The sequence below is a fragment of the Electrophorus electricus genome, chromosome 21 (assembly GCF_013358815.1).
Source record: "Electrophorus electricus isolate fEleEle1 chromosome 21, fEleEle1.pri, whole genome shotgun sequence".
In the NCBI taxonomy this organism is placed as follows: domain Eukaryota; kingdom Metazoa; phylum Chordata; class Actinopteri; order Gymnotiformes; family Gymnotidae; genus Electrophorus; species Electrophorus electricus.
Window position 1 is genome coordinate 5722879 of NC_049555.1, and position 63457 is coordinate 5786335.

The 63457-nt window shown below is 39.2% G+C and overlaps 4 protein-coding genes, 1 long non-coding RNA gene and 1 pseudogene across 5 annotated transcripts; 3 read left to right on the top strand and 3 right to left on the bottom strand.

Annotated features, from left to right (window-relative positions):
- Positions 1–223: 223 nt before the first annotated feature.
- LOC118240409 (sialic acid-binding Ig-like lectin 5) lies at positions 224–4127 on the bottom strand. The gene is made up of 7 exons (XM_035520673.1): positions 4103–4127; positions 3888–4055; positions 2719–2928; positions 1863–1947; positions 1706–1760; positions 1361–1594; positions 224–1231 (listed from the first exon to the last, which is right to left on the bottom strand). The coding sequence occupies exons 1-7, from the start codon at positions 4125–4127 to the stop codon at positions 1208–1210; spliced, it is 801 nt and encodes a 266-aa protein (XP_035376566.1). The 3' UTR covers positions 224–1207.
- A 33-nt stretch (positions 4128–4160) lies between these two features.
- LOC118240435 lies at positions 4161–7128 on the bottom strand. Its single transcript, XR_004775408.1, has 3 exons — positions 7054–7128; positions 6779–6848; positions 4161–4225 (listed from the first exon to the last, which is right to left on the bottom strand). It is a non-coding gene; the product is annotated as an uncharacterized LOC118240435 (long non-coding RNA).
- A 2001-nt stretch (positions 7129–9129) lies between these two features.
- On the top strand, positions 9130–13398 carry LOC113581459 (sialic acid-binding Ig-like lectin 5). Its single transcript, XM_035520674.1, has 7 exons — positions 9130–9180; positions 10527–10689; positions 11649–11858; positions 12644–12728; positions 12831–12885; positions 12997–13230; positions 13360–13398. Exons 1-7 carry the CDS (start codon positions 9130–9132, stop codon positions 13381–13383), a joined length of 822 nt encoding a protein of 273 aa, XP_035376567.1. The 3' UTR covers positions 13384–13398.
- Positions 13399–16141: 2743 nt separating this feature from the next.
- On the top strand, positions 16142–26311 carry LOC118240410 (annotated as a pseudogene).
- A 3293-nt stretch (positions 26312–29604) lies between these two features.
- LOC118240411 (sialoadhesin-like) lies at positions 29605–46158 on the top strand. Its single transcript, XM_035520675.1, has 16 exons — positions 29605–29859; positions 33830–34162; positions 35200–35418; positions 35546–35551; positions 36035–36391; positions 36487–36683; positions 36896–36917; positions 38146–38478; positions 38569–38802; positions 39039–39308; positions 40452–40721; positions 40822–41061; positions 41228–41309; positions 41956–42004; positions 42180–42379; positions 44815–46158. Exons 1-16 carry the CDS (start codon positions 29802–29804, stop codon positions 44855–44857), a joined length of 2913 nt encoding a protein of 970 aa, XP_035376568.1. The 5' UTR covers positions 29605–29801; the 3' UTR covers positions 44858–46158.
- A 4326-nt stretch (positions 46159–50484) lies between these two features.
- LOC118240428 (sialoadhesin-like) lies at positions 50485–60520 on the bottom strand. Its single transcript, XM_035520758.1, has 12 exons — positions 60478–60520; positions 59113–59179; positions 58256–58588; positions 56944–57150; positions 55184–55516; positions 54860–55093; positions 54351–54620; positions 52939–53208; positions 52599–52838; positions 52351–52432; positions 52078–52126; positions 50485–51886 (listed from the first exon to the last, which is right to left on the bottom strand). The coding sequence occupies exons 2-12, from the start codon at positions 59156–59158 to the stop codon at positions 51656–51658; spliced, it is 2295 nt and encodes a 764-aa protein (XP_035376651.1). The 5' UTR covers positions 59159–59179; positions 60478–60520; the 3' UTR covers positions 50485–51655.
- Positions 60521–63457: the final 2937 nt, after the last annotated feature.

A 63457-nucleotide genomic window follows, 5' to 3' on the forward strand; every position in this document is an offset into this window, starting at 1 on the left:
CTGATGAAAAGTGGCAGCCAATTTGCACACAGCATACTCTCAGCACCCTGGGGGACAGTACTGGGTGCAGGGAAAGGTAAGGAGGTTAAAACCAGGACAGAGCACCAACCATCACTGGACATACATGCACACAGTATATACACACACACACACACAAGACAATTTAGAGTATCCAATCAACCTAACCTCCATGTTTTTGGACCTACATTGATTTAGTCAGGAATTTTAATAAACTCTTGAAAAATGAGTATTAGATAAGATGCATAAATAGCTGATAGGTAAAGATGGGCATGGATAAATGATTAAAAAAGAATCACATTACATTTAGTCAAAGTTGCAGTTTCTGACATACTTCTGTCATGCTGGTTACAAAGGAGATGCTGACTGCATCACTGTTATGGCAGAAGCATGTATTTCAGCTTGGCATGTTTCTTAATCTTTGTGCAGTCATTGTAGTCAATTATAAAATGTAGTCATTTCATAATTTATTACAGTAAATTACATATTGGTCTTTTAATAGCCAGTGAGAATCATCCAAATCCCTTCCACTGTAGTATACAGGCCCTACAACACCCATGTCCCTCCTGTCTGTATGGATGCTGTGCTGATTTGCTTAAACACTGGGATTATATGTGTTTCTCAGTGTTGCTCCAGGATCCCGAGCTCCTGCATCTTGCAAATCAAATTATTTTTTTCCATCTTAGGTTAAAAGTTACACTACAGCAGCCACCAGGCCCGGTACCCTCCCCTTAAACCACCCTCTTAAAATGATTTTTTACTGCTAGTGAATTTGAAAACATGAACCAATACTGTGGGCTTGCAGCTTTAGCTAACTACTGATATAATATTAGCCCTCTTCAAACTTGGTGCTTGGCGATCTTATAAAAGAATATGGCTTGTTTGAATGATTGATGACTTCTTCTCAGGTAACAATACTGAAAAACATTTTCCAACAGAAATTCAAAGGCAAAAGTTGTTGTTTTTTAAGACAGTGTTACACTTAATTACCACTGATATAACTGTAACCCTTGATTAACGTTCTGCTCAACTCCGACTGTTCTAAAGGAAAAACATTTTGTGGCAAGGCTAAAGCCACTAGGGGACTGAGCCCTGGATAAAAAAGCCCCAGAGCTCACACTGAGGGTGTTGTGTTTCTCATGTGGAGGGTTTGGGTTTATGGATCTGGCTGTAGGTCTGAGATGGGTCATCAGCTGCTGCAGCTGCCAAAGCCCTTTGGAACATGAAGAGAAACAGCTTTTAGAAGAGCCTGTAAAATGGATTCACACCTTATTATACACTGAGTGATTAATTAGAGTAAGAATGTAATGTCAGTGTCAGTGTAATGACATGATTTGCTCACTGTTGTGGAAGTTTTGTGTCGGCTAAAGTTCACAGGAGCATACTGAACACACTCTTCCTCTGAAGAGTTAGTAGGAAGTCTGGTGGTTGACACTGAAGACCCCTTCTGGGTTTGGGAATGTTGGAAATGAAGGCTTAAGTAGTGAATGTCATTTTGGTCATCTGATGATGCTTTTCGACTGAGGTTAGTCATGGCCACAGTTGGGATATTTTCATACACATGAGCCGTATCACACTAAGAGTGGAAGAGAGAAAAAGAGAAAGAGAAAGTGAGTGAGGAACAGAGAGCAACAAAAATTGAATCATGTCCCATGATCTCTCAGAGTATCCCCTTGAACATTCTTACCTGGCCATCATCCCCAGAGTTCCTGTGCTCTTCAACTGACCTGGACTTTCTCCTCCTGCTAAGCAACCGACCAATGTAGAGTTAAAAGTAATTAAAAATAACCATTTCATTGAGAATGACATTAAGGGTATAAATAATATGTTCAAATTTCACATACCATATCCACAGAGCTCCTGTGATGAGTATTAGAGCCAGACAGACTGCCACTCCAATTGTGACTTGCTTTAACGCTGTACTCTCCTCTGGATATTCAGAGATGGTTATAACAAAACAAGGCTCTATATATATATATATATATATATATATATATATATATATATATATATATATTATATAATACATGGAGAATAATGGAGAACAAATAAATGTCTACGAAAACACTAGCAGTGTAACATACATTAATTATATTGTACAATACTGCCATGGAGTAAGGGTTAAGGGTAGTGTAGCGTAATTTATATTATATTATACTGTCACATTGTCCAACCTATGCCACCAGCAACCAGCAGGGGGCCGAGGTGGTGCACTAGGAGAGCAGGGAACTCCACTTCCCAGGATTCTTTGGGCTGATTGTGCACACCTGCTGGGCTCTGGATTTAAGGCCACACAAACAGTAGCCCAGCGTCACACTTTTGTAGAGGGGTAACTAGTATGGTATTGGAGAGCGACCAAAAGAATATGTTGAATTGTTGGGAAAACCTCCCCTTTGACTAAGCAAGTTGTTTTGGTTTGTTCCCCCCCCCCAAGTTATATTGCATTCCTTCTCATTGCATCAGTGCTTCTTAGTGGTAGTGTGTAGGTTTACTGCTCCTGACCTGGCTTGTTGAGTTCCACTTGGGGAAGACTCAGAGATTCACCTTCATTTTGTTTTACTTCCTTTTTCACCATCCACAAATCAGTCTAGTTCCAATATATCACCTTTCTTGGTGTCTTTGCCCAGTAAACATTGTGTCCCCACTGGTGCCTCAGTTATAAACTTTTACAGTATGCAGGACTCCAGAGAATGGTGTTACCTCCTAAAACACAGGAATACTGGAATCCATCCTCACTGTCTGCTGGTTCCAGATACAGCTTGTTGTGTTTGGTGGGTTTGTTGGTTACAGGCTGTCCGTTCTTGTACCAGATGTAGGTGGGGTTGTAGGGCAGAGTGCAGGTGGAGCTGCAGCCTAGTGTTAGAGTCTGTCCCTCTGATACTGGGGTGAGACTCACTCTCACCTGCAGATCTGAATTTAAAACCATACAATATATTCATCTGAAAACAACAAATGTTTCATGTAGACATTATTTGTGACGACTTGAGTACCGCAGGACAAGGAACAGGCTGCAGAAGCATCTATTGACAGACATTTTATATACATGAATGATGAATGATAATGGCACTCACACATAGCAAACCGGTGCAGCATGAAATAAATTGATAACAGGAAGAAACATAAAAAGTTGAACAATTAACATAATCTTACACATGAACTTGTGAAGAAAAACACTTGCACTAACACCAAAGTGGGGTTCACATTGTTGGAAGCAATTTCTTGACTAATGCGTGTGTTCATGAAAGGAAACGCAAAACTTCCACTGGAGTCGGTGTAAAAGTACAAAGAGTGTGTTTATTCCAGGTTAGTAATAAATCAGAACTCAGGGAAAATTCGAAAGATTAAAGTATTCCTAATTCGAAATGCATCACGGTAATAAAAGTGTGTTGCTCCCAGGACCACTGTCTTCGCTGAAAATCAAACAAAACTGCCACTGCCCAAGACACTAAAAACCAAGCAAAAAATATAATGGCATGACTTAGCAGTAATTTACATCTTAAAGTGATAGTACTCAAAAGGTTATGAACATAATCCAAAAACTAGTGCTTCGGCTCCCACAGCCAACAATGACTGACATCTCACTCTACAGAGGGGTTTGTATACATAAATATGTGACGTGAGTGAATGATAACAAGAGGGGTAGTCACAGTCAAAACAGTCAACAATCATGATTGCCATAGTACGTGGTGCGCCATACCACGTGATCTGTGGGAAGGTGAGCATACCGTTGATTAATCTGTTCTCTGCAAAGCACTTTGGGATTTCTGACACAAAATTAAAAGTACTATATAAATAAGATTATTATTAGTATGAACAGTATTATTAATATCAACACAGAATGTGGTGTTACATGAGCTGTGGGCAGTTACCTGTGATATTTAGAATGACTCCTGGTTTACCAGAGAATTTCCCTCTTTCAGTATTAGTGCTGAATCTAAAGCGATATTCTCCAGAATCACTCTTTCTCAGGCCTCTGATTCTCAGAGTGCAGTTTTTCTCTTTATCCCCAACATATTCCACTCGACCAGTAAACTGCTCTTACAGACTCAGGTCCTGTGGATCCTCTTTAGGATGAACATAATACCAGAATGTGTGTTCAACTTTGTCATCACTGGGATATGAGTAAGTGCAGGGAAGCTCCGCTAATGATCCACAACATACACTCTTCTTGTGTATGTCACATTCCAGCAGTCCTCCTGAGACACACCTGCCAAAGCCAAAGTGAAAGTGTAAGCATTACTGTGAGAGGCGTAATGAATTCTACAGACTGAAATAAATGAAGAGTTTCATAATGTGGTGAAATCACACACACATGCTACAGTGGAGCGGATGCCACCAACAGAGCAAGAGTAGCTGCCTGCATCAGCACTGACAAGGACAAGAGGCTGATTCCAGTATAATGTCTTTAGGTATTCTGCATTTTTGTACAAGCTGACAAAATACGGGTTAGAATTCAGTCTGCAGGAAGTGCTACTCATGAGTGATACTGTCTCTCTACTCCACTTTAAGAGGTCAGTGGTCATCGTCACCTGCAGGGCTGAAAGAAGATACAGTTACAGATGTCTAATCATGTCTGGAGTGATATTTGGAACAGCAGACATCATCTCATTGCTTTCTGCACCTTATTTAATAGAGACTTTATGTTAATAGAGACTTCACATGCACCAGCCAGCTTATTAAAACAATGCATTATATGAAATATGATGTGGGAGCATGAATAGAATAGGAGCATGTACAGCTTATTTGTTACTACGCACTGTGTTGTAAGAGAGAGAGAGAGAGAGAGAGAGAGAGAGAGAGAGAGAGAGAGAGAGTGTGTGTGTGTGTGTGTGTGTGTGTGTGTGTGAGAGAGAGAGAGAGAGAGAGAGAGAGAGTGTGTGTGTGTGTGTGTGTGTGTGTGTGTGTGAGAGAGAGAGAGAGAGAGAGAGAGAGAGAGAGAGAGAGAGAGAGAGAGAGAGAGAGAGAGAGAGAGAGAGAGAGATAGTGTTATCTTCTATGTATCAGTTCTGGTGGCAAATTGATGGTGGTACAATATTTCAGACAGTGACTGTGATGAAAGATCCTGTAAATTAGGAGACCCTTCTAAAAGGGACAGTGAGTGTAGACAGAAGGTGGGTGTGTCTGTGGATGTGTGTTGAGAGTGAATGTCAGCTTCACGATCTCTAACACACTTGTGTAGAAGTGTCTTGTGTTTCCACATAACAGAATGTTTACTTTTCTACCCTTAAGAAGTAAAATACATTTCTCTCATTCACCTGAGGTAATAAAAAGAGTGTTAACAAGGAAAATAGGCCTAATGGTGCATTAGACGTATTATTGCCATAAAATATAAGGGAGTATAGAGGTTCTTTGTCCTTTCAGAATGATTTGCGTATAGGGCACAGGCTTCTGTAGAGGCCTCTACAGGCTTCAGCAAAGGATCCTGGGTAGGCTTTGGTGAATCTCATGGTAAGATATATGGCCTCTCCGCTAGGCTTAGGACGGTACAGAAAAATGATCCTCTTTAGGACAAGGTTAAGAGAAGTCTTCTCTTGGAATGTGGTCGTAGCGGGTTACAACTGGTGCAGGTGTTGAATATCAGTGTGCATATGTTGACTGTATGGTTTGGATGTAATGGTGGCAAATGCAAACACTAGCATGTAAAACGGTGGGGTGAATACATAATCACTTCTGACCAATGTATAAAAATGCGGGTTCTTTGTGTGATTGTTAGACATTCTCCGGAGGGTGCCTCAATAATGCTTGTTAATGCTAACCTTCAATAAAGGACAGACCAGCTATTCTCTTTAACTAATTCTGAAGTCTGCATCTTCATTTTATATTTGAATGTTTAACTTAACAACTAGCTGACTAGGGATTTAGGAACAACACAGCTCAGAATGTACAAAGGACCCAGCAGACCAAAATGCATTTTAAGTCCAAAAACAGCACACTTGATTACATTATCAATCAACATAACAAATGAAGGAACATATATGAAAGAGAAATTTAAATTCATTCTTAATAATAAAAAATGAATAAAAAGATGATATTGGTACTGATAATAAAATGTCAGCCATTGACAGGACAAATGGTGGACTGAACTAGGACTGTAAATGAATATGAACACTGTGGCTGTGATTCTAACAGCATGGCTGCTTCTGTCCTTATGTTCTTATCTAAAAATTAGTTTTTGTGGTTTGCTGTTTCAACAAATATCTTTTATCACATATTAAAAAAATTAATGAACCAGAAGACCATTTTGATGCATGATGGGTAATAGCAGAACATTGTCTGCCGTGAACCCTGCAGTGCACAAACAGCCCGAGAAAAACATGCCACAGTGACCATCTGACCCTGAGACCCTGAAACAGGAAAAAGAAGCAGGGATGCAGGAGGAAAGAAGAGGAAAAGGTTGAGGGAAAAGAAAGAGGGAGAAATCTTTTCATGAAGATTTTTCAGAACAGACAGCACTTTATAAAGCATTAAATTAACACGATGATTTGTTTGAACAAGCACTCATATGTGGACTTCAAGGCTTTACCTGTGGGTTTTTCTGACTGTTTACATCCATGAAGACCTGGCTCTGTGGCTTCTATCTAACCTAATGATTCTTCATTGATTCTGTTGTTTCTAAACGTTTCCCAAACATCTCTTATAAAGGAGCTTTACACTATACACTCCGTGCTAATCGAAAGCTAATCTAATTATATATTAAGTCCACAACTTTTTTGTGAAGAAAATGACAATAATATTATACAATAAGACATAATAATCAAACCTGCATTATGCAACAGGATGATCAGAAGCAGGATTCTAGATTCACAGCCCAGGACTCCACATCTATAAAACTAGAAAGCCACAGTTCCCAAAATAAGACAGATAACTACCAAGCCTTGAATAAAAACAGCAAATAAAACACAAAGAAAACTTTTCCTGTGTGTTGCATCAGAATATTTAATTCCTTGCTAATTATTTGGGTTCCCACATTCCTATGATATAACTCAGAGTTCTGAAAACACAGTTTAACAGAGGATTATTTGTTTATATACTTACATTTTGTGGTGAAAATGTCATTTTTATCTTACTTGATGTAGGCTGTGCAGTGTGGGTGAGGAAGGTCTGTGTGTGTATCACACAAATTAAAGGAGTCTGACTGCATTCAAACAGAACTTGTTTCCTTCCCATTTTCTGTTTGTTCAGTTGAAGGGAATCAAACCCTCCCCTATTTAAATCTAACTCTCTCATTCCGTTTCCACCAAATTTTTGTGCATATTGTAAAAAAGACTGTTGCATCATAAGATGAGTGCTGGACCCTGGGAGGGGTTTATGAAAGTGACCATTCAGCCAAAAAAAAAAAAAAATGTAATTAAAAAAATAAAATAAAATAAAATTGGCTGCATGGAAAACATTACACAAGTGCAGTAACTATCTCAGTAATGGATTCATCCACTTCAGGCTTAGGACTGCTCTTAAAACCAAGATGACAAAAGTACCCTTAGGGTTTTATGTTATAGAAAATGCTAAGCCCTGCCATGCCTTTCTGTGGATTCATAATGACTATGAAACAGAAGAAGCTCCATTGTGTGTATATATATATATATATATATATATATATATATATATATATATACACTCCATATATAAAAATGTGTGTGTGTGTGTGTGTGTGTGTGTGTGTGTGTGTGTGTGTGTGTGTATATATATATAAATAAAAATACAAAAAAACACACACACACACACACACACACACACACACACTGCCTGGCCAAAAAAAGGTCACACACTCTCATATTTTGTTGGACGGCCTTTAGCTTTGATTACGGAACGCATTTGCTGTGGCTTCGTTTCCACAAGCTTCTGCAATGTCACATTTATTTCTGTCTGGGGTTGCATAAATTTTTCCCCAAGATCTTGATGATGGGAGATTTGGACCACTGTGCAAAGTCTTCTCCAACACATCCCAAAGATTCTCAATGGGGTTCAGGTCTGGACTCTGTGGTGGCCAATCCATGTGTGAAAATGATGTCTCATGCTCCCTGAACCACTCTTTCACAATTTGAGCCTGATGAATCCTGGCATTGTCACATTGGAATATACCCGTGCCATCAGGGAAGAAAAAATCTATTGATGGAACAACCTTTGGGCACATAACGTTGCTAAACCTAGACCTGACCAACTGCAGCAACCCCAGATCATAGCACTGCCCCCACAGGCTTGTATGGTAGGCACTCTTCATTTTATTTAGTCTTTAGAAGCTTTAGCAATTATTGGCTACTTATATTTATGCAGCCACAAAAACAATAAAACTAAAACTAAAACAATTATTTTTTAAAATGTTTTTCCCTCCACAGGGGTCACTCAGGCAAAGAGGGCAAAGGGCTGTTGCTCAGGTAACTTTAGCCTGGCTTTGCCTACATCCTTGCTGGTCCTCACAGTCACAAGATCTCTCACCAAACGTCTCCTATGGGATGACTGTTACTGCTCTGTGAGAAAATCACATCACAGAACAAATAGATAGAAATGCCTGTTTGTTTCAAGAAGCCACTGTTCCTTCCAAACTTATGGGTTATAATGTAGGTACGCAAATTCATCCAGACTCCCCATCACACCATCAGGTTCTCATACACATTGCTAAAATATGCTTTTGTGTATACTTTCTTTCTGGGGTTGCTTTTCCCCTCACTGGTTATGATTCTTTTTAGTGCACATTAAATTGTGTAAATTGTTTTTACAATTTTGTGATTTTTAAAAATAGATCCTGATATTTTTTCCAGTATTGTATCTTCATCTATTTTTGTTACACTTTCTTTATAATCCTAAGCATATCCTATGTGAAGCTCCCTGTGCCAAATTTTACATTTTAAAATTAGAATACTTTTAGGACGAGGGTGGGCAAGATGCAAGCATGAGTCATTGTTTCAATAAACAAAACCATTTAATGATAACCAAAGCAAAATTCATTAAACACTCAAACATAAAGGAAAGACAATGAAACACACCAATGAAGATAAGCCTTTGAATAGCAATGGCATATGAAAGCCCTGTTCAGTGACAAATAATAAATAATGGTGGTTTTCCCCATGCAGTACAAAAGATGATTGGTGCACAGCATTTTTCTTAGAGATCAGTATGGAGATTAAAGAAGAGTTCAGACTTAAGGGATTCAGTTTTGGTGTGCGAGTATATGTCTAATAAAGTTGTCCTAGTGTGAATGTGTGCCTGTATGCCCAGTGGACGGTGCTGTGTCTGGGTATTGCCCTCTCTCCCCTCCCTGCACCTGATTCAGTCCCCCAGGGGCCTGAGGATTCCAGATGAGACAATGCTGTGTGCAGTTGGCTGCTGCTGCTCCCTGGTGTGTGCCTGCATGTAAAAGCAATGTCTGGTACTTGTAAAGTAACCTTGGGTTCATTGAAAGGTGCTATATTAATATAAATTTATATTGTATTTATTGTGTGCTTTTGATGGTATTCAATAATGACTTTTTTCTGTTTTTTCCTGTCTCTCTGGTGCCGTGGGTGTTGTTACTTCATTGATTTATGAGTGTCTATCATGCACAGCAAAACAATTAAAACCAGCAATAAAAGTCCACCATCTCATCCTTTTGACCCTGAACACTTAAAATTAATATAATTCAATGGGCACAGTTCAGAGGCCTGACACTACTACTAACTACACTATATCATTGCAGTGTCTTCATCTGGCCACAACACAAGATGACTCCATTGTCTAATGTATGCTGTCTTTTATATTTGTTTATGCTAGTGCTGCACATAGTGGTGGGACTAGTTGGTAAAAATTTACCAAAATCCTTACATGGAAATAAGAGTTTATAAGGAACACTGTTTGTTCCAGAGAGTAACAGTAAAGAAGCAAGAAGAATTTTAAGTACTGCAGTTCTTAATGTTGTAACATGCAGTGAAAATGTTTTTGCTGACCAGTAGCTTTCAGAAACCACTACCAGGGCCCAGCACTCATCTTATGATTCAACAGTCTGCATTTGTGTCGTAATATGCATACACATTTAGTGGAAAGGGAGAGAGTTAGATTTATACTTAAATGGGGAAGGGTTTGATTCCCTCCAACTGAACAGACAAGAGGAAGGAAACCGATTCTGCTTGAGTGCAATCCAACTCAGTTAATCTGCCTGATACACAGACGCTCACCACAGCCAAACTCTGCACCGCCCACATCATATATGATAAAAATTACATTTTTCACTACAAAATGTAAGTATATAAACAAGTAATCCTCTGTTAAACTGTGGTTTCCGAACTCTGAGTTATATCATAGGAATGTGGGAACCCAAATAATTAGCAAGGAATGAAATATTCTGATGCAACACACAGGTGGAATGTGACATACACATTCTGCTGGAATGTGACATACACAAGAAGAGTGTATGTTGTGGATCATTAGCGGAGCTTCCCTGCACTTACTCATATCCCAGTGATGACAAAGTTGAACACACATTCTGGTATTATGTTCATCCTAAAGAGGATCCACAGGACCTGAGTCTGTAAGAGCAGTTTACTGGTCGAGTGGAATATGTTGGGGATAAAGAGAAAAACTGCACTCTGAGAATCAGAGGCCTGAGAAAGAGTGATTCTGGAGAATATCGCTTTAGATTCAGCACTAATACTGAAAGAGGGAAATTCTCTGGTAAACCAGGAGTCATTCTAAATATCACAGGTAACTGCCCACAGCTCATGTAACACCACATTCTGTGTTGATATTAATAATACTGTTCATACTAATAATAATCTTATTTATATAGTACTTTTAATTTTGTGTCAGAAATCCCAAAGTGCTTTGCAGAGAACAGATTAATCAACGGTATGCTCACCTTCCCACAGATCACATGGTATGGCGCACCACGTACTATGGCAATCATGATTGTTGACTGTTTTGACTGTGACTACCCCTCTTGTTATCATTCACTCACGTCACATATTTATGTATACAAACCCCTCTGTAGAGTGAGATGTCAGTCATTGTTGGCTGTGGGAGCCGAAGCACTAGTTTTTGGATTATGTTCATAACCTTTTGAGTACTATCACTTTAAGATGTAAATTACTGCTAAGTCATTCCATTATATTTTTTGCTTGGTTTTTAGTGTCTTGGGCAGTGGCAGTTTTGTTTGATTTTCAGCGAAGACAGTGGTCCTGGGAGCAACACACTTTTATTACCGTGATGCATTTCGAATTAGGAATACTTTAATCTTTCGAATTTTCCCTGAGTTCTGATTTATTACTAACCTGGAATAAACACACTCTTTGTACTTTTACACCGACTCCAGTGGAAGTTTTGCGTTTCCTTTCATGAACACACGCATTAGTCAAGAAATTGCTTCCAACAATGTGAACCCCACTTTGGTGTTAGTGCAAGTGTTTTTCTTCACAAGTTCATGTGTAAGATTATGTTAATTGTTCAACTTTTTATGTTTCTTCCTGTTATCAATTTATTTCATGCTGCACCGGTTTGCTATGTGTGAGTGCCATTATCATTCATCATTCATGTATATAAAATGTCTGTCAATAGATGCTTCTGCAGCCTGTTCCTTGTCCTGCGGTACTCAAGTCGTCACAAATAATGTCTACATGAAACATTTGTTGTTTTCAGATGAATATATTGTATGGTTTTAAATTCAGATCTGCAGGTGAGAGTGAGTCTCACCCCAGTATCAGAGGGACAGACTCTAACACTAGGCTGCAGCTCCACCTGCACTCTGCCCTACAACCCCACCTACATCTGGTACAAGAACGGACAGCCTGTAACCAACAAACCCACCAAACACAACAAGCTGTATCTGGAACCAGCAGACAGTGAGGATGGATTCCAGTATTCCTGTGTTTTAGGAGGTAACACCATTCTCTGGAGTCCTGCATACTGTAAAAGTTTATAACTGAGGCACCAGTGGGGACACAATGTTTACTGGGCAAAGACACCAAGAAAGGTGATATATTGGAACTAGACTGATTTGTGGATGGTGAAAAAGGAAGTAAAACAAAATGAAGGTGAATCTCTGAGTCTTCCCCAAGTGGAACTCAACAAGCCAGGTCAGGAGCAGTAAACCTACACACTACCACTAAGAAGCACTGATGCAATGAGAAGGAATGCAATATAACTTGGGGGGGAAACAAACCAAAACAACTTGCTTAGTCAAAGGGGAGGTTTTCCCAACAATTCAACATATTCTTTTGGTCGCTCTCCAATACCATACTAGTTACCCCTCTACAAAAGTGTAACGCTGGGCTACTGTTTGTGTGGCCTTAAATCCAGAGCCCAGCAGGTGTGCACAATCAGCCCAAAGAATCCTGGGAAGTGGAGTTCCCTGCTCTCCTAGTGCACCACCTCGGCCCCCTGCTGGTTGCTGGTGGCATAGGTTGGACAATGTGACAGTATAATATAATATAAATTACGCTACACTACCCTTAACCCTTACTCCATGGCAGTATTGTACAATATAATTAATGTATGTTACACTGCTAGTGTTTTCGTAGACATTTATTTGTTCTCCATTATTCTCCATGTATTATATAATATATATATATATATATATATATATATATATATATATATATATATATACATATATATATATATATAGAGCCTTGTTTTGTTATAACCATCTCTGAATATCCAGAGGAGAGTACAGCGTTAAAGCAAGTCACAATTGGAGTGGCAGTCTGTCTGGCTCTAATACTCATCACAGGAGCTCTGTGGATATGGTATGTGAAATTTGAACATATTATTTATACCCTTAATGTCATTCTCAATGAAATGGTTATTTTTAATTACTTTTAACTCTACATTGGTCGGTTGCTTAGCAGGAGGAGAAAGTCCAGGTCAGTTGAAGAGCACAGGAACTCTGGGGATGATGGCCAGGTAAGAATGTTCAAGGGGATACTCTGAGAGATCATGGGACATGATTCAATTTTTGTTGCTCTCTGTTCCTCACTCACTTTCTCTTTCTCTTTTTCTCTCTTCCACTCTTAGTGTGATACGGCTCATGTGTATGAAAATATCCCAACTGTGGCCATGACTAACCTCAGTCGAAAAGCATCATCAGATGACCAAAATGACATTCACTACTTAAGCCTTCATTTCCAACATTCCCAAACCCAGAAGGGGTCTTCAGTGTCAACCACCAGACTTCCTACTAACTCTTCAGAGGAAGAGTGTGTTCAGTATGCTCCTGTGAACTTTAGCCGACACAAAACTTCCACAACAGTGAGCAAATCATGTCATTACACTGACACTGACATTACATTCTTACTCTAATTAATCACTCAGTGTATAATAAGGTGTGAATCCATTTTACAGGCTCTTCTAAAAGCTGTTTCTCTTCATGTTCCAAAGGGCTTTGGCAGCTGCAGCAGCTGATGACCCATCTCAGACCTACAGCCAGATCCATAAACCCAAACCCTCCACATGAGAAACACAACACCCTCAGTGTGAGCTCTGGGGCTTTTTTATCCAGGGCTCAGTCCCCTAGTGGCTTTAGCCTTGCCACAAAATGTTTTTCCTTTAGAACAGTCGGAGTTGAGCAGAACGTTAATCAAGGGTTACAGTTATATCAGTGGTAATTAAGTGTAACACTGTCTTAAAAAACAACAACTTTTGCCTTTGAATTTCTGTTGGAAAATGTTTTTCAGTATTGTTACCTGAGAAGAAGTCATCAATCATTCAAACAAGCCATATTCTTTTATAAGATCGCCAAGCACCAAGTTTGAAGAGGGCTAATATTATATCAGTAGTTAGCTAAAGCTGCAAGCCCACAGTATTGGTTCATGTTTTCAAATTCACTAGCAGTAAAAAATCATTTTAAGAGGGTGGTTTAAGGGGAGGGTACCGGGCCTGGTGGCTGCTGTAGTGTAACTTTTAACCTAAGATGGAAAAAAATAATTTGATTTGCAAGATGCAGGAGCTCGGGATCCTGGAGCAACACTGAGAAACACATATAATCCCAGTGTTTAAGCAAATCAGCACAGCATCCATACAGACAGGAGGGACATGGGTGTTGTAGGGCCTGTATACTACAGTGGAAGGGATTTGGATGATTCTCACTGGCTATTAAAAGACCAATATGTAATTTACTGTAATAAATTATGAAATGACTACATTTTATAATTGACTACAATGACTGCACAAAGATTAAGAAACATGCCAAGCTGAAATACATGCTTCTGCCATAACAGTGATGCAGTCAGCATCTCCTTTGTAACCAGCATGACAGAAGTATGTCAGAAACTGCAACTTTGACTAAATGTAATGTGATTCTTTTTTAATCATTTATCCATGCCCATCTTTACCTATCAGCTATTTATGCATCTTATCTAATACTCATTTTTCAAGAGTTTATTAAAATTCCTGACTAAATCAATGTAGGTCCAAAAACATGGAGGTTAGGTTGATTGGATACTCTAAATTGTCTTGTGTGTGTGTGTGTGTGTATATACTGTGTGCATGTATGTCCAGTGATGGTTGGTGCTCTGTCCTGGTTTTAACCTCCTTACCTTTCCCTGCACCCAGTACTGTCCCCCAGGGTGCTGAGAGTATGCTGTGTGCAAATTGGCTGCCACTTTTCATCAGGTGTGTGAGTGTGTAAAAAAATGTAAAAATAAAATGTAAAAAAATAAAAAAATAAAAAAACACGATATTTATAAAAGCGGCCTTGAGTTTAAGAGAGGCGCTATATAAATGCAGCTAATAGTAATAATAAGTATGTTATCAAGTAGCATTGGATTGCTAGGTATACAGTTAAATCTATGCACTTCATATGAGCTCTGTCTCAGACTGGCACAAGGAAGAACAGTAAGCTACTACTTGGAAATAAATGTATGGTTTATACATTATGTCTTAAATTCAACAGTATGTTATCAGGGTTTTTAATGTTTGAAATGTATTGCTTGGTACTAATATTGCACTTGTTGTTGATTGGTACTGTTGTAGGCGGGTACTTAAATGTATAATGGGTAAATAGTAAAATAAAATGTTAGTTTTATAGTGCATTTGTACTGTTTAGTAATTTAGAAAAAAAAGTGACAAAGACCTTTACCTATGTAGACCTTAGTGGAGCTCCTGGAATCAAGTACATCAACTAGACACTAGAATCAATTAAAGATATCGGACACTAGATGGAGACAATGTGATGATCCAATGAAAGCGAAATGAGTCTGGTAGGATCATATAGGCTTTCTTAAAGATATTGTTATATATTTAATGTCTAGGTCTTCTCACACACTTGTGTAGACAACATATAAAAAGAAAAGACATACACATCTTTAGCCTTATCAAGGAAATCATCAAGTCAAATTATGGAAAAACAGAAAGAATGGAATAAAGTATTTTAAATATTTTAAATAAATGTAAATTATACTTTAAATTGAAATACATTTAAATAATACTTTAAGTAAAAATTCAGCTGAACACATGCATAGTTTATCATCATGTTAAGGGAAATTTCAATGAACAGTCAAAATTTTACATATTCATATGTTACTGACATGCTCAGCAAAATATGTTTCTAAACAGTTTTTTAAAGACAGTTACAGCACACAAATATCCAGTCACATATAGTGGTATTTTCTGCTCAGACATTTTGGGAAAAGACATCTAATGAATAGTGTATGTGTGTGGGGGGAGGGGGGGATTGGTAAATTGTATTTACCTTGGCATAGTAGAATAAGGAGTTTGGTACATGGAGTTGACATAACATTAACTTCAAATACTGTTGTCACTACCTTCAAATGAAAATCCTGCATAAGCAAACAGGGTCATAAACTGGACCAATTCCAAGAATCCTAGACTGTTGCACAACATTCTTGACTGATTAAAATGTACAACCCTAAAATCTACGTACACCAGCCCACATTCTACCCTAGGCAATACTAACATGGACCTGCACATGTTAAGATGGCATCAAATTGGTCGGTGTGTGTAAAGTCAGGTGAAGTAAGATGTCATCAAATCAGAATACCTGGTGACTATCAGAAGGATTCAGGGGACCGAAAAAGCTCGGGAGTCTCAACAGTCTGAGCTTTTGAGAGCAGTTTTCTGCATTTTTAAGAATCTTGAGTCCAGAAAAAGGAAGACATTATAAGATAAAGGGGGGAGGTATGATGACAGAACGCTGCGCTAAATGCACAACACACCTTCCGTGTCTTTGCTGTTTGACAGTAACCAAGATCACAACATCTTCCCAGTGTAGGATGGGTGAGGAGGAGCAGGACTGAGGTCACGGCCGTTATACTCAGGAACACAAGACAGTAGCACAGGCTGCTTATTCTTCTTATTCTTAAGGCTTTTTCTCTGATCATTTATCAGAAACATTTAGCCTAAAGTCACGACTTACTGGAGCTTCAAGTATCGGTTCTTCATGAACAGTGATGTCACCATGTCTTTCTGAACATCAAGAAATATTATTATAGCAGCAATCCTCGTGTTACTGGCAGGTAAACTTTAGATTTTTTTTCTTATTTTCTACTCTGTTTTATGTGTATTCATGATACTGCTTTGTAATCCATTTGTAGTAACTTAAATGGGATGGCAAAGATTTGAATGTGTACTATGGTTATATTACAGATCAGAAACTTCAAAACATTTGACACACTTGGTAAGAGTTGGATATAACAAAAATATATGGAGTTCCTTGAACTGCAAACAATTTATAATAACTTCATGCACCTATGTGTGTGTGTGTGTGTGTGTGTGTGTGTGTGTGTGTGTGTGTGTGTGTGTGTGCATGTGTGCGTACGTTTGTGTGTGTGTGTGTGTGTGTATGTGTGCGTACGTTTGTGTGTGTGTGTGTGTGTGTGTGTGTGTGTGTGCGCATGTGTGCGTACATTTGTGTGTGTGTGTTTGCCAGAAACTCAGTCTCAGCACAGTGTAGCTCTCTCCTCTCGGAGCCTCTGTGCTCCTAATGGATCTACAGTAAAAATCCCCTGCAAATATACATCTAGTTCCTCCAGTGTCAGAGCGAGAGAGTGGTATCAGGTCCAGAGATCTGATGGAGAACCACAAGACCTGAGTAAAGACCCTCAATACTTAGGACGAGTTTCTATAAGCACACGGTGGAATGACTGTACACTGACAATGAACAACGTGAATGTAAGTGACTCTGGAGTTTATAACTTCAGATTTAGAACATGGAGGAATTAATGGATATCTGCTTCATCTGGAGTTACTCTCACTGTTACAGGTAATAACAAACTTAAAACATAGAACACACACACACTCTCTCTCTCTCTCACACACACACACACACACACACACACACACACACACACACACACACACACACACCTACACTGCCATACACACATTATACATTGTTGGGACATGGGGACTTACATATTTCACACTTCATTATTGTCACTCTGGTGGATTTCTACTTTTAACAGACTTTCCCATACAAAAACACTGCACTTTAAACTCTGTGCTGCTTTAAAGAGGACATTACAAAGTTTTCAATATTACCACATTTGTGACTGGGTCTCTGACCAACTGATTTTACTGTTTGTACAAATTAGTGTCCCTAACAGTAAAGACATTTAAGTCTATAATTAACTAATTTTGAATTTTAGAACTCAGATTTTCACACTGAACCATACTTGTTAACTTAGTAGGAACAATTTTGTATAACCATAGGTAGTTTATGGACACTTACAAAATGTATCTCTTTCTCTCCCACACATCCATATCTACACTTTCTCTGTTCCATACACATGCATACCATGTTTTTCTCACACAGAAAACATTCTGATGTGCATGATGTGATGTGTGTGTAGACCTGAAGGTGAATCCTGAGACTGTAGGACAGAGAGAGGTGAAACTCACCTGTAGCTCCACCTGCAGCTTCAGTAAGACCCCTCAGCACTACTGGTACAGGAATGGACAGTACAGGTCATATAGAAATGATGCCTCCATTATGCTCCACTCCACCAGTGTATCTGATGAGGGCAGCTACTCCTGTAGTGTGTATGGCAGCAGACAGCACTCTCCTGCAGTGTGTAAGTGTTGGATTTGAACTAAATCTCAAGACTAACTCTGAACTTCAGTATTATTCAATATTTGACATATTTGCACAATCCATTTTACTCTACATATTTGCATGCCACATGTGTTTTATTCTTTTTATACAACGGATATTATTCAATTAGTAATTATTCAGTCACTTGATCCCTTCCAATCCAGTCTGGTCAGATCTGACATGAGAGTGTGTGATATTTCATGATGAGAGAATTCACCTGACTCTCTGTCACTGATACACTCAGAAACAGAGCAGTGATACTGATTACATTTACAATAGTGTACATGTAAGAAACTGGACAGAACCATTTACAAGAGCTGAGCAAACACCAGTCCCTTCACTGTACCATCTACACTCACAGCAGCATAGTCTGAACTTACTAAGCAAGCGTGTCTTACAGTCGGATCTTAGTCAGACTAATACTGAATACTGATGGACATAAATGTACTTATGATTGTAGGTGCTTTATTGGTACAAGTTTATAAGACACAGCTGTGTTGCTGTTTTACATGTGCATCACCACAGTTTGGCTATACAAAAACTCTGAGTGTACACTAAGAAGAATTAATTAAACAGGCCACTCCCTTTACTCTTTGAAGAAATATTTCTGACAGGATGGATCCATGGAAGAAATTAATGAGTGAATGTGGTTGGACAGCACTCTTATATAATGCAATAGTTTAAGTGACTGAAGACACAGTTTCAAAGACATGAACGTTTCAGCCCTTAGGTCTTCATCAGCGTGTTTCTAACATCTCATCCCACTTATATGCAGAAAAGAGGCCTCTCCCTTGGATACTTCATCAAAATGTCACAAGTATTTGATGTCAGTATCCATGTAACAAATTAATATCTACAGTGTAGTAAAAGGTGAATTACCTATATTATGTATATAGAGTTCAAGGAAGAGGATAAAACAAAGTTTTCATAATTGTATTCACATCAATAAATAAATGAAAACATTTAAAGTTACTATCAACTTCCTTCAAAGGAAGAGACGTAGATTGTTTAGGTAACTGCGCCCAAATTAAAGGTTCTTTTAGATTAGGGGCTCTTTTGAAACAGAAAGAGGGAGGGTTCAGTTGAAATTCTATACTCTTTGAAATGGGGGGCCAGGCTGGGGCCAGTGGCTATGTTAGAGGGGCCATGTGTTCATAAGAGCAAGGAAACTCACTCCTCATTTACTCCTCGTACTGTGAAAAAACATTACTGAAATATGTATAATAATGTTCAAATATATATATATATATTCACAATTTGGGGAAACCAGTTATCCCAGAGAACTTGAATCTGTAAATAACATTTGTTACAGAACATAACTTTTTTTTTTTTTTTTGGTCAAATTTCTTGTGTGAGTTATACTAAGAATTCTAGTATCACACTTGATACATCCATGGTACATAATAAATCATCTTGACTAATGTTGTAAAGTTCATTCCATTTAATGAGGAAATCAGTAGTATCTTTAAGGAAGGAAGGTAACTGGTAAACTAACTCCATATTGAGAGAGAGGCTCTGTTAGGAATAGACTGCCTGAAACAATGGGATGTCCTGGTGGATATTTATAGGCAGGTGTTTCTAAAATTGAGTTCAGTGAGTATATATACATGATGGATAAATATTATGCAGATTTCCTCTGCATTTATCTGGCTTGGTTTAAAAGCAAATATTAATATTAAAAGCTAACATATTAATTATTAATATTCATTCATGTTTTATGAATTACCAGAATTTATTTTTTCCTGAATGTGACTGTATCTGTCTTTCAGGTGTTTTAGGGTGTGACATACACTTGTGTGCTCTGAAAGGCTCAAATGTTGATCTATCCTACTCTTATAAATACCCTGGAGGACAAACGGTGACAGAATCATTCTGGTTTATTAAAGTGCAGCAGGTTGGTGTTGAAGCTGTGGATGTGAGAGAGGAAGAGGAGTATGAGGGGAGAGTGCAGTATAGACAGAGCTCCCAGAATGACTGTAGTATGACAGTCACTCACCTGAGAGAGAGAGACGCTCACACATACAGGTTCAGATTCCACACTGATGGTCCTTGGGGTCCATACACTGGTGATCCTGGAGTATCTCTGTCTGTCACAGGTAATCACATAAGACTAGTTAACTATAAAAATATGCTATTTATAAAATTAACACCAAAGCTTCTTTCTTAAAATGATTTGCAGATCTGAAGGTTATGATGTCAAACACATATAGAGGGAATATCAAACTGACCTGCAGCTCCACCTGCATGCTGCCCAACAACCCCACCTACATCTGGTACAGGAATGGACACCCTGTATATAACCAGAACAGTAATGGACTGTATGTGTATGACAGTAGTGAGGATGCAGGCAGCTACTCCTGTGCTGTAAGAGGATATGAGGAGCTCCGCTCTCCTGCTGTCTGTAAGATCCTCACTTTAAACTCTCATCACTCTGTCAGCATCTCACTAGCAGCTTCTATGAGAAAAAAAGTTTGTTTGATTGTTGTTTGTTTTTGCTGTTTTTTGCTGCTGGTTCTGCCTACATGTTTATAAGTAGCTGGGAAGCACCTTTCACTGTTGAGGGCTCTGTACATTTGTGGGCACTGGCTAGCTGGTTCAGCAGTACTACATCAGTGTGTTTTGTTTGTGTTCTCATTGTCTCTTGGTCTTGTCCTCACTTTAAACTGCACTCACACTGTGTCACTGGCAACTTCTACTAGATTACAGTGAACTCATGCTGAGTCACATATGGCTAAGACATAAGACAACTACAGCATTTTTAGATATATTTCAATTTAAGAGTTTTCAGTGTTTAAGGTATTTTTGGAAAAAAAATATTTTTTCGTTTTTCCATAAATCACTGCGTTTAATTTTTAAGTCCACTGTGTTTATGTTTACATACATATTATTGGCAGTTGGAAGTTTTAATCAACCACTGCTGTTCTTGGAAAAAAAAAGGAAAAAAAAGCAATATTTGTAAAGCAACCTTGAGTTTGAGAAAGGTGCTATATAAATGCAACTAATAATAATAATAATAATAATAATAATAATAATAATAATAATAATAATAATAACCTCTGTTGGCCTCCTTCATGGGTGGCCTGGTTTTGACCAAAGAGCAAGTGTTACATTTTTTATTAGACTCTTACTGTGACAGGATGCAGGCGTGAGTCTCAAAACAACCAAACAACCAAACAAAGACACAAAAGTCTTTTAATGGCAAAAATTTAAGTAAAAGAATAAAAGTAAAAGTAAAAATAAGAGGACCATTTAAATGCTAAAGCCTTTACACATTGATCATCATCCATATAGTAAATCATAACTGGTAATAAAACCTAGTAAATAAACAGTAAATTACTTAGTAAATAAAAACTGGAAACAGAAAGAATATTTACAGGGATGGAAATGAGGAACAGGTGAGGCTGGAGACACACTAATGAGTAATAAAGGGGGACATGGCAACATGTGAGGAAAGGAGTGTAAACACAACACACACGGTGACACGTTAACCGAGGACAACAACACATCAAACATGGCGAGAGGCATCACATGGATGAGGGCGTAAAGGAGGGGTCTATACTGTAACTGCACTTATAAGTAGTGTTCATGCAGACACTTAGGAACACAATAAAACCTGCTATGTAATTGTATAAACATGCACAAAATATACTGACATTACTTGCCCTTTTTAAAAACAGGTCATTCATGAAAGGGCCCACTGGAAACTTGGCACAACTTCCCTGAGAACAAGACAAGTGACACAAGACAAGTCTTGTCGCCCAGCTTCTGATTATATACAACTGACTTTAAAAGAACTGGTAGTCTGTTTGTTCAGCTATGATTTACTCAGTTTATGTGTTACAGGTGTTTATGGAAAGGACAGCTGCTGGAATGTAACTTACGTCACCCAGAGCATCTGTGCTCTGATTGGTTCATCAGTGGACATACACGGTTACTACACCTTCCTGGATCAGCAGCCCACCCCCCAACCTGCCTGGTACGCCAAACTCCACCCACAGGTCAAAGAGCTGAGTCATGCTGATGACCGAGTGGAGGTTTTCAGTCACAGAGCTAATGTGAACACACTAAGCCTGAAACATCTCATAGAGAGTGACTCAGCAGAATATCTCCTCCGATTTAAAGCCCCCTACATGATACACACAGAGAGCTCTGCTGGTGTGTCTCTCTCTGTCACAGGTAAGATAAGTGTTCTGTGTCTGGCAGTGTCACATGGTTCACCATCTGTGTGTTGAGCCCTGAAAACACTTATGAGAGTCTCCTATACAGGCCTGAAGGTGAATGTGGACTCTCCAGCAGTCCCAGGATCAGAGGGACAGACAGTAACACTGAGCTGCAGCTCCACCTGCACTCTGCCCTACAACCCCACCTACATCTGGTACAAGAACGGACAGCGTCTGTCTCACTGCACATCTGTCTCCTGCTCTGTATCTGCAGTCAGGGATGTAGTCAGTTATAGCTGTGCTACTGAAGGCCATGAGAACCTCCGCTCTCCTCCTGTGTGTGAGTGGAGAATTTACATATGAAAATCATGATGTCTTGATGCATTTAATAAAGTCAGTTAATCATAAACAAGAAACATCACTACAATCAATACTTACTACTACAGCTCATGATGATGATGATGCTCTTTGTTGTAGTTTCACAGTTATCAACTATAACTTCTGAATTTATAAGAATCTCTTAACCTGACTGTGTATGAGAGTTTAGTTTTAATGTTAACAGTATGTGTTTGTGTTCAGATGCCCCTAGAAACACCAGAGCATTGATGGTTTCCTCTGGAGAGAGAGTGGAGGGAGATTCAGTGACTCTGACCTGCAGCAGTGATTCAAACCCTCCTGTTCTCACCTACTCCTGGTTTAAGCAGAGAGCAGCTGCAGACACACTGCTGCCAACAGACCAGAATTACAGCATCTCCAACATCAGCTCCCAGCACAGTGGACTCTACTACTGCACCGCTCACAACCAGCTGGGACAGCACAACTCCACCACCACCCTGCTGGATGTGTTATGTAGGTTCACTATTGTGAGATGTGTTAAGAATGTGTCCTTAAGTGATGTGTATACACACAGAACAGGTGGTCCCACATCCACAGTCCATGAACAGTGAGCTGATGAACAGTCAGCAGCAAATGAAGCATTACACTGTGGCTATGCAACTGTTTTATTCATTTTACTGATAGTCTTATAAATATCACTCTTTAAAGTTATTGTGTTCATGCAGGTTGTGCACTGAATGTTACTGTTTTCTGAAATATTTCCATAGATGGCTGATATGGACCACTTTCAAACATGAACAGTCAAAATAAAAAGACATTAAATGTATTATTTCAATTCTTGCTCTCCTGCTCAGACCCTCCCAGAGACCCGTCTGTTACTGACCGTGTGTCTGGTGACTCGGTGACACTGCTGTGCTACAGTGACTCCAACCCCGTCAGTAATTACTCCTGGTATAAGAAGACAGGAAGTGATGTCTTACTGTTTGGAAATGGCACCAATTTAACTATAGCTACAGGAACAAGTGGACTTTTCTACTGTGTGGTGCAGAATCGATTTGGATCATCTAACTCATCAGAATGGTCATTTACTTCAGGTACAGTCTGGGTTGAATTCACTGCCTTATTGTCTACATGGTGATTAAAGAAAGTGAGACAACTATCTTGCACTTCCAGTGTCAGTTTGATGAGGTCATACAGCAAGACTTCTGTGACTGTTCACACGTCTGTGTAACATGCTGCCCTCTCCTTCCTGATGCAGGGAACCCAGCTGGGACATACGCAGTTTCTGGAGTCACGGGAGTTTTGTTTCTGACTCTCATTGCTGTCTGTCTATGGATGAGGTAAGAAGCTGAAGCCACATTGATATTACACACCCTTCCAATGCTGTAGGCTGTTTACTACCCAGTCCCCAAGATCACTATACAAACGAGCAAAGACAATAAACAATGACAATTAGACTGAAGTAAATAAATAAGTAAATAAATTTAAAAAACAAACAAACAAAAAAACAAATTGAAGATGCAAGAAAATTTTAAAACATGAGATGTTATTCAGTAATTGTTAAAAAAAAAAAAAAAAATAGAGTTGCAAAGGCATAGTAATTACATCACTCAGACAGCAAGCTGGTGGTTGGAAGAAAATATCAGTCAGGCAATCAACTAGGCTGAGAGGAGGCAGCCTGTATGAGGGGACTGGATGAGCAGAAAATTGCATATAATGCATACAGTAGTGAAACTGGAGACCATGTTGTCTAGTAATGTTGCCAAGGTGGAGAATAATTAATAAAAAGTAGAGGACCAAGTATTCAGGCCTTGAGAACACCATGACATCGGATTGATGGATATGACTAACCCACCAAAGGAGGTAAATTGCTGTCTGTCAGTGACATATGATTTAAACCACATAATTATCATACCAGTGATGTCAACCAGGTTTTAACACAAATCATTTTAACTAGAGTTTGATTAACACAGAAGCTATTGAGCCTGTTAATGTTATTACTGTGGTTCACCACCAGGAGGCGAACCACAGCTGTCAGCAGCAGGAGTGAGGAGACCAGCGCAAAAGTGAGTTTGAAGAAGAGTCGACAGAGGATTGAGATTTCAGTCCAACTCAAAATCCCTGCAAAGTTTTCCATAAAGGGTCCAATGACCAAAGTAACAGAGTTCAGCCTGTATTTTGATTATTAACTACAAAAATCATTAATCACCATGTCGAAATTCATCTCTCTCTCTCTTTCTTTCAGCGTGATTCTATTCCTGTATATGATAACGTCTCAGCCCTGGACATGCCCTCTGACCCCACAAATGACGACATTCTCTACTCCAACATTAATTTCACACACTCCCACTCACAGGAAGTACCTCTCTACTCTACTGTCCAACTGCCAATGGCTCTTAATCAAGAAGAGGAAGTAGAGCATGCCAGAGTGAAATCTCTGCCTGTTAGACAATGCAAACTGTTTAGTTAACCATATTTCTGTCACACTTAGACACACCTTCCCAAATACACATGCACTCACACAAACATGCGCACACACTAAAGCTGACGAGATACCCCTCCCTCTAAAAATAAATAAATAAATAAAACTAAAAATCTTGACAGAGGCCAAAGCAATTTTACTAGTTATAGAAAATGCTTATACCTACTGGCCAGCTATTTTAAATCCTAAAATTTTACATCTTTTATTTAATCTTAAAATTTGGTTTCATGTTAAGACTTGAAAAAAATAATTACATATACATAAGTGTATATGTTAAGTAAAAACAAAGAAGAAGAACTCACTGTTTTGGAAAGCATGCATCAGTAAAAAAAAATTGTTCAAAATAGAATTTTGTTAAATAAAATGCCTCAATATATTAAAACCAAAAAAATCACTTTTTGGAAGGAAATGTAACATTTTTTACTATAGCATGTCATGAAGTAAATGCAAAATGTGACATTTTGAGTGAAATTGTTTGTCTAGCTATATATAGTACAAAGTAAGAATTACAACATTAAATAAGTTAAATAGCACTTCACAGTGACCTTGACATTTAGGAAATGGTGTGTTGTTCTCAAATTTTAATCTGCAGTGTATGGTTATTAACACATAAAACACAGGAGACACAGCACACACGCTATCATTGTTAAAGACTGACAGTAACACGTAAACGATAGACTTTTATGACACACAAGAAGGATCAGGTGTGGAACAGAGGGAGGGTGTGGACTCATGGACAAACATACACACACACCCACAAACACACACGGGGAGATGTTTTGGAGGAGGGGCCATACCGTGACAGAGCCCCTCCCCAACGGCGCAACTTGCCAGCAACGTGCCAGCCTATCGGGCTACAGCCCCGAAAACAACGCCAAATGGCGAAGCCGGAGGACCGAGTGACCCGATACAGGCCAGCGCGAACACGACAGAGGGTCGAAGGACATGTACCAGGACAACAACAGACACGGGAACAGACACACTGACCGGTACAGGCACTGACACAAAGGGGGACAAAGCGATTGGCACAGACAATGTGATGGGGACAGACACAGTGACAGGGACACGTATTAAACTACATCGAGGATTGCTAGAGAGTCCAGGGAAGCCGGCAAGAACCCCAGCCTGTTCCCCAGTCGTCGGCTGGGCTAAAGTCCAACCTGCCTGTGGGAGATCGCCCCTCGCCGATTTTAGGGGGCGGTGACTTCTGCGCACTCATTTCAGGAGGCGCACCAGCTACTTTGCCTGTCTCCGGGAGTTTCCTCCTCGGACAACGACGACACCTCTCTGAAAGTCACATGAGGCATCTTGCATGCCTCAGAGCGGCGTGCCCTGGGCGGCGCCTTGGACAGAAGCTTGGGTACCAGAACCCTGGTAGTCGCGCTGGTAGTCTGCAGACGTTGTGTCGCTGTCCAAGGGAGCGTATCCATAAAGGACCTCCTCCACCTCCATCGAAGGATCCTTCCCGCAGTTGAACTCAGAGTCTGACGGCAGACTAACGTCGCTGTACTCATTCCTTTCATAATCCATGTAGCCCTCATTGTAGTCCATGGAAGGGTAGTAGGACCCTGCGGACTCCGACTCCAAATACTGGACTTCATTGTACCAGTCCCGGTAGTCCGACGTGGTTCCGTAAGACTCCTCAGAGTCCAGCCCTGAAGCGCACTCAGAACCCTGGACCACACTCAGAATCAATCTCAAAATCAAGGCTGATCTGTTTTAGACAAGGTGTTAAAACATGTCAAAATGTTACTGAAACCTGCTGCTTCAACCTGTGATTGCTACATATACCAAGTTAATCCTCTTTTCCCAAATACCAGAATAGTTCACCTACAAATTCCCAGATAGTTTGAAAGTATTAAAAATGCATCCCAGTTCAAGGGTTTCAGTGAGTGGAGAGATAACAGCACATAATTAGCCAAGTTGGAAAATCACAAACCATAACATAATGGAAGGATCACTTAAGAAAGTCCGTTCTGTGGTGTGGAATTATTTCCAGGAAGAATCTCCATCAAAAATATGAAGCACCATCTGTGATAGGCTGCTTTCTTATATCAGTAATACATGGTGTACGCTTCGTCAGGTGAGGTACATTCAGCCTGTGATTTTAGAGGGAAATAAAAATCTCACTGTACCAGCTCTTCCTGGACAATCTAAACAAGGTATAATAGAACAGCTTGTCACAAATCTATACCCCAAATAAATATCTATAGTACACTTATAAGACTGATTCCCAACAAATTCTAGATCTAATAAAAATTCTAACACATACAAAAATTGATTCCAATTGTAACAAATGTACTAATACATATAGTGGAATAAAATTGTTCAGGCTCACTTTGTAAATTTTATCTCACTACCAAACAAACTGAGAGCTGTAGCTCTTTTTACACTGAAATAATAAACTGCTTGATCATTTCTATTTGATGGACACTGAATATAGTCACTTTCCAATATATATTCCTTATGCCTGTGTTTGTTTGTCTTTAGTTCTATAAAGTTAATTTTATTCTCCAGTAGGTTAATGTCTGTCCTGAGCTAATGCTCTGTGGCGGACTACAAATCAAATAACCAGCCATTAATCAAGGAACGTTCCTCTCCTCCCCCAGCAGAGGGAGCACTTCCCTTAAGGAACATCAGACTCGGGCTGCTGGTTGTCCGTGATTACCGTTACGGAAGTCTCTGCCTTCTATTGGCCACCGAGGGCAGTCTAGCAGGTGGCCCTGACCGTTACATATTGTTTTAATCAGAATAAAAATCATTACCTTAAAGAAAGAGAACATTAGAAAAAACATGTTTATGTACAATTCTATTATGAAAACATTATAATTAAAAATAAAATCTAATTGTGAAGCAACCGCTAAAGATTGTGGTAGTGACAAGTCAATATTTGTTTCCTGAGTTTGCCAGCACAGACAAACTTAAAGTCAATAAAGTCAGTTTGCTTCATTAATTACTCGCATACTGTTACAAAGTGTAACGGTCCCCCTCGTCAGTGTCCGTGTAGTTTGGGCCACCACGTGGTTCTTGTTTATTTACGTATTCTCATAGAATATGATGTACAGAGACATGTAAGAAATTATAAAACATTAATATATATATATTTCATATATTTCTAAAGAAAACACATGTGAATGTTTAATTCTATATAAAAAGACTCAATACACGATGTAACAACTATATATAGAAATAAGTTGTTTGTTTTGTTTATCACATGTGTAACCAGCAGAGAAATAAACGTATTCAAATTTAGTAATACATGAGAAAGTATTACACAGCCACTAAATCAAATTACAATGTAATTTCAACAGGCATCACTACACCAGTACACTGGGGATGAAGTACATCACTGTCACATTTCCTGTCCTGTGGGCTAAAGGCTACACAGTGACGTATGAATAAATGATGCATTACCTGCAGTACACACTGGGTGGGCTACTGGCATTTCTGACAGGTTTACAGCATCACTGTATTTTTAAGCAAAATTAAGAGACTAAAAGGATGGTCGCACAGTTCCAAAGAATGTGTGTTTTACCCGCTATAAAAGATTATTTTCAGAAATATCGATTCCTGACACAATGAATTAATTCTTTGGGGTTTCTCTGTCTCTATGAATTCAACATAAACTCTGTTGTCATGAAATGCTCTGACTTCACTTGCTGTGACTCATTGTGCTGTGTTGCTTTCTAGTGTTCAGTACATTAACAGTTTCCTGAGTTCACTGTCGCCCCCCTGTGGCTAATTAACGTCTTTATATTGCTTGCCTTACTATTTACTTCAAAAACAGTTTACAAAAGAAAATCTGGAAACAACAAACTCTGGATTTTATATTTCATTTGTTTTATATTTCATCTCCTATTTCTTCAAATGAAGTGGCTACAATAGAAAAAGTGGTTTCAAACTTTATTTACTCACCATAGTAAACATGACAAAATAAAAATTCTTGTATCTTCATATAAGTGTTCAGTACAGCAGCTGTGTGTTTGACTGGTATGAGTTGGGCATACCAAGACTAAAGTGGTATAAATGTCAGTCTGTATTCACACTCTACTGTCTGATAGTGTAAGATAAGCCCACCTCTCATCTATATGGCTGCTGAGTTCCTGTTTGATGACATTTGACCTAAATATATTCACAGCTTCTGCTATAGGAAAGTCTGGACTAACGTATGTGACTACGAGCTCTGGGCAGCCATAACGACCAAAGACATAATTTATGGTCAATCGGTAGAAGAAATACCCAGAAATCCATTACCAGTCAGTCTGATCAAACTCAAACCTGACCTCAGGGACTTTGACAGAAGTGATAGATGTGGCATCTGATGTAACAGATGATGCAGGACACAGGAGAGGCCAAGCCTGATACCAGGGCAGACTAGTACATCTTTAACTTATCAGTAAACAAACAAACAAAGCAAATGAGTTGAAAAACAAAAAGGAAAAAAGGTTTCTCACACTTGAATGAGTTTTGTGATCTTGAGAACAGAAAAAGGAAGAAGTTATAAGCTAAAAATAGGGGGGGGGCGGGGGGTGTGATGAACAAACGCTCTGCTAAATGCACAACACACTTTCTGTGTCTTTGCTGTTTGACAGTAACCAAGATCACAACATCTTCCCAGTGTAGGATGGGTGAGGAGGAGCAGGACTGAGGTCACGGCCGTTATACTCAGGAACACAAGAAAGTAGCAGAGACCTTCATTTAAGGCTTAAATTTAGTATTTAGCCTAAAGTTATTACTTATTGGAGCTCCAAATATCACTTCTGTGTGACCGGTGTGAACCAGTGTGTGAAACATGTCTTTCCGAACATCAGGAAATATTACAGTAGCAACAATCGTCATGTTACTGGCAGGTAAACTTTGAATATTTCCTTTATTTTTTACTTTGTTTTTTGGGCACGCATGATATTGCTTTGACAGTGGGTAGGCCAAGACCCTAAGTGTAAATTATGTGTGGGGTTTGGCACGCTGAAGCATATTTTATCAGCGTCTAAGTTTTGTTTGTCACATGTGGAGACACAATCAAGATCTTAAGAGTGTTAGAGTGTTTGATAGTAAATGTCTAGAGATTAACGCATTGCTGAGTGGAATTTCTAATAAAGTGATTAGGTTTGGATGAGAAGTTGAGCGTGTTGGAGAATGAGCATTGGCTTTAAATATTGGTAGATGGGGTGAAGGACGAGACTGGAAATTGTTTGTTGATGTAAATAAAAAAACTACAGGTCCCACAATGTACTGTGTTAACCTCGCTGAGGCTGGACATGGTGTGGTACTCATAAAAAAAAACAAAAAAACAAAAACAAAAATCCAGATGCTTTAATTTTGAGAGTTTACAGTTTCATTTGAAGATGCAGTGTCTGAGGTGAGAGAACGCAGGTGGGAGGCACATATAAGACCAGTAGAGACAGGTGTTAGGGGATTTGTCACAAAGTCTGCCACATTATAACTTGTGCAGTTCGGCACAGATTTGGCAGTAGCTGTGAAGGAGTTGTCAGAAGTAGCTGAAAGGGCTAGTCAGTGGTTGTGGATAAGGAGAGCTCAGTCTGGTTGGGGTAATGCCCCATAAAGGCAGAATGGATGAGGCTGTCATGTCATGGTGTAAAGTGGTAGATCCAGATGGAACTGGTGGCATTGAGGAGGCATTGATGGTGCCAGCTTTAGTCACTAGGCAGCCCAGGGTGGATTGGTGTTAGAGAATGCTTAAAGGTAATAGCCAAGTGGAACTGGCAGCACTGAGCGTGCATTAATGGTGCCAGTGGGGCTGGGTATGGCCTTAGTCACCGGAAAGGCCATCATGGTTTTTACAGTAATATTAGCACAGTGTTTAAGAGGTGCAGTTGTGTTTATTAGTGGCACAGTATTTAAGACGTGTGTGTCTTTGTGAGTGGCACAGTGTTTAAGAGGTAGAGCTTGGTTTAAAGGGAGCTTGGAGGGGGTGAGACTGAGACACCAGATCTCACTGTTGAGCCTCCTGGAAGTGTCGTGTCCCCACCAAAAAGAGGTGCCTACCTGATGAGCTCGCGATGTTGTGGTTGGCTGGTGTGAAGAGAGTAAAGATATGAAGCTCTAATGGTGTTCTATTGGCATCGGATATTCATCATGTTATCCCGTGTATATATACACACAATTGATGTACATTTGTGGGAACTTGAATAGGGTAGAAACTTTATTAATTTTAACAGGTGGGTATAGCTAAAATATGTGAAAAGCTACTTAAGAAAAATCCCAGATTTTTTAATAACTGCAAACAATTTGAGATCTCAAATAACTTTCTGCACCTGGAAATTCCCACTACCTGCACATCTAAACTGAAGATTTTTAATATTAGTGTGTGTGTGTGTGTGTGTGTGTGTGTGTGTGTGTGTGTGTGTGTGTGTGTGTGTGTGTGTTTGTCTGTTCAAAATTGTACAAAGTTCCATACTGAATATTTTAATTGTATTAAAGTGTATTGTATTCCTTTGTGGCTATCACAGCACACCACAGCTTCATGCAGAGGCGGTTCTAGGACGTTTTAACTGGGGAGTCCCAGAGGTAGCAAAGAGTTGTCTAGAGGTGGCTACAATGTGTTGTTAATGCCCATGCACAGTCTGCTGAATTTTTTATATGCTTTAATATTCTACTAATAATAGGCTAAAACAAATTAATACTCCACATGTATGCACATACATAACTGCTGATGGTCAATCTCCTTTTTTGCGTATCCGTTGAAATGAACTCAAAATGTCTAATCTGAATTATATAACAACATATTTTATACTGTATATTGATATAATAAGACAATTACCCTGGATGGTCTTGGATAAAGAATATAAAATAGGTCCTAACCTTGTTTAAGTATGATGAGGCAGGATGCAAGCGAATCAATGTTTAATGTAAACGAAAGTAGAAGTCGAGAACTGTAACGGAACGCTCGCCTCTCACTAATCACGTGGTTTGGCCCGCAGCGTGCAGTGGGAGGGTTTTGTTTGTCTGTAACCACGCCTGCACATACCTGCACCTTGTTTGTATGTATTTAAACCCTCTTCATAGTGTGCAGAATCGTTGGTCGTTGTTGATGTTAATGTTAGCATCGTCATTGTTAAATGTTTTCGTGTTCATCGTTGATGTTGTATGTGAGTGCATTGTTTTTGTGTGTTAATAAATGTTTATCCACGTCGATGGAGTCTGTGCGTCCTGCACCTCGCCCTTTGGCTCTCGGGGCACACCGTGAAAAAAACACAACATACAAGTACGAACTTACACAAAGGGACACACAACAGTTACACAACATGACAATAATAATGGACAAGGGTAAATACTAACAGCGTGGTATTTGATGAGGAAGGAACTAGACACAGATGAAAGCGAGGAACATCACTAATAAGGGGGGTGTGGAAATGTGGGAACAGGGAAGTAAACAAAGGGCACGTGGAGACACGCCTACACGAGGGAAAACAAACACAAAGCCACGTGGAATGTCCCATCACGTGAGAGAGAGAGCTGAGGAGGGGGGCGTGACATTAAGGCCTTTAATGGAGTTTGCTTTGCAGAACAAATTGTGTGTGTGTGTGTGTGTGTGTGTGTGTGTGTGTGTGTGTGTGTGTGCGAATGCACTTGTATTTTATGTTATACATAGTTTATGTATAAGATATATAGTTTATATGTAGTCATGCATATACAGGTTACATATAGTGTGTATATATAGTTTAGATTTTGTTTTTATGAAGTTTATCTTTTTTTATTTATCTTAGTGTACTTAATCTTATTTAAACACCAAGAGAATTCTATGTACACTTTGTACTTGGCAAATTCTGATTCTGATTCTGATACCACTTCCATGCCTCTTTCATGCCTGTGTAACTGCTGTGCTGAGAATGAGCCATTGCAATAATCTCCTGTCAGCAGTAGTCTTGTGGTCACACACTGACCAGTGATGAACAGAGTAGAAGGGAGTGACAGACTGCACATGCCAACAGATGTGAGCGTGATCTCACAAAACCCTGCAGGGAATTACAACAAGTGAGAGAGATGTCATTAGATTCTGCTTGAATAAAGTTGTAAGAAAGAGTACAAAAGTGAACCCTGATATTAGTCCTTACCTTAAAATGAACCCCAACTCTGACTTATTCTTAGAAATATTCTTACAAATTTGTAACTGTATCATCATTCTAGTCTTAGCAGAGGACCAAGCTTAGTTTGGAGAATATATTCATTACATATTAATACAGTACAGATTAAAAATAAAAACTAAACTTAAATACATTTTGTCCAAAGGGGAATACTGTGATATTTGTAATGGGAGGAAATATTTCAGTAGCAGTGTTGCTCATCTTACTGGCAGGTAAACCTTTTTGTGAAATCTCTATTTATATTTCTCTCTGATCTCTCTGCAAATCACCACTGCCCTTTCAAGCCACCATTTAATTTTTCTCTAACATTTTCCTCAGATAAGATCTGATTCACGTCAACCAGAATTGAGCCTTTTAAAAAATCACTTCAGAAAAAAATGAGAAAATAATAAATATATAAAGATCACAATGGATATAAGATTTGTTACAAAATCCACCTCCTTGCACCTTTAAATTGCATGCCTCCATCGCCAGTATCTATTTGTTTATGTTGCAACAGTGCACTGCTTTGTATGTTCTTTAAACTGCAGAGTCCTGTTTGTGGTTCTAATGCCAATGTGTGTTTGTATTCATCATCATCATCATCATCATCATCATCAGCAGCAGCAGCAGCAGCAGCAGCAGCAGCAGCATTCACACCATGACAGTCACACTCAGATAAAGATAAGAGTGTAAACTCACCCCTATAATCCTGGTGTGTGTGTGTGTGTTCCAGGAGCTCAGTCTCAGCAGAGTGTAACTCTCTCCTCTCAGAGCCTCTGTGCTCTTACTGGATCTACAGTAAAAATCCCCTGCAAATATACATCTAGTTCCTCCAGTGTCAGAGCGAGAGAGTGGTATCAGGTCCAGAGATCTGATGGAGAACCACAAGACCTGAGTAAAGACCCTCAATACTTAGGACGAGTGTCTGTAAGCACTTGGTGGAATGACTGTACACTGACAATGAACAACATGAATGTAAGTGACTCTGGAGTTTATAACTTCAGATTTAGAATATGGAGTAGTGAATGGATATCTGCTTCATCTGGAATTACTCTAACTGTTACAGGTAATAACAAACTTAAAACATAGAACACACACACACACTCTCTCTCTCTCTCTCTCTCTCTCTCTCTCTCTCTCTCTCTCTCTCTCTCACACACACACACACACACAGTATGCAAGAAATCTCAATGCTAATACAGAAGTTCAGTATTATTCAATATTCGCCATATTAAGACAATCCATCTTAAGCTATATATTTGCATGCCACATGTGTGTTATTCTTTTTATATGGATATTATTACATTTTTAATTATTCAGTCATTTTATCCCTTCCAGTCCAGTCTGGTCAGAGCTGACATGAGATTGTGTGATATTTCATGCTGGGATAATTCACCTGATTCTCTGTTACTAGTACACACAGAAGGAAGGTGGTGAAACAGTTTCAACAGAGCAGTGATACTGACTACATTTACAATAGTGTGTATGTAAGAAACTGGACAGAACCATTTACAAGAGCTGAGCAAACACCAGTCCCTTCACTGTACCATCTGCACTCACAGCAGCATAGTCTGAACTTACTAAGCAAACGTGTCTTGCAGTTGGATCTTAGTTAGACTAATACTGAATACTGATGGACATAAATGTAGTTATGATTGTGCTGCGTTTGTACAAGTTTATCAGACACAGCTGTGTTACTGGTTTACATGTGTCATTGTCATTGCTGAGTTGAGACTGGTTCACCATCCATCTGGTTCTGCAGTCAGAAAATAACCACTGATAATGAAGATGGTTAAGACCAACTGTGCATCACCACAGATGGGTTATATATAGTCTCTGACTGTACACTTACCTAAAGCAGGTGTTTCTAAAAAAGAGCTCAGTGAGTATATATATATGATCAATAAATCTTATGCATATTTCCTACACATTTATTGGGCTTGGTTTAAAAGCTAACATTTTCATTACTAATATTACTAATACAGTCAATACAGTGGTGAACCTGGAGCATCTCTGTCTGTCACACGTAATCACATAAGATTAGTTAACTATATACTATTTATAAATATAACACCAAAGCTTCTTAATTAAAATGACTTGCAGATCTGAAGGTTACGAGACCAAACACATATAGATGGAGAACCACACTGAACTGCAGCTCCACCTGCACGCTGCCCAACAACCCCACCTACATCTGGTACGGGAATGGACAGCCTGTATATAACCAGGACACTAATGAACTGCATATGTATGACTATAGTGGTGCAGGCAGCTACTCCTGTGCTGTAAGAGGATATGAGGAGCTCCGCTCTCCTGCTGTCTGTAAGAGCCTCACTTTAAACTCTCATCACTCTGTCAGAAACTCACTAGCATCTACTGTTAGATTAGCAATGGCTGGGAGACCTTGATGCTACTTAATTGCTGATATATTTTTGTTTCTGTTTTGCAGGTGTCGGTAAGTATATTTCAGTCATGTATTTGTGTTTTATTTACACACTAAATGATCACTTTATTAAGTACATCTACTGTATATCTGTACCTAACATTTCACAGTCAGTTAGCTATAATGTATCACTGCTGGTATTGCTACTGTTCTCTTAGGCCAGCTGACTGACTGTACTACAATCCTGTTCCCTGTGTACATTTAGTCAACCTCTACTGGCCTCTTTCATGGGCGACCTGGTTTTGATCAAAGAGCAGTTGTTAGTAACACACTTTTATAAGATAATTATACTGTACATGCTCTTATAAATACTGCTTAGGCAAATACTTATGAATTCTGGGCCTTACTTTAAACTGCATTCTCATTGTCTCACTAAAAGTATCTGATTAGAGGAAACACTCATGTGGTACATTGCTGACTGGTACTGGTTTCAGAGTATTATTGCTATAACACTGATGTGTTTCAGTTGTTTTTCATTTAGTGTTTCTGTTTCAGGTGTTTCTACAGATAATTGGAGATGCTGGAGTGTGACTTACTATAGCCAGAAAATCTGCTCTCTGATTGGCTCATCTGTGGACCTGCACTGTTACTATACCTACCCTAATAACCAGAAGGTCACAAAATCATTTTGGTTCATTACAGAGCAGCAGGTTGGTGTTGAACCTGTGGATGTGAGAGAGGAAGAGGAGTATGAGGGGAGAGTGCAGTATAGACAGAGCTCCCAGAATGACTGTAGTATGACAATCACTCACCTGAGAGAGAGTGACGCTCACACATACAGGTTCAGATTCCACACTGATAGTACTGCGGGGAAATACACTGGACATCCTGGAGTATCTCTCTCTGTCACAGGTAATGTTGTATAATTTAAAAATAAGTTTAGTAAGCTATAATAATTTTCTTTTCATTAAAAATAGCACCAGACATTTTTTTATAATCACTTGCAGATCTGAAGATTACAGTATCAGACAGAAGTAGTCCAAAGGACCTGATCTGCAGCTCCACCTGCACGCTGCCCAACAACCCCACCTACATCTGGTACAGGAATGGACAGCCTGTATATAACCAGAACACTAATGGACTGTATGTGTATGGCAGTAGTGAGGATGCAGGCAGCTACTCCTGTGCTGTAAGAGGATATGAGGAGCTCCGCTCTCCTGCTGTCTGTAAGATCCTCACTTTAAACTCTCATCACTCTGTCAGCACCTTACTGGCAGCTTCTATCAGATAAAAAGTTTGTTTGTTTGATTGTTTGTTTTTGCTGTTTTTTGCTGCTGGTTCTGCCTACATGTTTATAAGTAGCTGGGAAGCACCTTTCACTGTTGAGGGCTCTATACATTTGTGGGCACTGGCTAGCTGGTTCAGCAGTACTACATCAGTATGTTTTGTTTGTGTTCTCATTGTCTCTTGCTCTTGTCCTCACTTTAAACTGCACTCACTCTGTGTCACTGGCAACTTCTACTAGATTACAGTGAACTCATGCTGAGTCACATATGGCAAAGACATAAGACAACTACAGCATTTTTAGATATATTTCAATTTAAGAGTTTTCAAGTGTTTAAGGTATTTTTGGAATCTTTTTTTTTTTTTTACATGTTTTTCCATAAATCACTGCGTTTAATTTTTAAATCCACTGTGTTTATGTTTACATACATATTATTGGCAGTTGGAAGTTTTAATCAACCACTGCTGTTCTTGGAAAAAAAAAGAAAAAAAAGCAATATTTGTAAAGCAACCTTGAGTTTGAGAAAGGTGCTATATAAATGCAACTAATAATAATAATAATAATAATAATAATAATAATAATAATAACCTCTGTTGGCCTCCTTCATGGGTGGCCTGGTTTTGACCAAAGAGCAAGTGTTACATTTTTTATTAGACTCTTACTGTGACAGGATGCAGGCGTGAGTCTCAAAACAACCAAACAACCAAACAAAGACACAAAAGTCTTTTAATGGCAAAAATTTAAGTAAAAGAATAAAAGTAAAAGTAAAAATAAGAGGACCATTTAAATGCTAAAGCCTTTACACATTGACCATCATCCATATAGTAAATCATAACTGGTAATAAAACCTAGTAAATAAACAATAAATTACTTAGTAAATAAAAACTGGAAACAGAAAGAATATTTACAGGGATGGAAATGAGGAACAGGTGAGGCTGGAGACACACTAATGAGTAATAAAGGGGGACATGGCAACATGTGAGGAAAGGAGTGTAAACACAACACACGGTGACACGTTAACTGAGGACAACAACACATCAAACATGGCGAGAGGCATCACATGGATGAGGGCATAAAGGAGGGGTCTATACTTACTGTAACTGTACTTATAAGTAGTGTTCATGCAGACACTTAGGAACACAATAAAGCCTGATATGTAATTGTATAAACATGCACAAAATATACTGACATTACTTGCCCTTTTTAAAAACAGGTCATTCATGAAAAGGCCCACTGGAAAATTGGCACAACTTCCCTGAGAACAAGACAAGTGACACAAGACAAGTCTTGTGTCGCCCAGCTTCTGATTATATACAACTGACTTTAAAAGAACTGGTAGTCTGTTTGTCCAGCTATGATTTACTCAGTTTATGTGTTACAGGTGTTTATGGAAAGGACAGCTGCTGGAGTGTAACTTACGTCACCCAGAGCATCTGTGCTCTGATTGGTTCATCAGTGGACATACACGGTTACTACACCTTCCCGGATCAGCAGCCCACCCCCCAACCTGCCTGGTATGCCAGACTCCACCCACAGGTCAAAGAGCTGAGTCATGCTGATGACCGAGTGGAGGTTTTCAGTCACAGAGCTAATGTGAACACACTAAGACTGAAACATCTCACAGAGAGTGACTCAGCAGAATATCTCCTCCGATTTAAAGCCCCCTACATGATACACACAGACAGCTCTGCTGGTGTGTCTCTCTCTGTCACAGGTAAGATAAGTGTTCTGTGTCTGGCAGTGTCACATGGTTCACCATCTGTGTGTTGAGCCCTGAAGACACTTATGAGAGTCTCCCATACAGGCCTGAAGGTGAATGTGGACTCTCCAGCAGTCCCAGGATCAGAGGGACAGACAGTAACACTGAGCTGCAGCTCCACCTGCACTCTGCCCTACAACCCCACCTACATCTGGTACAAGAACGGACAGCGTGTGTCTCACTGCACATTTGTCTCCTGCTCTGTATCTGCAGTCAGGGATGCAGTCAGTTATAGCTGTGCTACTGAAGGCCATGAGAACCTCCTCTCTCCTCCTGTGTGTGAGTGGAGAATTTACATATGAAAATCATGATGTCTTGATGCATTTAATAAAGTCAGTTAATCATAAACCAGAAACATCACTACAATCAATACTTACTACTACAGCTCATGATGATGATGCTCTTTGTTGTAGTTTCACAGTTATCAACTATAACTTCTGAATTTATAAGAATCTCTTAACCAGACTGTGTATGAGAGTTTAGTTTTAATGTTAACAGTGTGTGTTTGTGTTCAGATGCCCCTAGAAACACCAGAGCATTGATGGTTTCCTCTGGAGAGAGAGTGGAGGGAGATTCAGTGACTCTGACCTGCAGCAGTGAGGCAAACCCTCCTGTTCTCATCTACTCCTGGTTTAAGCAGAGAGCAGCTGCAGACACACTGCTGCCAACAGGCCAGAATTACAGCATCTCCAACATCAGCTCCCAGCACAGTGGACTCTACTACTGCACTGCTCACAACCAGCTGGGACAGCACAACTCCACCACCACCCTTCTGGATGTGTTATGTAGGTGCAGGTTATACCCTAATGAAACAACATATTCAACATGTTTTAAATGTAACATATAAATACATATAAGGTATGATTAATACTGTACATGTGAAGTATATATGTATGGATGCACAGTATATGTGCTGTGTTTATATATTTAAATACCCTGCACAGGTCACAACACTGTCAGAGTGTCTAGTGTTATAAAGAGGCTAGAAAAAACAGCCAATACATTAAGCGACTTTAATTTTGGAAGCAACTACAACTGACTCAAACTGGGTTCAACACCATTTAGTAACACATGCCCACTGTAAAATAAGTCTGACAATGAGCACTTCGATATCAATATAAAATAGAGAATTACCAGAGTTCTGAATGACAGTTGATGCTATAAAACCCCTGACATTAATTAAACACAGACAGGCTGCATCGAAAAACACGGACAATTGTAGAGAGTAGAAGCCCCCCTACAGAGAGAGAGTGTAACGCAGACAAAACCTGAGGACACTGAGAGATCAAATAGCGGCAGTCTAAACACGAAAATGAGCTACAAAGGTAAACAGTGCGGCTGCAACAAAGCAAGTCGGAATAGTCGAATGTTCTTTCATTTTACATTTAGCTGACGCTTTTATCCAAAGCAACTTACAATTATGACTGAGTACAACGTGAGCAATTGAGGATTAAAGGTTTTGCTCAGGGGCCCAACAGTTGAAGCCTGGCAGTGGTGGGGCTTGAACCAGCAACCTTCCAATGGTATATGAAGAGCTGAGGAAGGAAGATGATTGGATGAGGGAGGGAGGAACATCATTGTAGGAGAGAGGGAGGAAGCTGATTGGAGGAGAAAGGGAGGAAGGTGATTGGAGGAGAGAGGGTGGAAGGCGGGGCAGAGGTAGGACAGGTGATCATTCAGGAGAACTGGATCGCGTGTGTTGAATAGAGTGTGAATCAGAAGCTGGTGAGTTTCCAGGTAGGTGTATGGCTATCTGCACATTAGGAAGGTGACCCGAGTTCATGACACAGATGACACTTATCAGGATAGTTGATAAACACCCCAAAAATAGGGCCATTAATATATATGTATATATAAAGTTACAGATATTAAGGTTTGTTTGGATTTAGAGTTGAGCTTTAGTTTTAACACTGAGTGTTTGTTTTCAGATCCCCCTAGAAACACCAGAGCATTGATGGTTTCCTCTGGAGAGAGAGTGGAGGGAGATTCAGTGACTCTGACCTGCAGCAGTGAGGCAAACCCTCCTGTTCTCACCTACTCCTGGTTTAAGCAGAGAGCAGCTGCAGACACACTGCTGCCAACAGGCCAGAATTACAGCATCTCCAGCATCAGCTCCCAGCACAGTGGACTCTACTACTGCACCGCTCACAACCAGCTGGGACAGCACAACTCCACCACCACCCTGCTGGATGTGTTATGTAGGTGCAGTTTGCTTTGTGTTATCCTCTTGTGTTATGAATATAATAAGTTAAATGACATTTTAAGTGTATTTATTTTAATTCCTGTTCTCCTACTCAGACCCTCCCAGAGTCCCGTCTGTTACTGACCGTGTGTCTGGTGACTCGGTGACACTGCTGTGCTACAGTGACTCCAACCCCATCAGTAATTACTCCTGGTACAAGAAGACAGGAAGTGGTGTTATATTGTTGGGAAACAGCACCAATTTAACTTTGGCTACAGGAGCAGTTGGACTTTTCTTTTGCACAGCTCAGAACCAATTTGGATCAATGGACTCATTAGAATATTCAGTTCCAACAGGTACATTATGGGTCGAATTCAATGGCTACAGTGGTTAAAGAAAGAAACGTTACTAGCACACTTATGAGCAGTTTCATAGAGCATCTGTTCTGGTTTGTTTTCACCTCTCTATCGCGAGAATGTTCACACGTCTGTGTAACATTCTGCCCTCTACTTCCTGATGCAGGGAACCCAGCTGGGACATACGCAGCTTCTGGAGTCACTGTGGTTTTCTTTCTGACTCTCATTGCTGTCTGTCTATGGATGAGGTAAGAAGCTGAAGCCACATTTAAATGACACACCCTGCCAATGCTGTAGGCTGTTTACTGCTCAGTCCCCAAGATCACTATACAAACGAGCAAAGACAATAAACAATGACAATTAAACTGAAGTAAAAAAAAAAAACACATAACAAATTGAAGATGCAAGAAAATTTTAAAACATGAGGTATGTTATTCAATAACTGTTACAGAAAAATAGAGTTACAAAGTCATAATAATTACATCACTGAGACAGCAAGCTGGTGGTTGGAAGAAAATATCAGTCAGGCAATCAACTAGGCTGAGAGGAGGCAACCTGTATGAGGGGACTGGATGAGCAGAAAATTGCATATAATGCATACAGTAGTGAAACTGGAGACCATGCTGTCTAGTAATGTTGCCAAGGTGGAGAATAATTAATAAAAAGTAGAGAACCAAGTATTCAGGCCTTGAGAACACCATGAGATAGGATTGATGGGTATGACTAACCTACCAAAGGAGGTAAATTGCTGTCTGTCAGTGACATATGATTTAAACTACATAAGTATCATACCAGTGATGTCAACCAGGTTTTAACACAAATCATTTTAACTGGAGTTTGATTAACACAGAAGCTATTGAGCCTGGTGATGTTATTACTGTGGTTCACCACCAGGGGGCGAACCGCAGCTGTCAGCAGCAGGAGTGAGGAGACCAGCGCAAAAGTAAGTTTGAATAATAGTCGACAGAGAATTGAGATTTCAGTCCAACTCAATATCCCTGCAAAGTTTTCCTTAAAGGGTCCAATGACCAAAGTAACAGAGTTAAGCCTGTATTTTGATTATTAATTACATAAATCATTAATCACCATGTCCGAATTAATCTCTCTCTTTCTTTCAGCGTGATTCTATTCCTGTATATGATAACGTCTCAGCCCTGGACATGCCCTCTGACCCCACAAATGACGGCATTCACTACTCCAACATTAATTTCACACGCTGCCACACACAGGAAGTATCTCTCTACTCTACTGTCCAACTAACAATGGCTCTTAGTCAAGAAGAGGAAACTGAGTATGCCAGAGTGAATTTCTCTGCCTGGTAGGCAATGCAAATGGTTCAGTTAACCATATTTCTGTCACACTTAGACACACCTTCACACATACACATGCACTCACACAAACATGAATGCACACTAATGCTGATGAGATACCCCTCCCTCTAAAAATAAATAAAACTAAAAATCTTGACAGAGGCCAAAACCATTTTAATAGTTATAGAAAATGCTTATACCTACTGGCCAACTATTTTAAATCCTAAAATTTTACATCTTTTATTTAATCTTAAAATTTGGTTTTGTGTTAAGACTTGAAAAAAATAATTACATATACATAAGTGTATATGTTAAGTAAAAACAAAGAAGAAGAACTCACTGTTTTGGAAAGCATGCATCAGTAAATTAAATTGTTCAAAATAGAATTTTGTTAAATAAAATGCCTCTCAATCTATTAAAACCAAAAAATTCACTTTTTGGAAGGAATGTAACACTCTTTACTAGAGCATGTCATGAAGTAAATGCGAAATGTGACATTTTGAGTGAAATTGTGTGTCTAGCTATATATAGTACAAAATAAGAATTACAAAATTAAACAAGTCTTTAGATGGGACAGTTTAAGATAATTTCTTAGCAACACCCCAACAATTCTGATTCTGTTTAATTTTCTTATCTTGTATAATATGGTGTTTCAGATAATCCTACACTCATCTCTTAGATGTTGTTTCTTTACATTTTCTTAAAGATGTTGAATGCTGATGCTCCAACTGTTTTAATTAATTTATATATAAAATATATATAAATTAAATATAAAATAATTAATTTATATATAAAAAAACATTATTATTAATATTAAATAAGCTTATTTAATAATAATAATAATAATAATAATATATTAGTTATTATTAAATACAATTTGAACAAGTTTCAATCAGTTTTCAGGGTGCTGCACAGTATAGACTCAACCCTTAGTTAACTAATGATTTATTGCCTTCACTTAGCTCTAGTAATTGCTTCATCTTCATGATGCTGGACCACAATATCCTTTTACATCATTTTAATCTTTGGGTTGGTACCAGAGAACTGCCAGAGGCTGGTTGTCCTTTTAGCTAAAAGATTGCACTATTCAAACAGGATTTACTCCTCTCCACTTCCATTACACATGGCTTACCTAAAGACTCAGTCTTGGGCTTCATTTTATTGTCTTTACACATCCATCCTCTAGGTACAATTTTTCCAGAAATACAATATAAACTTTAAATAATATTCCTTAATTTTGGTAACACTTTATTTTGAGTGGTCCTTTATAGATAACTAATAAACTCTCAAACTCTCTGAAGTGGCAGTAATGAATCATCTAAAACATTCAAGTTGATATTTTTATAGAGTCTGTAGATGGACAAAAGGTATATATGATTAACAGACATATAATTAGATATATTAATTTAAATAGAACTATTGTCGATACATTACTTACATTAAGTAGCCATATTATGTCTTTTTTCTTATTTAACTTGATTGTTTTTTAAACCTTTTGTAATGGTGAGCTGTAAGTGTGGAGAAGAGCGAGATTTATTAGGGGCAAATTCAGATTCAGAGTCGCTATAACGGTCCAGGGTCATTGAGCCAATAAAAAGATTACGGGGATAAATGATAAGCAAAAAACACATGAAGGCAAATGAGGGAAGCAGGCTATAACAGAGGCTAGGATAAACACAAAGGCACGGAGTACAAACTTACGGATACAGACTTTCCATACATCAATACGGATATACATTCAACCAGATATTCATCCATTCAACAGCAAAACACCAAGGCCACCAGACAGGGTATAAATACCTGAACTTAACAAGACTGGAAACGAGGAACAGGCGAAAGTAATGACGGGCGTGTAAAACCAAACGAGGGGTGGAAAAAAAAGAAACTAAGGAACAGAACCAAAATAAAACATACGACAGGGAAACCATGGAACATAGAAGCTAGGAGGGACTAACCATGACACCTTCGACTGTGCTCTCCCATATTCTTAATTGGGTGACAAAGCCTTAAATATTTTTACATCTGAACTGTTTTCATCTGTACATCACTTTGGTCAACCTTCATTTATTTTTAATTGTGCTCTAGAAGTAAATTTGATTGACTGATGGAACACACATCTTAATTTAACCAACTTCCAAACACAGGTGCACAGTGAGAAGCAGCTGCAGTTAATTGTGCTTTCACTGAGGTTTTGTTTTAGTTGTGTATTCATGCACAGTGAAGCAGATCTACACTTAGATCTAATTAGCAGTAGCCTAACACTGAGTCTTTGTCCTTTTCTTAGTACAGGGAAACAAGTTAAAATGATCTGTGCTAATTGGCCATTCACTAACGACCACACACTAGACAGAGATTAGGTTAAAAACAATATAATTTTCCTGAAGAGTTACAGTAAATGATTTTTTATTTTAGATTATGTTCTTTGTGTTTTAAAATTTTGCAGCAAGGACGAAACCCACATCTACAGCACAATCTCAAGAACATGAGAAGAAAATCCTCCACCAACCATCAATCTCCAGTCCTGCGTGAAAATGAGAAAAGTGCCAGCAGTCTTCCACCTCCTCCAAACACATATGAAATTGGTACAAACTACATTTAAAATCTTGCTGGTGATTTTGATTTATTTTAGGGATCAGTCAGACAGGGTATTATTACCAACTGGACCAAGATACACATTATAAAATGTTTATGACATTATTTTATGTATCATTTATTACATTTAGCCACAGATTGTTTACTACTGCAAGAAGGATGGTTAGAAACTCTGCATGTTATATACATATACAAACATGTCATAAACATGTATTTCATGTCATAGACATGTAGAATAATAATGATACACCAGCCCACAGTAACAGGACAGACTTTAATTCACTTCACTGCATTCAAGAATCTCGGTTCTCTTTGTAATATTACCACACATGAAGATGTTCTCTGCAGTGCAGTGACCAGTGTCCAGTGACCACTGTACATACACAGTACTGCATAATTCACTGTCCATGACATTATGATGATGTTTCCCTACCATTGTTTCATTCTCATTGATTAGTTTTTAGTACAATGTGGTATCTTGAGAGGTGACTGGCTAGAATGAATGTCCTTGAAGGTTTTAATTTTAATTATTTATTCAGACAAATATTTTTAACACAGCATTCCCAGGTCACAGAGTAACATTCCCAGGTCCCAGGTCACAGAGCAGGGGGTCTAATAGCCTTCATTCTTGAATCCTGTACAACATGTGACTGTTCCACTTAGAGTTGTTGGGTAGCTGAACACTGTACTTTAAATTCAGAACGAGAGATCTAAATCGTCCTTTCACCCAGTCGGCCCTGGAAACAGAACTCAGCACAGATGTAATGGCACGATCTACTCACTGGGTGGCAGCAGCGATGTGATAAGACCGTCAAAGCCGATTGTGCAGAGCGTGCCCCATATGGATAAGATTTAACATTTGCTTGTTTATATTACAGTACATTTTCCATGTCTACTCTGTATTTGCACCGAAGCCAAATATGCCTGAAATATTTCTGTAACATTTATCACAAAAGGCTTCACACTTCTTGCACTCAGTAAATGATTTAAAAATTGTAAAAATGACTTTTGTGGAATTCATTCTTTATTCTTGTTGGCTCCTTATCTGGTTCGCCAGCATGTTGCTTGCCCCAAAGCCATGATGATGTTTCCTCCAGACAATTAGTCGTCACTCCTAACATCTGAGTTACTGTTAAGAACTTTAGCCAAATATTTAGCAATTTTAGTCAGAATGAGACTACCAGAGCCCAGACTAAGAGCAGACGTGGCGGCTGACTTCCTGACTACAGAAAACACCTGCATTCATGTAAAAGGAAGCGCATCTCAGCATCTGATTATCTATCAAAAGGTACTTACATGATGGACCGCCAGACTCCATCTTTGCACATTATAGTTCCCTAATTTACCTCATACCTGGACATGCCTAATAATCTATTCTCTCGTTCTGCCGAGATACACCAACCCCTAAATCTCATGTTACTGAGCCTCAACCCGTCTCAGCTGCCATGGCTCCTCCCACCACCCCCTGACGCCCCCTGCTGTAGCCCACCACACCTCCACACCAGCCAACTACTTCTCCGTTGCGCTTGATGGACGTTCTCATGCGGGATGGGTTTCGGACACGCGCATGCCGTCGGGACCAGACTTGGACTTCTAGAAAACTGGACTAGAAATTGATTGCTCGTTTCTTTATTTTGCTTATTTATTTATTTTCTGTCTCTCTCACTCACTACTTACTTCACTCTTTACTGTTTATATTGTTACTATTGTAGTGTCTGTTATTGGTCAGAGGAGGACGGGCCCCCTTTGAGTCTTATTTCCTTTCAAAGATTCTTCCTCGTGCTCTAGGGAGTTTTTCAAATTATGAATTTGGATTTCTTTTTCCATTTTGATTTGATGAAGCAATGATTTCATACGAGGTAATGTAAGCTTACAAAATTTGTAAATTGCAAGGCAAACTTGGCCAACTGAATATTTGCTCTCTAACACTGAAGCTTGAATATTTCTACAGTTAACCAGGTCTTCCTTGCACTTGGTCTGCTTGGCTTAACACACATTATTGGCTTTCAAAGTTTTCTTCCAGTATATCATATAACAAATTGCACATTCTTGTTTATGTGTATAAGGTTTCTTCTTCAGTGTCCAGACTGTCCTATTTCAACCATTGTATTAATTTCATCTACATTGTTCAGGTTTTAGACACAGGAGGATGTTTCCAGTATATTTTATTCATATAAAGTATGAGCAACATCTGTTTACCGCATTTCTCCACCAAAACCCCCGAACCAGCACCACTGCCAAAACAATACCTGCAGCTCGTCTTACGCCTCACTCTCTCTCTCTAGCATGACGTTGGCTTCCAGTAGCTGCACGCATAAATTTAAAACCTTGATGTTCGCCAAAAGAGTCAAAAATGGACCAGCCCCTCCATACATAAGGACAATGGTCAAACCCCGATCCGTAACTCGAGTACTTTGAACCTGAAGTACAGATTGGCTTGAAAAATCAAACTTCCAATCTCATGGAAGACAAGCATGGAGTCTATTTTCTGTCCTGGCTCCCAGATGGTGGAATGAACTTCCACTTGCTGTCTGGAGCAGAGTCCTTTGCAGTCTTCAAACACAGACTAAAGACCCATCTATTCATGGAATATTTAAATGACCACTGACCCTACTCCCATATTAACTAAATAAACTAATACTTATTGTAGGGTATTGTTCATGACACTGATTGTATTGTATTGTATTGTATTGATGGTATTGTTTTTTTACACTGATGTCATCTAACAAACTCTAGTATTTATTGTTTATCGCACTTATCATTGTCTAAGATAGAACTTATGTATTTTGTACTTCTAGGCATTAGCACTTATCCCTATATTTCTACAGTATGCTAGTTTATTGGTATATTGGACTTTAATCTACTCTACTGGCTAGGATGTATTCTAGGGGTAAATGACAAAGCACTTTTGTAAGTTGATCTGGATAAGAGTGTCTGCTAAATACCGTAAATGTAAATATAAATGCAAATGACCTGTTTACTGGACGTATGGATATATCTTGTAAAAGTGATCAGACATCCAAGTTCAGACACGCACACACACTCACCAAATCAAAAAGTACTTTCATCTTTGGCATGAAAATGAATCCCTGTGGTTAAGCACAAAATGTAACACTCTCAAGAAAAATGTTATAAATAACAATGGCAATGCTGGCATATTTTCATTTTAATGGCAAAATATTATTATTGTATACACATAAATGTGGCACTTTCTTAGTTATGGATGAGGGCCATGTCAAATTACATCTGTGGTATTAATTTCAAATGAAAAGTTAATTTACAGTAACTGAGTATCTCAATTAATTGAAATCTTCGCCATCTAAGACAGCTGAAAGTACAAAGAATAGTCTCTTCTACATAGCTCTAACTGATGCTTCTTAGCTCATCTTTCTTAATGAAGTCTGTCAATTCTATATAAGAGGCAGACAGTTTACTTAATTAGTAATATAACCTGATATCACCCCCCTGTGGATGAAAAGGTGACGTGAAGAAGCTGCTGCTTGTGCTGTTGCTTCAGATTGAGCAGGCCAACAACAGGCTATGTAAACATTTTTTGTATAATTCCACCCATAATGTTACATCTTATTTTAACAGAAATCATTCAAGAAAAATAAAACATAGTATATTTCATTTATTTAATTAGTCCTTAAATTATATTGATAGAACAATATGTAGGCACTCTTAAATATGTAGGCAAAATAGGTCAGTTTGGCCAGTAAGCTAACTGTTTATTGTTGATGCGGAGAAACTTTGGAACAGCACTGTGCAGGCTTTCTGTACTTTGTTAGCTAGCTAGCTATAGTGAGTGGTAGACTCACCATTATTTGACATCCCGAATGCCCTCTGAAGCTGAAACTGAACGAGGTGAGTAGCAAACTAAGCGTGCGCAAAGCCTTCACTTTAAAGCTTTCAGAGGATGCCTCCTATGTCCTACAACACGCACTTATACTACTCACAGATAATAAACCCACTATTCCAATATTCTGCTTGCACCCCTGCAGGATCAGGTTGTCGGCTATGAGGGCGAGATCTATTTGAGATGAAGTGGTCTAAGAACAGAGCAAGAGAACTGGAGTTCATGCTGGTGAGAGAGTTTGAGAAAGAGGGGGGGGGGGGTAATGAGTAAAGCAAGATATCCTGAAAGAAAAAAACAATTTACAATGTACTCAGATGACAACACTGTGTGTGTGTGTGTGTGTGTGTTCAAGCACACGTACAGAATTACATCTAAGTTAGTAAACTAATAGGAGGCTTGTCCATGTGTGCATGTCTGTATAATGTTTACAGGTGTTTGATTTTCCCGCGACCTCTGTGAGCTGTGTTTATTACCCATTCCTGCACTGTAAATCTCACAGTTTCATGTTTACATAATTCTGGCTCCTAATACTGATTTATGGTGTGACAGGAAATAGAGCACATCGTGCACAGATCACTGAGTCTCTTCAGGGCCGATGGGACAGGAATGGCGGATTACACGCTGGAGTTGGCAGGTGACGGACTGAAGATCTCAGACATCTGGGTTAACACTTCCTGGCTCCAACAGGCCTGGTTCAACCCACTATGGGTTTAGTACAAGAAGATTTTGGGAAGGACTTTGGTCAAAGGTTTGGTTAAAGGTTCGCAAATGCTTGGTGACAGTTAGGTAGGAATGAGTAAGGGTTTGGTAGAGGCCTATAAGGCTTTGGTAGAGATCTATAAGGGTTTGGTAGAGACCTATAAGGGTTTGGTAGGTGCCTGTAAGGCTTTGGTAGAGGCCTGTAAGGGTTTGGTAGGTGCCTGTGGTGTAAACGCTTATCAGCTAATATTACTAATGAATAGACTAAAGCTATTCATCTTTCCAATATCTCTATTATGTCACATTTGAGACACAACACATTTAATAACACATCAAACGTACAGTGTAGCTACAAGTGTTTTTTATAAACATTTATAAACTACATTTCAATTGAAATAGCAATTTTTTAAAATAAATATTATTCTAAAACTGCATCAGTGATATAAACAATTTCATTAAAATACAACATCAGATTAAGTACAGATATAGTATATCTGGAATTTTACACTTATGATAAGGAGTAATGCTACTCTTCCACATGTGTAATAATGTAAGCACACAGGTAAAGAACTGCAAAAATGTATCATTCTATTTAAAATAAAACACCACAGGAAGTAACAGCAAGGTTAGAAAGGCACTTTGAAGTTCTTTAAGAAATCAAATAATCTAAATATTAAGACACATATTATGCTGATTACAGTCTGATGGAGTCTGATGGAGTGGTTGAAATGTGTGACAGTGGGTGATGTTATAGGTGGAAGTGTTGGAGTGTGATGGTAGGTGATGTTATATGTGGAGTGGTTGGAGTGTGATGGTGGGTCATGTTATATCTGGAGAGGTTGGAGTCTGATGGTGGGTGATGTTATATCTGGAGAGGTTGGAGTCTGATGGTGGGTGATGTTATATCTGGACAGGTTGGAGTCTGATGGTGGGTGATGTTATATCTGGAGTGGTTGGAGTCTGATGGTGGGTGATGTTATATCTGGAGAGGTTGGAGTCTGATGGTGGGTGATGTTATATCTGGAAGTGTTGGAGTCTGAAGGTGGGTGAAGCTTTTCTCAGGTTCTTGGACTGTGCTGTAGATTGGAGTTTAGTCCTTGCTGGGCAATTTCACAAGACTAAGGTCATGTTATCCCCTGAGCAAATGTACTAACTCATGTAGCTTTACATGGATAAAAAAAAACTGCATTCAGCACAAAAAACCCCCAACATATTTTCAAGACTTTAATTTTGAATAAAAAGTTTATGCTTACCATCTAAAGCCACATTAGGACATGTCAAGTTTTAAATGGGCAGCAGGAGTTCCTCAAATACTTTTGTTTTGATCAAATTCACAATGTCAGTTATTTTTACAGACTGCTGCCTCATCAATATTCTGGCACCTTTTACCTAAACTGACCAGTAGAAATAACACCAGGTTACTCTAATCCCATGGGAACAGCCATCAGTGGCGGATATAGAAAGTTTTACATGAGTTGGCAATGGAGTGGCAGAGAATATTAGGAGGGTGGAATGTATGGGGACTACAGATAAGTGAGTGAGGAATTTAGACCAAATTCAAGTCTCCTGTTTTATAAAGCACTAGACTGATAACAATATTTCATACAGCAGTAATGTTTTGTAGTTCTGATCAGTAAAAGCTACATGACAGCAATGTATAAAATGAGTAGCCATTATCATCTCTGTAATTTATATTGCAATTTCATATCCTGTACGAATTTATCATAAATATTACAAAAATTACAAAAATATTACAAAATATTACAAAGGTCTTACAGTAAAGGATATATGACAGGAAGAATAATCCCAGTATTTAAAGCAAGCATTTACCAGTACAGTATAGACCATACTCACCTCATGAGAAAATAAAAATTCAGACTGAAAATCAAAATTACACCACTTTCAAATGCAACAATACAAACATACTTTATATATAGAATTATTTAAAGATGGATAATAACATTATTTGCTGTTGTTTTCAGATAATTTATGTTGTTTGCTAAAGAAGAACTTATGAAAAGGGCTGTAATTATATTTATTTATTCAGTTGACTTTATTATATTATTTGCTTCAGAAATAACTTACACTCCATGTGTAACAGTGATACAGACATAATGAACTATGCCATTTGCATAGCCTACTGTGGGGAGACTTTTGTTTTGGTGATGTTCACTGTGGCGTACTCTACTTCCTCTCCTTGAATAAGAGCCTTTGGCAGTTGAACAGTGGAATAGAGCACTTCCTGTGTGTGGGAGTGTGTGAAATGAACACTGGAGTAGTGAACTTCATCCTGATCATCTGAAGATACTGTGGAGTCACAGGTCTTAGCCAGGGCTGAGATATTATCATATACAGGAGCAGAGTCATGCTTTAGGAGAGAGAGAGAGAGAGAGAGAGAGAGAGAGAGAGAGAGAGAGAGAGAGAGAGAGAGAATGAAAAGGTTTCTCTGGAAGTAACAATAATCAACATAAGCACTAATGCTGGCTGCACAGTCCACTATGACATGAGACCCATTAAGAACAACTGCAGTGATCTGTTGAGTCCCTCATTTAAACTCACATTTGTGCTGGTCTCCTCACTCCTTCTGCTGACAGCTGCAGATCCCCTCCTGGTGGAGAACCACAGTAATAACATCACCAGCATCACACTCAATTCTCCTGCATTAATCTAAGCCCTCTACAGTTACTACTGTCTGGGGAAAGTGAATTTAACCCTGTTGATACTGTGTGACCCTATATTGTAAACATCAGAGCAAAGACTCTCTGGACTGAGCAGGAAACAGCCTACAGCATTGGCAGGGTGTGTAATATCAATGTGGCTTCAGCTTCTTACCTCATCCATAGACAGACAGCAATGAGAGTCAGAAAGAAAACCACAGTGACTCCAGAAGCTGCGTATGTCCCAGCTGGGTTCCCTGCATCAGGAAGTAGAGGGCAGCATGTTACACAGACGTGTGAACATTCTCGCGATAGAGAGGTGAAAACAAACCAGAACAGATGCTCTATGAAACTGCTCATTAGTGTGCTAGTAACATTTCTTTCTTTAACCACTGTAGCCATTGAATTCGACCCATAATGTACCTGTTGGAACTGAATATTCTGACGAGTCCATTGATCCAAATTGGTTCTGAGCTGTGCAAAAGAAAAGTCCAACTGCTCCTGTAGCCAAAGTTAAATTGGTGCTGTTTCCCAACAGTATAACACCACTTCCTGTCTTCTTGTACCAGGAGTAATTACTGATGGGGTTGGAGTCACTGTAGCACAGCAGTGTCACCGAGTCACCAGACACATGTTCAGTAACAGACGGAACTCTGGGAGGGTCTGAGTAGGAGAACAGGAATTAAAATAAATACACTTAAAATGTCATTTAACTTATTATATTCATAACACAAGAGGATAACACAAAGCAAACTGCAACTACATAACACATCCAGAAGGGTGGTGGTGGAGTTGTGCTGTCCTAGCTGGTTGTGAGCGGTGCAGTAGTAGAGTCCACTGTGCTGGGAGCTGATGTTGGAGATGCTGTAATTCTGGCCTGTTGGCAGCAGTGTGTCTGCAGCTACTCTCTGCTTAAACCAGGAGTAGGTGAGAACAGGAGGGTTTGCCTCACTGCTGCAGGTCAGAGTCACTGAATCTCCCTCCACTCTCTCTCCAGAGGAAACCATCAATGCTCTGGTGTTTCTAGGGGGATCTGAAAACAAACACTCAGTGTTAAAACTAAAGCTCAACTCTAAATCCAAACAAACTTAATATCTGTAACTTTATATATACATATATATTAATGGCCCTATTTTTCGGGTGTTTATCAACTATCCTGATAAGTGTCATCTGTGTCATGAACTCGGGTCACCTTCCTAATGTGCAGATCGCCATACACCTACCTGGAAACTCACCAGCTTCTGATTCACACTCTATTCAACACACACGATCCAGTTCTCCTGAATGATCACCTGTCCTACCTCTGCCCCGCCTTCCACCCTCTCTCCTCCAATCACCTTCCTCCCTTTCTCGTCCAATCAGCTTCCTCCCTCTCTCCTACAATGATGTTCCTCCCTCCCTCATCCAATCATCTTCCTTCCTCAGCTCTTCATATACCATTGGAAGGTTGCTGGTTCAAGCCCCACCACTGCCAGGCTTCAACTGTTGGGCCCCTGAGCAAAACCTTTAATCCTCAATTGCTCACGTTGTACTCAGTCATAATTGTAAGTTGCTTTGGATAAAAGCGTCAGCTAAATGTAAAATGAAAGAACATTCGACTATTCCGACTTGCTTTGTTGCAGCCGCACTGTTTACCTTTGTAGCTCATTTTCGTGTTTAGACTGCCGCTATTTGATCTCTCAGTGTCCTCAGGTTTTGTCTGCGTTACACTCTCTCTCTGTAGGGGGGCTTCTACTCTCTACAATTGTCCGTGTTTTTCGATGCAGCCTGTCTGTGTTTAATTAATGTCAGGGGTTTTATAGCATCAACTGTCATTCAGAACTCTGGTAATTCTCTATTTTATATTGATATCGAAGTGCTCATTGTCAGACTTATTTTACAGTGGGCATGTGTTACTAAATGGTGCTGAACCCAGTTTGAGTCAGTTGTAGTTGCTTCCAAAATTAAAGTCGCTTAATGTATTGGCTGTTTTTTCTAGCCTCTTTATAACACTAGACACTCTGACAGTGTTGTGACCTGTGCAGGGTATTTAAATATATAAACACAGCACATATACTGTGCATCCATACATATATACTTCACATGTACAGTATTAATCATACCTTATATGTATTTATATGTTACATTTAAAACATGTTGAATATGTTGTTTCATTAGGGTATAAACTGCACCTACATAACACAACCAGAAGGGTGGTGGTGGAGTTGTGCTGTCCCAGCTGGTTGTGAGCGGTGCAGTAGTAGAGTCCACTGTGCTGGGAGCTGATGTTGGTGATGCTGTAATTCTGGCCTGTTGGCAGCAGTGTGTCTGCAGCTGCTCTCTGCTTAAACCAGGAGTAGGTGAGAACAGGAGGGTTTGCCTCACTGCTGCAGGTCAGAGTCACTGAATCTCCCTCCACTCTCTCTCCAGAGGAAACCATCAATGCTCTGGTGTTTCTAGGGGCATCTGAACACAAACACACACTGTTAACATTAAAACTAAACTCTCATACACAGTCTGGTTAAGAGATTCTTATACATTCAGAAGTTATAGTTGATAACTATGAAACTACAACAGATAGCATCATCACCATCATGAGCTGTAGTAGTAAGTATTGATTGTAGTGATGTTTCTGGTTTATGATTAACTGACTTTATTAAATGCATCAAGACATCATGATTTTCATATGTAAATTCTCCACTCACACACAGGAGGAGAGAGGAGGTTCTCATTGCCTTCAGTAGCACAGCTATAACTGACTGCATCCCTGACTGCAGATACAGAGCAGGAGACAGATGTGCAGTGAGACACACGCTGTCCGTTCTTGTACCAGATGTAGGTGGGGTTGTAGGGCAGAGTGCAGGTGGAGCTGCAGCTCAGTGTTACTGTCTGTCCCTCTGATCCTGGGACTGCTGGAGAGTCCACATTCACCTTCAGGCCTGTATGGGAGACTCTCATAAGTGTCTTCAGGGCTCAACACACAGATGGTGAACCATGTGACACTGCCAGACACAGAAGACTTATCTTACCTGTGACAGAGAGAGACACACCAGCAGAGCTGTCTGTGTGTATCATGTAGGGGGCTTTAAATCGGAGGAGATATTCTGCTGAGTCACTCTCTGTGAGATGTTTCAGTCTTAGTGTGTTCACATTAGCTCTGTGACTGAAAATCTCCAATCGGTCATCAGCATGACTCAGCTCTTTGACCTGTAGGTGGAGTCTGGCGTACCAGGCAGGTTGGGGGGTGGGCTGCTGATCCGGGAAGGTGTAGTAACCGTGTATGTCCACTGATGAACCAATCAGAGCACAGATGCTCTGGGTGACGTAAGTTACACTCCAGCAGCTGTCCTTTCCATAAACACCTGTAACACATAAACTGAGTAAATCATAGCTGGACAAACAGACTACCAGTTCTTTTAAAGTCAGTTGTATATAATCAGAAGCTGGGAGACAAGACTTGTCTTGTGTCACTTGTCTTGTTCTCAGGGAAGTTGTGCCAAGTTTCCAGTGGGCCCTTTCATGAATGACCTGTTTTTAAAAAGGGCAAGTAATGTCAGTATATTTTGTGCATGTTAATACAATTACATAGCAGGTTTTATTGTGTTCCTAAGTGTCTGCATGAACACTACTTATAAGTGCAGTTACAGTATAGACCCCTCCTTTACGCCCTCATCCATGTGATGCCTCTCGCCATGTTTGATGTGTTGTTGTCCTCGGTTAACGTGTCACCGTGTGTGTTGTGTTTACACTCCTTTCCTCACATGTTGCCATGTCCCCCTTTATTACTCATTAGTGTGTCTCCAGCCTCCCCTGTTCCTCATTTCCATCCCTGTGAATATTCCTTCTGTTTCCAGTTTTTATTTACTAAGTAATTTACTGTTTATTTACTAGGTTATATTACCAGTTATGATTGACTATGTGGATGATGGTCAATGTGTAAAGGCTTTAGCATTTAAATGGTCCTCTTATTTTTACTTTTACTTTTATTCTTTTACTTTAATTTTTGCCATTAAAAGACTTTTGTGTCTTTGTTTGGTTGTTTTGAGACTCACGCCTGCATCCTGTCACAGTAAGAGTCTAATAAAAAATGTAACACTTGCTCTTTCATCAAAACCAGGTCACCCATGAAAGAGGCCAACAGAGGTTATTATTATTATTATTATTATTATTATTATTATTATTATTAGTTACATTTATATAGCACCTTTCTCAAACTCAAGGTTGCTTTACAAATATTGCTTTTTTTTCTTTTTTTTTCCAAGAACAGCAGTGGTTGATTAAAACTTCCAACTGCCAATAATATGTATGTAAACATAAACACAGTGGACTTAAAAATTAAACGCAGTGATTTATGGAAAAACATGTAAAAAAAAATAAAAGATTCCAAAAATACCTTAAACACTTGAAAACTCTTAAATTGAAATATATCTAAAAATGCTGTAGTTGTCTTATGTCTTAGCCATATGTGACTCAGCATGAGTTCACTGTAATCTAGTAGAAGTTGCCAGTGACACAGAGTGAGTGCAGTTTAAAGTGAGGACAAGAGCAAGAGACAATGAGAACACAAACAAAACACACTGATGTAGTACTGCTGAACCAGCTAGCCAGTGCCCAGAAATGTATAGAGCCCTCAACAGTGAAAGGTGCTTCCCAGCTACTTATAAACATGTAGGCAGAACCAGCAGCAAAAAACAGCAAAAACAAACAACAATCAAACAAACTTTTTATCTCATAGAAGCTGCTAGTGAGATGCTGACAGAGTGATGAGAGTTTAAAGTGAGGATCTTACAGACAGCAGGAGAGCGGAGCTCCTCATATCCTCTTACAGCACAGGAGTAGCTGCCTGCATCCTCACTACTGCCATACATATACAGTCCATTAGTGTTCTGGTTGTGTCCATTCCTGTACCAGATGTAGGTGGGGTTGTTGGGCAGCGTGCAGGTGGAGCTGCAGCGCAGTGTGGTTCTATATGTGTTTGACCTCGTAACCTTCAGATCTGCAAGTCATTTTAATTAAGCTTTGGTGTTATTTTATAGCATATTTTTATAGGGGGTTATAAAAATAATGGGTTAACTAGTCTTATGTGATGACCTGTGACAGACAGAGATGCTCCAGGTTCACCAGTGTATTGACAGTATTAGTAATATTAGTAATGAAAATGTTAGCTTTTAATATTCATATTAGCTTTTAAACCAAGCCCAATAAATGCATAGGAAATATGCATAAGATTTATGAGTCATATATATACTCACTGAGCTCTATTTTAGAAACACCTGCTTTAGGTAAGTGTACAGTCAGAGACTATGTATAACCCATCTGTGGTGATGCACAGTTGGTCTTAACCATCTTCATTATCAGTGGTTATTTTCTGACTGCAGAACCAGATGGATAGTGAACCAGTCTCAACTCAGCAATGACAATGACACATGTAAACCAGTAACACAGCTGTGTCTGATAAACTTGTACAAACGCAGCTCAATCATAACTACGTTTATGTCCATCAGTATTCAGTATTAGTCTGACTAAGATCCAACTGCAAGACACGTTTGCTTAGTAAGTTCAGACTATGCTGCTGTGAGTGTAGATGGTACAGTGAAGGGACTGGTGTTTGCTCAGCTCTTGTAAATAGTTCTGTCCAGTTTCTTACATGTACACTATTGTAAATGTAATCAGTATCACTGCTCTGTTTCTGAGTGTATCAGTAACAGAGAATCAGGTGAATTATCTCAGCATGAAATATCACACACTCTCATGTCAGATCTGACCAGACTGGACTGGAATGGATTAAAGTGACTGACTAATTAAAAATGTAATAATATCCATATAAAAAGAATAACACACATGTGGCATGCAAATATGTAGTTTAAGATGGATTGTCCTAATTTGGCAAATATTGAATAATACTGAACTTCTGTATTAGTATTGAGATTTCTTGCATACTTTGTGTGTGTGTGTGTGTGTGTGTGTGTGTGTGTGTGTGTGTGTGTGTGTGTGTGTGAGAGAGAGAGAGAGAGAGAGAGAGAGAGAGAGAGAGAGAGTGTGTGTGTGTGTTGTGTGAGAGAGAGAGTGTGTGTGTGTTCTATGTTTTATGTTTGTATTACCTGTAACAGTTAGAGTAACTCCAAATGAAGCAGATATCCATTTATTCCTCCATGTTCTAAATCTGAAGTTATAAACTCCAGAGTCACTTACTTTCACGTTGTTCATTGTCAGTGTACAGTTATTCCACCATGTGCTTACAGACACTCGTCCTAAGTATTGAGGGTCTTTACTCAGGTCTTGTGGTTCTCCATCAGATCTCTGGACCTGATACCACTCTCTCGGTCTGTCACTGGAGGAACTAGATGTATATTTGCAGGGGATTTTTACTGTAGATCCAATAAGAGCACAGAGGCTCCGAGAGGAGAGAGTTACACTCTGCTGAGACTGAGCTCCTGAAACACACACACACACACACACACACACACCAGGATTATAGGGGTGAGTTTACACTCTTATCAATATCTCTTATCTTTATCTGAGTGTGACTGTCATGGTGCTGATGACGCTGATGATGATGATGATGATGTTGAATTTAATGATATGTTAATAGAAAACTGCGCAAACACACATTGGCATTAAAACCACAAACAGGACTCTGCAGTTTTAAAACATACAAAGCAGTGCACTTTTGCAACATAAACTAACAGATACTGGCGATGGAGGCATGCAATTTAAAGGTGCAAGGAGGTGGATTTAGTAACAAATCTTAAATCCATTGTGATCTTTATGTATTTAATATTTTCTCATTTTTCATGAAGTGATTTTTTTACAAGACTCAATTCTAAAGTAAGTTTTAGAGAAAGATAAAATGGTGGCTTAAAATGGCCATGTTAATTTGTAGAGATCCACTTAATGCACCTTTAACTCTCACAGGCTCAAAGAGAAATATGAATACAGATTTGACAAAAAGGTTTACCTGCCAGTAACATGAGCAGCACTGCTACTGAAATATTTCCTCCCATTACAAGTATCACAGTATTCCCCTTTGGACAAAATATATTTTAGTTTAGTTTTTATTTTTAATATGTACTGTATTAATATGCAATTAATATATTCTTCAAAGGTCTGGCATCTGTAACACAAAGTATGCTTCGTCCTCTGCTAAGACTAGAATGATGTTACTGTTACAAATTTGTAAGAATTAGGGTTCATTTTAAGGTGAGCACTAGAGCTGGGGTTCATTTTAAGGTAAAGGTTAGAATCAGGGTTCATTTTAATGTCAGGACTAATATCAGGATTCACTTTTGTACTCTTTCTTACAACTTTATTCAAGCAGAATCTAATGACATCTCTCTCACTTGTAATTCCCTGCAGGGTTTTGTGAGATCACGCTCACATCTCTTGGCATGCAGTCTGTCACTCCCTTCTACCCTGTTCATCACTGGTCAGTGTGTGACCACAAGACTACTGCTGACAGGACATTATTGCAATGGCTCATTCTCAGCACAGCAGTTACACAGGCATGAAAGAGGCATGGAAGTGGTATCAGAATCAGAATCAGAATTTTGTATTCACCAAGGACAAAGTGTACATGGAACCTTTGTTAGTGCAGGTGTTTAAGATTAAGTACAATTAGATAAATAGAAAAGATAATAGAAAAGATAATATTTAGTTATAAAAACTAAATATAAACTATATATACACTGTGTGTAACCTGTATATACATAACTATATATAAACTATATATCCTATACATAAACTATGTCTAAACATAAAAGACAAGTGTGCAAACGGCAGCAAGTAAAGTGTGTGCAGTGTGAGATAAGTACAAATGAGGTACAGAAGTACTGGGGTGCTGAGGTACATAAATACAGTGTGTCCAGGTATGGTAGAGGCATGGCGGTACCGTGGTAGAGCATGTTGTGATGTGATGAGTGTATCAAGCACAGCTGTGTTGCTGGGGTTTTTACATATGTCAGTGTCATAGTAATAGAACACTGTGGAGGAGCTGCGATGGTGAACCTGTGAGATGGTGAACGTGTGAGATAGTGAAACTAGGAGATGGTGAACATGTGAGATGGTGAAGCTGTGAAATGGTGAAGATGTAAGATGGTGAACATGTGAGATCAACCTGTGAGATGATGGTGTGAGATGGTGAACTTGCAAGATGCTAAAACTGCCAAACTGTGTATGCCTGCCTCAGTAACAGAGACACTGGATTATTCTATACTGTTACACAATTAATGACAAAATCCAGAAATCACAAGCTTTTTAAACAGCCTAATTATAAATGCAGAGTACTTGAATGTAATATTGGTTAAAAACAGACAAGCATACTTACAAGCTGTTGTCCGTCATGTGGTTGCAGGGGAATTAAAATATCTGATCAGACCTCCTGAATTCTCAGGGGGACGTCACTGGTTTCCTTCCTCATTATTTAAATAAACAGAAGGAAAGTTCTGTTTCATAATGATTCAGAGGAACCTATAAAAAAACCAGTAAATATAAGCCAAACTTCTCAATACAGGCAACAAAGGTCTGTGTTTGGTGTCAGAAACCGTCCATTAGATGGAGAGACCATGAGGTTGACCGTGAGGGACGTCCAACCTGAGATCCCCTAAACACACGCCCACACAGATAGATAGATAGAGAGAGAGAGAGAGAGAGAGAGAGAGAGAGAGAGAGAGAGAGAGAGAGAGAGAGAGAGAGAGAGGATTTGGGTGATAACTTACACTTGCATATACTGACACAAACACATGCACATTCATTCACTGGTGTGTAAACAGAGAGTATAACTAGGCTTGCGTGTAAGTGTGTAAGCAGCATGTGGGCAAAACAATTTTCAGTGTGCCCGGAAGTCATTTCATTGTAACAGGAAGACAGATATTTAACATGTGTTCAGCACGCTCATCAATATGAGGTGAAAAAGTTAATATCATCATGTCGGCGTCTAATTCTGATTCTGAAGTAATATCCTTGCAGTTCCACCAACATTTTGTACAAATCATAATATCGCTGTTGATCATGCCCATGGTCCAATTTAACATGGGATCATATTACTCTGTGTTTGGATCTGGGATTTTATTAGCACGGAAGCGTTTCACTTTTTGGAATTGCTCTATGGATGTGACACAGACAACATATTGATGTCCCACCACTAGAAAACACTTCATTACCTAATGAGAATTTTAAGCAAAATTTGGAATACATTCCCAGTGTATCTAGCAAGAACTATTTTAGGATTTTTAATGTTCAAATGTTCCAAAGTTAACTGAATTAGAAATGATAAGATTATACGCCATGTAGCCTGCTGGTAACGACATGGCTATGTCATGCCATTAGGCTATAGGTGAGCTTCTCAGTATCTTCCAATCAGCCTACAGTATGTGAGAAAATATTCAAAACAGATATCTTGCCATCATTTATTAGAATAACCTCCCGATATCAATAACATTCGTTCTGAATATTTACCAAAATAACGTAGCACATAATATTATTATTTCTAATATTAGCTATGTCCGGTCATTAACCCTCAATTTTAAATTTTCCATAACTGATCAGGAGTGCTTATACCATAAGGACATATAATTTATTTACAATTAAACAAATGTCAGTCCTCTCTACATCTTATTTTCATGAGCGTGTTGTACACATGCTAAATATCTGCCTTCCTGTTACAATGAAATGACTTCCGGGCGCATTGAAAATTGTTTTACGCACATGCTGCTACACACATACACGCAAGCCTAGTTAAACTCTGTTTGCACACCAGTGAATGAATGTGCATGCGTGTGTATATACAAGTGTAAGTTATCATGTCCAAATGTAAGTAGTAGATAATTTATGTGAAAATGTTTCATAATTATGTGCAAGTGTTTCAAAGGTATGCACACGTAGTGTGTGTGTATGCAATTGTTTCACTGATTTCACCCTAAACGGCCCCGCATAACTTCATCCTCATCCTGGATCACTCTTAATGTAGGAGGCATGTAGAGGTCTTCTGTTATTATAACAATTAGGACATGGTGGGACAGAAGAAAGTCATACATGTATAAATACAAACACTGTGGATTTTTAAGATCAAAATTCCGCTTTGATGTAACTGTTGTAAAAAATAAAAAAGATTACCACTAGAGGGCGGGCCTGACGAAGTAACTTCTTTTCTGTGGCAGTAATCATAAGTGACACCTTCAGCACTGCACTTATATACTACAGAGAAACTCTAATTTGTAATATTAATTTGCAATAAGAAAAAGACAAACAAACAATGTTGCCTTCAACATCTGTCACCAATTTTTATTTGCATGGCAAAAGTACTCCTCAATATTCAGTCTACCATTCTGTCTGTCTGTCCTTGGGAGAGTTGGTCAAATGGCATGACTCAGTAATGGCCTTCACTGGGTGGACTCTCAGTGCCAACAATCAGCACTTTTACCCAGCCATCACATGTCATCCTCCTCCCTCACCCTCACCATCTCCATCCTCTCCAGCTCTACTTTTTGTATTCCTCTCTTTCACTCTTCTTGTTCATCTCTATTCTTCTCTCACTTTCTACTTCTCTCTCTCTCTCTCTCTCTCTCTCTCTCTCTCTCTCTCTCTCTCTTTCTGTTCCTCTCTGTGTGCACCTCTCAGGGCCTCATTAACCAACCTGGTTCAACTCCACGGGTTTCTGTAGAGACATGGAATCATGGGAAACTAATTCAATCTGCTACCTCAAACGTGCAGGCAAGGCAGACACTCCTTCTGAGGTTTAGGAGAAGACTGACGGGCTTCTTTAAGGCCCCACTGTCTGCTGCCCTCCAGGCTGTCTGGAACATGCCACAGATCTGTCCGGATGCAGCAGCCCAGCTCGGATATGCTGAAACACTTCTCCGATCCTTTACGTGGCGCTGTAAGATTGTCCATTGTGTTTCATGAGGAGTACAAAAGGCTGCCTGAAAGGTCGTGCGGTTTGGTGCTCTCTAGTCCCCTGCAGTTTAGATCCAGGCCTTATTTAACACCCCTGGGACCTTCCATTGCATCTGAACATTATAACTGTATGATTACAGTGGTTCAGCCTTTATTCATTGGTTTTTCCCTCACATACATCACACTGGATGGCCCTAATGGGAGCACGCCAGCTGCAAATTTTGTGAAATACAGTATGTGCTAAATAAAATCCATCAAAACACGGCATATCATTAACTACCGCAGTACATCCGGGAAATTAAAAGTTACAGAACAATTTTCTTAAAATAAACAGTAACTGAAATGTGTATACAGTCTACTCAGGCAAGCTGTGGCTCAGAATAGCCACACAATGTCAAGCATAAAATGTGTGT

Excerpts from the sequence above, each read along its gene's own strand:
- LOC118240409 (XM_035520673.1), bottom strand. The coding sequence starts at position 4,127 with ATGACAAAGTTGAACACACATTCTG. Across the intron at positions 1,948-2,718 it reads GTATTCCTGTGTTTTAGGAG|AGGAGAGTACAGCGTTAAAG; the intron begins GTAACACCATTC and ends CTGAATATCCAG. Across the intron at positions 1,232-1,360 it reads GACACAAAACTTCCACAACA|GGCTTTGGCAGCTGCAGCAG; the intron begins GTGAGCAAATCA and ends CATGTTCCAAAG.
- LOC113581459 (XM_035520674.1), top strand. The coding sequence starts at position 9,130 with ATGGAGATTAAAGAAGAGTTCAGACTTAAGGGATTCAGTTTTGGTGTG. Across the intron at positions 9,181-10,526 it reads GATTCAGTTTTGGTGTGCGA|TTTACTGGTCGAGTGGAATA; the intron begins GTATATGTCTAA and ends CTGTAAGAGCAG. Across the intron at positions 12,729-12,830 it reads ACAGGAGCTCTGTGGATATG|GAGGAGAAAGTCCAGGTCAG; the intron begins GTATGTGAAATT and ends GTTGCTTAGCAG.
- LOC118240411 (XM_035520675.1), top strand. The coding sequence starts at position 29,802 with ATGTCTTTCCGAACATCAGGAAATATTACAGTAGCAACAATCGTCATG. Across the intron at positions 36,918-38,145 it reads GGTTCAGCAGTACTACATCA|GTGTTTATGGAAAGGACAGC; the intron begins GTATGTTTTGTT and ends TATGTGTTACAG. Across the intron at positions 39,309-40,451 it reads CACCCTTCTGGATGTGTTAT|ATCCCCCTAGAAACACCAGA; the intron begins GTAGGTGCAGGT and ends GTTTGTTTTCAG.
- LOC118240428 (XM_035520758.1), bottom strand. The coding sequence starts at position 59,158 with ATGGGAGGAAATATTTCAGTAGCAGTGCTGCTCATGTTACTGGCAG. Across the intron at positions 54,621-54,859 it reads CCTCCTCTCTCCTCCTGTGT|ATGCCCCTAGAAACACCAGA; the intron begins GTGAGTGGAGAA and ends GTTTGTGTTCAG. Across the intron at positions 52,127-52,350 it reads GCTGTCTGTCTATGGATGAG|GAGGGGATCTGCAGCTGTCA; the intron begins GTAAGAAGCTGA and ends GTTCTCCACCAG.